General features: G+C 41.4%; 2 protein-coding genes across 3 annotated transcripts; one reads left to right on the top strand and one right to left on the bottom strand.

The window, feature by feature from the left end:
• Window positions 1–35,755: 35,755 nt before the first annotated feature.
• uncx (UNC homeobox) lies at window positions 35,756–38,532 on the bottom strand. The gene is made up of 3 exons (XM_061090714.1): window positions 38,274–38,532; window positions 37,626–37,801; window positions 35,756–36,778 (listed from the first exon to the last, which is right to left on the bottom strand). Exons 1-3 carry the CDS (start codon window positions 38,530–38,532, stop codon window positions 35,756–35,758), a joined length of 1,458 nt encoding a protein of 485 aa, XP_060946697.1.
• A 9,158-nt stretch (window positions 38,533–47,690) lies between these two features.
• On the top strand, window positions 47,691–53,249 carry zfand2a (zinc finger, AN1-type domain 2A). 2 transcript variants are annotated; one of them, XM_061090312.1, is made up of 10 exons: window positions 47,691–47,857; window positions 48,534–48,636; window positions 48,737–48,831; window positions 50,122–50,253; window positions 50,345–50,505; window positions 50,595–50,732; window positions 50,851–50,926; window positions 51,015–51,091; window positions 52,275–52,359; window positions 52,938–53,249. In XM_061090312.1, the coding sequence occupies exons 2-10, from the start codon at window positions 48,582–48,584 to the stop codon at window positions 52,974–52,976; spliced, it is 858 nt and encodes a 285-aa protein (XP_060946295.1). In that variant the 5' UTR covers window positions 47,691–47,857; window positions 48,534–48,581; the 3' UTR covers window positions 52,977–53,249. The 2 variants fall into 2 exon arrangements, with proteins under 2 accessions (XP_060946295.1, XP_060946296.1); XM_061090313.1 differs by having other exon boundaries at window positions 52,275–52,415.
• The last annotated feature ends 18,840 nt before the right edge of the window (window positions 53,250–72,089 follow it).

Genomic DNA, 72,089 nt, shown 5'->3' with positions numbered 1-72,089 from the left:
TTAGCGCATTTAATATTCAAACTGATTGGAATAAATCTTGTCAATTTGAATTTAACTAGGTCGCTTATGAGTTTCAAGACAGTTTCAGAGACTTTCTCAGTCTCATTCAGTTTTGGAGCTTCTCAGTCAAGCTGTTCAGACTGAACAAGTCTGAAATACTTTGGATCTGGCTATTTTTCTGAGTTTTCCCTATTAAGACAGCAGCAGGAGATTGTCAGGGTCAGACACATTCACATCAACAGGGAAATGTCTGTAACATAGCAGGAGGAAGGACGTGAGGTTTTTTGTTTTGTTCCAGCACATGTTGAAAATGTCCACTGTTCCAGAAATAGTTGGTAAAAACTGACTTGGAAATTTGCCTTCTTACGTTCAGCCCCGCCAGAAAATGGCAGGACTTCAGTTCACGTCTGAAAGCAGCTTCAGTATCCTCCTCTCTCTCCCTCGTCTGTAACATTTGTTGAATGAAGGGTGAAATACACTAGTAATCAATGAATGGCCCACTTTCTAAATGTGATCAATAACCACTAGGTGTGTGTTTGTGTTGAATCAATAATGCAGAGTTTAAAGAAAGAGCGGTAGTGTCCTCTGTTTCCCTGACACATCTCAAACTGCAGAGGCAGTGCACTCGTTCCAAGGGAAGTTCATTAATGGGCATTTACATAACAAAGGTCCCACAGGAGACCACTGATGCACATGTGACTAATGTAGTCTCATTGTACAACTGCACTATGAAACAAAAAAGGGCCTGACAGGGGCAGAGCAAGTAACACAAAGAGGAACAAAGTCTATTTACTGTCTGGGAATAAAAGCACTAAATACCCAAACAACTCTGTTATCTTTTATTTTACCAGCGTTTAACATTTTGGTTAAACAGTGAGAGGGGAAGATATTGAAAACAAAGAAATCACATTTAAACTGAAGTGATTTAAGCTTCTGTTGTTTCTTCTACACTAAAATCATAAACAGATCAGGAAACTGGATGTATTTAAACAACAAGGCAAAATAAGGATGTTTCAGTAGTTTCAATCTCTTTAAAGCTCCATAAAGGAAGCCAAGTTAAAGGATCACATTTTCTCTATCTCTGCAAATAATCTCTACAAATACTTTGCAGTGTTGTGTGCTACATGTTACATGGACTCAAATAAGATGTTTAGCAAACACACCAACACCAATTTTAATTTCCCTAAGCTCCATTCTTAACACATGAGCACATCAAAATACACCTTTCCCACATTTAATAAGCTTCCAGAGCTTTTTAGAGTCTGCAACATCTGCAGGTTGATGTTTTTTTACACTGTAAAAAAGGTGACTTTTTTTACACTTAGTATTTGTATTGACATTGTTTCGACACAATGTCAATACACATTTGAAAAGAGGCCTTTTTAGCCGACTAAAAATCATTTGTGCTTGTTTCCTGGTAACTGGTTACTTTATAATTTGAGAATAAAATAACAATGAGCAGTTGCGAGTGAAATTAAAAGCTAAACAAAAACTAAAACTGAGTAAAAAGTGAGTATTTTTACTCTTAGTTTTTAGGCCCATATTTTAAGCTAAATAGAACCATATACAACCAAGCTAGGATTAAAATGACACGTTTTTAATATTCTGAATGTCATTACTGTGACTTCTGGGTCCTGGAAGAGTAGATTTAAAGTAGAAAATAATATAAACTAAACAAAGAAACAAAGGCAAAAGAACAATTTAAATGGATCCACATTGCTCCAGGACTGTGTCCACATGTTTTGATCGTCTGTATTGCTTTTCTGCTTTGAAATGTTATATTGCTGGTCTATAATTTCTACAATAACATGAAACAATAGAGGATTTTTCCTGTCCTGTAACCTGTGATGTAACACTGATGTGGTCCTCTTCAAAAAATAAAAAAAACAGGGTGGAAAAAATGCCAAAGGGTCACAGAGAGAGCAGCCAGTATAATTTTCTGGTGATCAGACTACATATTATAGCTTGAGAAAAAGAAAAAAAACACAATAAAGCTGTTCATTGAGCCGCCCTCAGGCTGCGCAGCAGTTCTTTGTTCTCTGGCCAAGAGATCTTCAAGTTCATGATGCTGAGTTGTGTTTGTGTCGGAATGCTTTCATTCAAATGTTACATAATCTTAAATTTCCTAAATGTGACACAGCACAATATTTCTATCAGACACAAGAATGCCAAGAGGTCAAATCATGGTTGGATCATTTAAAAAACGGTTCTTCCTTAATTTCTCATCGGCTGAAAACTAAAAAGAAGCAAAAACATTTCATTTTGCTAAACTTAGGTTGTTTGGTAAAGAAGTTCCGGCATTTCTACTAATTTATTTTATGTTTTTATCGCGTACACAATCAAAATGGCTAATATTTCCCTAATTGAAATTAAGGATAGCATCAATTTACAATCCATTCCCAGTGCAAATAGAGGAGGGTGAAAGGTGGGGATAATATTACGGGCCCACAGCTGGAGAGAGACCATAAAAATCGAAGTAGGGTGTATGAATTAATTAAGCGGGGCCCGGAGCAATAATCTCTCAAGGATCCCAGAATTCCTAGCTGTGGCTCTGCATGATATATTCGGCTTTAATGAACAGAGGGAATAGACATATTTTTGTAAACCAACATAGAAGTTGCGGCTCAGCAGCGTTCCAGTGGACTTCTACGTTGGGTTTTGGGTGCAATTATTAACTGCAGCGCATAAAAGGCAATTTAGTTAAAAGGCTGAATTTTTTAATTAAATGATATGATACTGATTACAAAACACATTTATGTCTGTGTGTTGTGCTGCACATAAAGAACAAATTAATGTTTATTTGGTGTCTTGGGTGCACTAGTCGTACAGTTATAGAAAAACAGCAGTTTGTAAGTCACTGTTGTCGGATGCCAGCCGTATGAGTTTACTACTAGCACTGATTTTAAGTATAAGCCACACCCAATTCAGTCGAGAGCAAAAATCTTAAAACGCCTTGTTGAGTAATAATTTGTTTTCCCAGTACAACAACAACTCAAACAATCTTGAATCAACAAGCTATTGCTCTAAACTCTGAAACTGTTTGTATTATAGGATATATCATGTTACAGATATAAAATAAGGCAAATAGGTTCATAACTACAACACATAAATTACATTACCACTGTTTGCATCGGTGTTGCTGGACTAAGACATAGCCTTTCATAGCTGTGTTGTCTTTGCGACTGAATTTTCATCTTTACAGTGTTTTGCTTTACCATATATTTACTTGAAATGTTGATATTTTTTACACTAAATTCATGGTTAAATCCCTGAAAAATATGTCAATCTGGAAAGTAAATATATTTGTAAATCAAAGCCCGACATGGATTTTTTGGGGGCCGATACCGATATTAGGGACAACAAATTATGGATATACATTGGCGGATATTTCTACAAAAAGGTAATAAGATAATTATCAAACCAAAAATTAAAGCGTGATATTTTTGAGGCTTGATATTTTACAATTTAACTATGAACTTTACTATGGTAAAAAAATATAACCAATTATTCAGACTTTGAAGAAAAATATAGTCTTAAACAAATTCTGATTGAAAACATCTTTGTAAACATTGCATTAATCAAATTTAAGCAACTAAAAGCTAGATTTTAAAAATAACAGCAGAACTTATTGAACTATATGAAACCATTTCCATCATCCAAAACATTTCTCTACTTTGTTTATTCTTTAAAATTTTAAGTTTTCACTTTGGCAAACTTTAACATATGTACCGATATGTCTCTGAAAGACTATTTTTATTATCAACCAACCAGTAAATCGGGCTGTAAAATGAATAAATATGTATAATGTTTGTTGTGCACAGGAGATGAGCGTGATTCCCTGCTGCAGTGCAGGTTTGGGTCCGGCTGACACTGCCAACACATGGAAGATTAAAGTGTCCGATAGGAAGTCTCTATTAAATTTGCATTAACACATTGTGTAAATCTGCTGATGATTGCCTCACAGAGACCCTGCGGTTCCGCGTGCCATCCCCAGCCTCTGTACACTGGCCAGATGGCCACTTCAGAATGAGATTGACACAGTGTTTCAAACTGATTTCATGCTAACTCTCAGGAGAGGGAGACAGACCATCCACTCTGTTGGGAATCAGGATTACAAAATAGCCAATTAAAAAGGAAAGTGGTGAAATCTTGGCCTGATAAGACGGAGATTAAATCGGTTATAGTTTATTAGGCAAAATTACTTATTAGAAACTATTCCTCTCCAAACAGATTTCCATTACCAGACCAACTCCTTTTTATCTACACTCCTTTATCTGATGGCTGCACTCTGTAATTACGAATCCCCCAAATAGCAATTATGACACCACTTGGACAGCGTTTCCTCGTACATTTCATTCACTCTCCATTATGGCTTTGAAATACCGAACATCTTGAAAATCTCCCTAGAAGACAACAGATGGGCCCGACCTCACTTCCACATACAAAACGCCATTTAAATCAGGATGGAAATAATAAAAAAAAAAACTAAACAAGAATCTCTCTTCATCTGTTGCCATTGAAACTTAGGGGGGTGGGAAAAAACAATCATGTCAGATTTCTGTCCTTGTTTCCCAGCATCCATCATGTGCCCACCCGGCGCCACGTGTAATTACTCCTGGAGAATGGCTGAGCAGATGTGAGGGCTGTGGGTGAGAGTGAATCAGGAGGCTCCAGCGGGTCTCGGCGTCCCTGGATGACTGGTGCCTGCGCTGCTTCGGAGGCATCTGTGCAGCACCTGTGGACGGAGCAGCGCCCCACCTGCTACCAAACATATCAGCTGTCTCTTTTTTCCACTGAAGCCCCGGGCCTCCCCTGCAGCCTCTCCCCCAGGTCAGGCAGGTTCATGAGAAAGCCCCCTCTAAGCTTTTCTCACCTTCCACTAGTTCCTGCACATTAAAGAGCCCTTCAGCCGGTCCGAGGTTGATCTGCTACCTGGGACATCCTCTGACCCGGACGCCGCTCGCCCTGCCTCCTTAAACATTGTCAATCTCGCGCCCCATCGCCGAGAGCTCTGCAGTCATTGGCCGACTGCAAAACACACAGGCGGTTTATTATCGCTCGCCTCTTTGCTCAAACCAAACACTGAGCTCATATCTGAAGGCTGGGCGCAGGATCCCTTCATTCTCTTCTGAGGGCCTGGAAGAGTCGCTGAATCAGATTGATATAGATTGAATTCTTACCCTGCCTATTGTGAACAACCATTTGTATTCATGAAATCAAAGTATTTACCTCCGAGATGTGCATCTGCTATGTATCCGTACATATAGTGGAAGCCGCGGTGTTGATAACATGAGGCAATAATACCCGATCACATTTCCATCTCACCTTTCATCTGAGAATCCTAAAGCCCTTCACTTTGTGTGGAGATAACCAATCCTCTGGCACTACAATGCACACCAGGGTAATTGCAGCAGGGAGATGAGGATTCATTAAATTTTTGGAAATTAGAGCAAAGTGTTCCTGACAGTGGATTTAATACCTGTACCCCACTGAATGCTGTGGCACATTTTTTTTTTTTTATCATCATCCACTCATCATGGTTTGCTTTTAGCTGCGTATAATAATTTCCTTCAGGACAAGCGAGTCGTCTTATTCTGTCGTTATTGAGGATGAAAGGGTTTGAATCTTCAATCGCTTTGATACATCACCTTTTTTCCCTGTATTTATTTGCAGCAAAATGCAGGAATGAATATTTAGATTTTGCATTTGATGTTTTGCGATCAGAGGGTTTTAACTGAAGAAAGTCACACAAATACTGCTGCTCTACTTTTTTAAATTTTGGGGGAATTTCATATAGTAAAAATTGTGAAACTGACAAAAAGATGCAAGAAAAACAGCGACACGGCAACAAGTCTGGAAATCCCAGCATTGTTCTCATGTTGTATTAACATGAGTGCTTTGGAGCCCTGGCTTGAGATTGCTGCCAGGTCTTGGAAGTTCCAGTGTTTGCAGTCCATCAGGCTGTTGTTTTTAATCTGTTGTTGGCAGATCTATTAAAAAAGGAGCTTCAGCTGCTCTATCAATTCAACAAAATGGCTTAATGGAAAACTGGCATTGGTTTACTGGGCCATCTATGGCGAAACAGCATATGTGATGCTGCAGCCTCTGGTAATTTTCATATGCATGTTCATATGTTACTCTATACAGAGCAGATACAGGGGGTGTGGGAGGGGGGCCTTCAGCTGGTGGGGAAGAGGCTCCTCAGTGCAGATATTGCACAAAGAATTGTGATGAGGGATATTGGGAGACCCTATTTGATTTCATTAGAAGGGAAATTTGATGAAAGTCTTGATCTCGGAGGACACTTAGCAGCGCCTCTGGCAAATTGACAGACACAATGCTGTTTGATTTGCAACCAAAACTGAGCAGCTGACTGGCAGCGGATGCATTTCACAAACAGAGCGTTTGGTTAAACAAATGATTTTTCGCTTATTGATTTCCCTGGAATATCGTATGATACAGAACCCAGTGTGACACAGAATTTTATTTGCGTCTGTGGTGCAATGATTTTTATTGTAACAGGCATATGGCCCAACAAGGCATACGATGATGATGAGGATGATGATATGGCGTCCTTTTTCTGCATGTGTGAGACGACATCTCAGTCGAACATATACCTTCAACCAAGGCTAACAATCCTACCCATGATTCTCTAGCTCTTAAAATAGTCATACAACGTAGTTAAAGAACGTGAAACCAATTTTAATCTGTGCCAAAATTAAATTGGGTTCCTCTCAGGCCAAGTTTGGTGGAATCAGATTGGTAGTTTTCTGCGTAATTCTGATAACAAACAAAAAAACAACGGATAAAGCAAATAGAGGAGAGCTAAGAGAGCACATGCCTCCGCTAAAGCTGGCACGGTATCTCGCCATGTTAAAGAAAGTAACATAAAATCCTGGGTGTGTCCTTCCTTGGGTCATGTCCAACCCATCTGCAAAATTTCATGTAAATCAGTTTTTTGCCCAAAAAAAAGCCATTAAAAACAATTGGAGATCAATTTGAGGTATTTACAGTATTCTCTGCCTATTTTCGGTGATTCTAAACGAGAAAGGAACTTTTGATACAACTGTATTCGTTTATCTGTGTTACCTTCACGCATTTACACATTTACACATGGCCTTCCATTACATCGATACAATAAAAATGAACATACCTGCATGAATAATCCCAAAAATTCAATAAGTGATCTTCTCGTTGGACTGAAACTGCTTGATGTCACTTTGATGTGGGGAATATTTTAAACTAATGGCCCATCCTGTCCCGTGGCCCTTTGATGAAGACAATTGTGCCTTTTTTTGCACAATTACAGATCACATTAGCCAGCCCCGGGCCCACACGCCGATTTGTTTTCACACGGTGTTCTGGTCCGACTGGCTGTCAGGGTCTTCTTTATTCATCCGTAGCTGACAATCATACTTTATTGAGAATGGAAAAGTGACGGCTAATTGATTTTACAGTGATACCGATGGAAAGACAATGAATGTGCCATCAATTCAATCCGCTATTTAATGGCTCCAATTTAGTCTGTAAATGCTCGCTAAACTAATTTCACTGGGTGCAGCAATCTGAAAAGCCATCATATCTCTAATACCCTCCTATATATTCATAAGGAAAAGGGAATTTAGCCAATTCCAAGGTGTGGAGATGATCTGTTAGTGCAGTGTAAATGTTTAGGACGTGGCAATTGAGTTCATTTATAAGAATATGAAAAGTTTTATTGGCAGGGTCAGTGGAGTGGAACTGTTGGATAATAGGCAGTTACCGAGAAGTGTTTGAAGGCTACGAAGCATAGAGATGTCGGGAATAAAATGCCGGGACATACCGTAATCGGAAGCTAAACTGAAATTCTGAAACGGCACGGCTGTTAGATTCCCACTGATAAAAGGTTCAGTAGCAGGGGCCATTGCTATTCAACCATCTATTTATTTTTCTTCGCGCAAGCTCTTCAATTTTGGCCAAAAGTGGGGAGCAGTGAGCCGCATATGCCAATGTGGTGTGAGATGGTGATGTGGATGCGATGGGCTCTACTTTCCCATCAGAGCGGTTCCCAAACCCAATCATCATCGGATATGGCTTTGACTCCGCAAAGAGAACAGGATGTTAATATGGCTATTCTCTCAATAAAGGGGGAAATACACAGTAGTGTTTTTAAAGATGAGTTCATTCAATTCACAACACAATTCAGCAGCCTTTAGTGTGACCCCAATAATCGCTTCCCTTCTTCTGTCATTTCCCATCTTTTTAGCCCCAACACCCGTGTATTCCTCCTCTTGGCCTTGCATGGACAAACACACACATATTATATCCCTCCCTCCTCCTCCCTTTCTCATACCTCATCTTTTTTTTCTCCAAGGTCTTGTCTTTGTTGCATCTTTTTCCAGGATTGCTTTTCTTTTTTGTGTATTTGTGTTTTAGGGTACGTGCATTTTAGGTCAGTGGCCACATATTTATTTTTTATTTTTTTATCCAGTCCCCTTAGCTGTGGGTATCATGTAACCTGGATAGATTTCAGCAGGGACGCGTCTGATCACATCCTGTCACCATGGAGAGATCCCATCTGCAACCCCCTGGAGTGCCGTGCTCTGCTCTGTAGCAAAGACCATTCCCACTCCGCTGCTGTTTGTTTACGAGCGGCTGCCTAAACATCCATTTAGTGCTATTTGAGCGGTAATGTATGTTAGCTTAAATCGATGGGGCCGGGGGATGCTGAATTGGTGTTTATCTGTTATCCAAATCAAGGCGTGAGATGACTTCCCCCAGATGAGTGTGCGGAAAGAAAAGAAAAAAGAAAAAACCTGAGATGATTTTTTTTTCTTCTTTTTCTTTTTATCATAAATGTTAATAAAGTGGTGGCGACATGTCGAGCGATGTCTCAGTGGATGCGGACGGTGCAGCTAAAGTCGGCAATTAGTCTGGAGGAGAGGATTCCACTCTGGGATACACAGACGTGAGAGAGGCTGGTGTCAGAGCTTCATGATTAGTTTACTGTGATATTCCTTTTGGGAACGGTGGCCCTCCATGCCTGCATGTTCCCACGAGGAAGAGATGTAAATAAACTAGATATATTGTTACCATAGAGACAACACTTAAACCTATAGCGCAGCCTTATCGAGTCCCTTAAACCTCCATGAAATATTGATGCGAAGCCCCTATTTTGGAAGGCTCTACTTCATAATTCATTTCTGTCTTGCATAACAGTGACAGCAGATAACGGGTCAACATATATTCTTTTTTTCCCTTCAAAACGAAAACCACAGACTGCATTTAAAAAGTAATTTGAGTATTTTTAAGTTTAATGTGTAATCCGCCGCAACATCTTGCAGCGTCCGCCTGGTAATTTCACTGAGGTGCGAAACCATTTCTTTATTCATAAATTAAAATTGGAATTTAATAGGCTCCTCTTTCTTTTCGAGGGGACTTGATTAAAATATCCATTATGAGATCAGCTCTTTAGTTTCTGTGTTGTGGATTAGTTTTTATCTTGACAGACATAAATTATGGAACTCAGCTGCTCTCTGAGGTAATTGGCTGAAATATATTCATTGTCCCGTTCTCTTCAGCCACATCCCCATAACAATTCTCTCACAGCTTTGATCCCAACACATATTTTTAGTTTCTCATAATTTTAACCTCTAAACTTGTTATGTTTAAGTTTTACCTCTGCGTTGGACGCTGTGTTTTCACCCCAGTGAGGTTTTCTTTGTTTTTTCTTTTTTTGTTATTTGTAAGGAAGATTACGCATGAACTAGATTACAATGAAACTTGGTGGAGGTCTGGGAAGAACACACTAATCTGGATTTGAGGGGGAATCCCCGGAATGTTTTATCACTGTCTTTAACATCAGGCATATATAAGGGACATATTTCTATGAATGTGTGCATTTTGCTGCAGTTTGATTGAACTTAAAGGAACTGTTGGACCTTGGCGGCTACGGTTGCCAAATAAGGATCCTGCGACAGAGGCAGGGAAAACACCCTTAATCCCCGACAAACAAGCATCTTTGGCTGCGTCTTGTGTGTGTGTGTGTGTTTGTGTTTGTGTGTGTGTGTGTGTGTGTGTGTGTGTGTGTGTGTGTGTGTGTGTGTGTGTGTGTGTGTGTGTTTGGTGGTGAAGCCATGTGAGGGCCGGGGTTAAACAGAGGCCCCCCGAGTAGCCAGTGGAGCCCAGCTCAACACAGATAAGGGTGATCATGCTGAAAATGACTCATAGGTAAGACCCCTATCTCTGGATACCCAGCTAGAACAAGCTTTATCAAGCCTCGTCCTGATCTGGATCTCTAAGAGCAAACTGCATGAATTCCCTCAGCTGAGAGGTTATGTAGCGAAGCAATGGATGCTTTACTGCTTTTCCCTTGGAGGGCTTACCTTTAGCTGGATGGACCCTGGGATTGTCAGGAGAGGTCATCCCCAACTTACACACCCAACTCATTTCATTCTTCAAGTCAAATTTGGCACAACATGTCAGTGGATAGGCCTAAATTAAAATGTCAAACTTTCCACATTTGGCACTTATAAGGTTTCAGCATTGTTGCAATGCCATGTTTTATTTGACCAAAAAATAACTGAATGAATTTTAAATCATTGTTATTTCTTGGCCCTGCTGAGATCTGATTTGAATCCCTTCACAATAAATTTCTGTTTCATACAAAAAATAAAATAAGAACAATGTGCCGATTGAAGGCTTTTACTCTCCGTTCTATCCTTTTGCTCGACTCAGAACACAGTGTACGGCAAAGCACCCGGCTCAGGTCATCTGAGTGTGTGGTGCTGAAGTGCACAAACCTCATTTTCGAATTTATTTCAATAGTGGAGGGGAGATAACAGTGTTTCAGTGAATCAAGAGTATTCCCTTTCAAATCACATCATCCAAGTCCCAACACACTTGACTCTGGATTAGAAGAACCAGATTAAAAAGCTCAATTTAATTAGAGTGAATGGATAGATCTACCACTTGAAAGAGCAATAAGTAAGGTCCCACTTATAGAGAGATATCTGCCAGCCCACTGAGGTCTATACACCCCAGGTAAAATTGAAGATGTAATCTTTCCATTGCAAGAATAAACTCCTCTGGCTGCCAGCCGGGGATACACACAGTCTCATGATGTGCCCTGCTTTCCAATCATAGGCTGAGGCCTTGTAGCCTTAATGTAGATCAATTATAGGGCAGAAGAGTCACTGTCACATATGATTCACAATATCAATTTCATGCTCTTGGAAACTGTTTGGCAAGTGTTCCCTCTTTTTACATCTGCTAACCAATCGCAAGGCGACATCTCGACGTGAAAGACAATTTAATGGTGTGACAGTTAACCAGTGAGTGCAATGTAGAGGGAGATTTTCCCAGTAGTCTCTGTCTGTCATGGCCTGATATTTATTTATTTGCTGCATAGCCCCGCACAAATAAAATGTCACATCTCATTTACACATCCCACCCTTTTGTGATGCAAAGATTCGCTTTAAATGCTAACTGTGGGGACCGCTCGGGCTGATTAAAGGCCCCTTGAAGCGTGCGCACATAATACAGTGTGGATGTTTGGAGACAGGGACGGGCAGAGCTGTCGCAGCGGCGAACATCCCCAAATCTGCTGCTCTGAATGAATCTCAATAAATAAATAAACAAGTAACCAATCACTCGTGGCTCGTGCTGGTTTCACGGACAGAAAAGGTGCACGGTTTTTAAGGAAAAGTGGAACATTTAGGAAAATCTGCTAATTCACTGTCTCACAGAGCGTCAGATGAGAAGATTAATACCTCTTTTATATCTGCCTGGTAAATATGAAAGCACAGCTTGCACCATGTTGACTAAGCTTATAGACCGAAATCAGGCAGGAAACAACCAGCCGGGTTCTAACAACATTTAAAATGAACTAACCTGCATTTATATAATCCAAAGTGTAAAAACAACAGGTCTTAGTGTCATTGGGGGTATTTATTGTCTGTAAACTGTAGCTATAACCTCAGAAATAGCCCAACAAAGAACTCCACATGAAAAGGAAGATTTGGGGATTTTTTGGGCGATTGAGGAATGTATTTTTTCCCTTTCTTGAGGGTTTTTGGGGGGACACGTCTCCCCAGGGATTCATTCATTGACCTGAATGTAAAAACTAAGCATATTTAGGGGTCAGATATGATCAATTTGGTGCAGACACAAATAAAAACCGTTCCAATGAATTTAACCGGGGTTTCATAAGGGGACTGTTGGGCCTTGGTGGAGCAACACACTCCATATACTCATTAGCCATTGTGCAAATTGTAAATATCGTAAGAGTGAATCCTTTACTTTTCCCCCCATGTCCAGTGTTTATGCTAAGCTAAGTTAACCAGCTGCACATTTTAGCTTCATATTTCATAAACAGATAAAAGATTGTATGTAACAATCGTCTTATCTAATTAAAATTAAGAAAGTTAATATATGTTTCCCCCATAATTTAAAACTATTCCATAACCAGGAGTTTAACCATTTTTTCTTGGCATGAACCATATTCATGAGTTCAATGAACAACAACAGAAAAAGCGATAGGAATAGCAGCATGACACGTTGCCTATCAGACATATCATGCACCGTATTATCTCAGGAGGTCCACTGAGCGACTTTAAGATGGAGCAGGACTCCTCGGCGTTCACTGTCCTCCCAGATTCACTCAGAGAACACGGGGGCCACTGATTTCTCCGTGCGGCGCGCGAGGCCAAGCGCCGGTGCTCTCAGGAAGAGGACAAGATGCTCCCCTCATCCTTGGAGGCGCAGATTTAGAAAATAAACATGCGGCAGTGCCAAAGCCATTTCACATTCTGAAAAGGCGACAGTCCACTAATCTATGAATAGGGCGCCCAGGAACCCCAGTGACAAATGTTATCTCAGCGTGGCATAGAGGGTTCAAACCCATTCAGCCCCCGACTCACAGGCCACTGCTAAGATTATGTCACCATAATCCCCAAGCAGGCTTTTTGTTGCCTAGATGGGCAGGTGATTCTATGTGTGAGCAAAACAGCACTGCAAGGGCAGCACGGAGAAATTATTATTTATTCTTGGCATGACAATAGAGGTTTGGACAGTCGGAGTGTTGTCATATTGTATGAACACATTTGAGGTTTGGGCAGATGCAATTCCAAAGGTATAAAAACTACTGTAGAAGATGGATTTTGTTTTCATATCAGGCCTTGGCTGTTACCAGTATCGGTGAGGACGAAACAAACGTGTTCTTTTTTTTTAAGGGCTGATTGATAAAGTCTGAGTCGTCTTTTTTCGCCATGGGTGTGCAAACATTTTACAAGCGCAGTGCGGCGCATGTTTGGACATAATATAGTAAACAAGCGGCCGGAGACACGGGGGAGTGGGAAGAGGTCAGATTATATGGCACATACTGCTTTTCCAATCCCAGAGGGGCCACAACTTCCTGTGAGGAGGCTGTTTTAATTGAGTGCTATAGATACTATTGATAATCTGAAAGCAGCTGTTTATACCGTCAGGATGTATAAAGAAGAAGCTCACGAGGACCCTACAGTATATGTGGGATATGAAACAACCATTCAGCTACCGGTGATTTGTGTTGCCTTTAATTTAAATGATGATGCAGCCTTGGATGAGGTCACTCGCAGGGTTGTAATTCACGGCAGAGTAATTGAAGTTCCCTTATTTGGAGGTGGTTTGGGGAATTAATCGCTGGACGCTCAAGGACACCGAGCCGAGATGTCCAGAAATAAGACAGGATTAATTGAAAATCTTAATTACTTTCTAAGGGCATAAACATCTAAATATCAATTAAAATGTGTTTCCCGGTGCACTTAGAGAATATGAGGAGCAGCGGTTAATTAGACGTCGAGACTGACGGGTGAACTCACCGGTTTTCAATATAAGCCCTTCAATTGAACTGCTATGATTTAAAGCCATAAATAATGCATGTGAGGCTTTACTCTCAGACTTCTTTCCTGAGCATTTTTCTACCTGTTATGTGTAAATGTTCCGAGTCGCTAATTCAAAGTTGAACAAAGTTGAAGGTTAGATAGATAATATAAAGCAAGGCGTATTCGGGTTATAATTCAAGTTTCTTAAATTATAGAGTGCATATTAAGCAGAGTTATATGACTGGGGCCAACAGGGAAATAATATCCTCCAGCCGCTTCGCTAGTGCTGCGCGGTTGACTGAGCAGATAAAAGCTTGAGTAAAAATGGCTAGTGGATGAGGAAATGTTTTGGAGGTGTAACAGTGATTGTTATTCAAGGGACACTCTTCCACCACAGCCGGCAGTGGGGCCTTGAGGCCTGTCTGTCATCTCACCGAATTTCACACTCTCTTATTTTTTCCCCTCGTATTTATTCATTTATCTGTCATTTTTCTTAATTCCAGTTCATCTTTTGGGAATTCTTCAAGGCCCTTTTGTTTCACTGAGCGTTATTTACCCTCCCGCCCTCCCGCGGTAGCCGCTGCTTTTCTGCCTCAGCTGAGAAAAGGGACCAGTCATGAGCCATTTAACCACGGGGAAGCAGGAGGGCCTCTCTAAACTGGTATTTCCGAACCAATCTAGGTAGTGTATTCGAATTGCAGAGTAACAAATGGACAGTGGAAGGGGTTTGTAATGGTGATTAGAGTCTGAAATTGGTTCAGATTTACAGTGTCAGTCAGAGATGGAGGGAGAGGAATAAGCAGTCTAAGCGGTCTAATGGATCCATCAGCTTGCTTCGGCTGCTCAGTGGGCCGAGTGGGGTCACCAGCCATCCGCAGGCACCACAAAAGCACTTCAATTTTGTTAGGAAATGTATCAATTTAACTGACTCGAGCGGCACACTGAAAACCTAATGAATCTGGACTCAATTTTCCAGCACACTGCCTCTATGAACTGGAGGAAACAATGTTGGTGGTGCAGGGGTGAAGCCGGGCCATCGCGATTGGCTGGCGCTGACTTCCCAGCCCTCTGCGCGACCAGTCAGGGAAACAGGGGCAGGCCTCCGTTTATCTAGCGATAGTGGCGGCGGCAACTGCTGTCACTCATCTGACAATCACGTCATTAAAGGTAAATTGGCTTCTATTTCAGCGGGATGATAATGCTAATTGAGTGGCAAAACATAATACCAGGAACTGTTGTGTGCCGTTAAGGGGAGGAGGGGGACAGATTAAATGGCCATACAATGGTGGGCGTCAGGCATGGCAGATGTTGCTTTGTGCTGAGGACTGCATTGACATATCTCTTGCTTGTCAGGCCCGGGCTTTAGAAGAGACTTACAGGACAGGGGACCAGATGGCCTCATACAGAGGGGTGAATAAAGCGGTTAAACAGCAGCACAGTTTAAAGACAACTCAGCTACAAGAAATGTGCTGGTTGGTAAATAAAGAGAAAAAAGTGGGGGTGCTTTATCGATTCAGCCACTGCAGGCCAGAGCTGACGGCCGACTAATGAAGGGACCCGGGTCTGTGGTTTCGCAGCCAGGCCCTGATCACTGCTCACTCTCCCTTTAGTGGAGCTGTCAGCCTGTTTTTTTTTATTTTTTATTATTGGCTGCAGAATGACAAAATCGGGGGGTCCGGCTCATTGCTGAGGTCAAGGAATACTGCTAAATGGCTTGTATTCTCTTCATGGGAGTTTAGCCCTTTGATAGATAGAATCTAATGTTGCATAAGTAGATTAACTAACTCGGCTGCCACCCATTCGGAGGATTACCGTGACATTTTTTTAATGATACGGCACACCTTGGACGCGTGCCGGGAGCTTCTGCAGTTTGTAATGTGCAGGACTGCGTAGCCTTATGTCTATGTGCACTATACTTACACAGCATAATATAATGCTCACTGTCAAGCTGTTATGGAGTTGAGAGGCTGCCCCTCCACTTGACCTCACCATTATGGCGCGCACTGATCTCATTTGACAAAGCCGGCTGGAGCAGCCCTCGATGTCTGACAAGTCTTTGGAGAAAATCCTCCTCAAAGCAGAATTAATATTAAATGAAATGAGAGTGAAGGTCCAGTTGTAATCGGCGGGCATCAGATCCGAGAGTGTGGTGTGGTCGAGTGTGTGGCGCCTTTCTATTAACGTCGGAGGAGGGGAATAAAGGTATTAGAGCAGGTTAGCTGAGGTGTTCCAGGGGAGGAAAATGCATTACACTTAAAGCTAAATATTATACTTATGGGGACTAAAATCGACTCTGACGTTTATGCCCGGTCTAAAATGATCTTCCTCATATTGTCACACAAAACTCCTGCGAAAATAAAGCTGATTTATCTTTGAATCGTCTTTGACAGTATATTTTTTAGTCGATGTTTCCCTTGTTGCATTTGTCTGTGGACTATTCATAAGACAGTTACAGCCCGAACCGCACTGAGACATCTCGGTCTCGACAATGCAATCCGTTTTGATAAAAGGAGACGGCTATTTCACTCGTGAGCTCACCGAACCCGAGTGTGATGTGGGATTTCTGGGTATTTTACTGTCTTGTCTGTTTTTCCTCAACGCGAAACAGAAGCGGGGCTTTCTGTTTATTTCAGCAGGAACAAACATAAACAAGCACATAGATTTGTGCCGAAGCCCCACGGAGAAGAGGAGTTACAGATGCTATTTTACAGGTTCACAGCGACTATTTTATTTTTTGCCTCTCCTGTCCGTCCCTTAGGTGTTTGACTCTGAGACATTTAATCGAGGGACTAGCAGTTTCATATCAGTAACAAAAATCAAATAATGCAAGATGATTTACTCCCCCTAGCAACTAGGGAGCGTACTCTTAGCAACCAGCCAAGCCCTGGGCTTTGGTGTAATCAGCTTGAAAATATTTCAATTATTGTGTTGATTTTAGTGGATTTGAGAGGCGGCTGCTGTGCGCCTCCGTACATTCAGCCCATGACCTGCAGAGGAAGGCATTGATTTAAACAGGTGTCAGAAAGGAAACGCAGAGGCAATTTAAATGGGAATAGGATGGCAAAGTCATTGAGCATTGTTCAGTGCATGTGTGACATCCACCCGATGCTGCCAAATCAATGCAGCTCAGCTGAACTAAAGACAATCTACCTGGTGGAATCATCTGTCTGCCGTGAAGCACTGGAGCAAAAGGATTGCTTTTATTTTCCTGCGTGGCCTCGTCTCTGCTTTTGTTTGCACACAACAAAACCAGACTCCTTAGCACATTAAACTGATTGAAGACTAATTGCTTCCGTCACCACACATGAGAAAAAGTGTGAAAGCTTATCTCCGTTTATTATCATGAGTACAACTTTTAAGATGAAGAGTTAAAGGTCGTGTAAATGTCTATTTTTTTCAGTGTGAATTAATTAAGTCCAATAGAACAGGGAAAATGTTTCTGTTTTTGAATATTATAGTAAAAAAAAAACACAAAGCGTGGTTTGAAGTTAGAATTTTTCCATTGAAGACCCAAGCTAATTTTATATACTGTCACCTGGGATACAATTATCCTCTCTGAACAAAGTGCTATTGTCTGCTTGAGTCCATGGATTCAGCCATAGTAGCTTTGTATTCACTTTCATGAACCTCAAGACAAAATTCTGTTATTATTATTTGTATAGTTTTTGAGCATTTGTTTGTATTTTTCTTTCTCTGGAAAAAAAATTAAGAAATATATGTTTTATTTCTCTCTCGAGAATCGTTGGGCGCCTGCCATGTTTATTTTAAATTGCTCAGTGTAAACTTAGTTGGTTATGACTCGGTTAGTAATATTATGAATCAAATATGCCTGAACTCTAAAATGTGTTTTAAGCAAAACTATTGCAGCTACATTAGCAATATATCTGTCTCTCTCGAGATATTAGTATTCTGCTGCCGCATTGACTAGCAGATCCGGTTGACCACTGTTTCAAAAGGTTTTAAAAGTTAAACTTAGATTCAATACAACATTTCTAGTCATTAGCTCTATATTATCTCTGTGACTGTTGAATGAATGAATAATTTGTTTTTAAAATGAGATTTTTCTCACATCCCTAAATTGACTAGTGTGTATTTATTCCAAATGTGAAAGTTTAACTCGGTCAGGTGCTGATACGTTAAACAGCTTTTCTTCTTGTTTTTGTCTCTTGTGGTATTTTCATCTTTGAGGCAACTAATTTTAGTTAAAAGAAAAAAAATGTTCTGGTTACTTATAGTGACACCATAACATACAGCAATTAAATGTGTTGAACTTGTTTTGTGCTAAAGCAGAATTACTTGGATTTACTGCTTTAATCAAGTCTCATGTTGATAACAAAGCACCCTCTGTTATAATGTGGGCATAACGTGTAGGTGTTGCGTGTTATGTGAGCCTGTGTGGTTTGTTCGGTGCTGAATTATGAGTCCTATTCATTTGGAAACAAATAATTACTCCTGTTGCTTTAAGATCAGCATTTATTGAAAATGTAGAAGCAGATATTTGAATTGATCCTTTAGTCCAAACATACAATCCCATGTTCTAATGCTTTATATTGACATGTAGCTCAAATCATATTGCTTCCTTCATCTCTGTGTTTATTTGTGTCTTTTCATGAAATCTGAATAAAGTATTCCGAATAAAGATATCTGAACTTTTCTAACTCTACCCTTCAATTCATAAAACAGACTTTGTCCTCTGCACCATCCCAAAGATAAGTATTCTGTTTGTTTGGTCTTTTTCTCTGTCCACTGCACTGCAGGCAAACCTGCAATCTGACCTTCCCTCAAAAATCTATTTGCAGGAGCTACACTGTATGTACAGGAGAAATATATAAAAACAAATATGAGCAAAGTAAGTAAATGTATAATTCAGGAAGTGTAAACATTGGGAACCAGAGACTTCTGGATTCCTTTTTTATTTTTTGCCCCAACTTAAAAACTGTTCTAGAGCACCAACTGCTGAGAGGTTTTCAAGAGGAAACAGATTGGAGTGGGCGAAAGACGAAAGTGAAAAGAGTGATATCGAAGGGTCTGATCCACACTGGAATAAGAGTCATAGCTGTGTTAAGCAGTGAGCACACAGTACAGGTAAGTACATCATGGACATTTTTTATCAGGCAAAGCAAATACTTTGTTATTAAAGGCCCAGAACAACTGCACAGGTTATTGTCGGCCGATGACAGACCATTCATGTCTATGTGGAACAAGAACAGTCCGAACAGTCACCTGTTTTGCTTCACACAGATCAAACTTTGACATGTGAATCATGATGCTCTCCAGCGTGCGGACAGTTTAAGAGGCAGAATCAGAAGATTTATGCCAAGGAGGTTCTGTTCTCACCTGTCTGTTGGCTTTAGGGCTGCAACAATTAATACATCACTAATCTACTACTAAATCATCACACAGTATTTTGTGAATCGATTTGAGTGTTTTTTAATGAAAAAAAAGGTAAAATTATGTGATTTCAGCTTAAATTCTGTGTTTCTTCTGCTCTTCTAGTAACCGTAAAGTGAACATCTTTGGTATGTGGACAAAACAACACATTTGAGAAGGGCTTATTGGGGTTTGAGAAACACAGATCAACATTATTTACCATTTTCTGGACCAAACAACTAATCCATTAATCAAGACACTAATTGACAGATAAGATCTACATTAATTGTAGCCCTAGTTTGTTTATTAAATAGATTTTCAGCAGCATAGAGCAATACAATACAGTGCAGATTTCCACAAAACTTTTTGGAAGGATGGGACTTGGGCCAAGAAAGACCCCAATAAACTGTGGTGTGACCTCTCATTATTCCCAGCATGCTTTAGCTCTGCATCTTCAGGTTGTACATTTAGGCCCAATACCATTTCCCCCCTTTGCCCTACAATGGCGTTTTGGGCATACTTGTGTAGGGTCAAGGGTGTCCCACTTCTCTTTGGGACCGAGGCTTAGGGTTAGAATTCCAAGAGAATCACTGGGATGGAAGCACAAACGAAGAAATATACCTGCTAATGTGAGTGGTAATTCTGTTAAAACAAGTTGGGAATTACAAGACCTATTTTATTATCTGATATAAGTTCAATATATTATGGTCTTTTCCTCATAACAAGCATTAAAATAACAAGTATTTGCTTGTTTGTGCATTTGTACATTCCTGCAATGTCATCATCCACAACATAAGTGATCACAACTTAGCTTATATGTAGCCTTCTTAATTTTACGGCTGACTGTAGTTTTGTTTTTTTTACCTATTGATTAATTTGTGATTTCTACGAATCAATAATCGGCAAAGATATCATAGCTAAATGAAGATAACAGCTTATGCCTAATATTTTTCAACTTAACGCCACCTGGCTCCTTATGAAGCTCATCCGAGTAGCCACTCATCACGTATCGGATTGGTTACACGTTTAAATATACATGGTGGCTCTACCTCCACTCCATCACTTGATTGAGAGCTCCTTTAGCCACTCTGTGGGGCATCCCTGCTCCAGGCTGCTGGTTTTACTGGTGTTGGAAGTCTCTTAATTTGGGGCGCTGGTAGTGAGTCTCGTGAAAATGTGCTGAGTATGCTTAATAGGACCCTGAGGTGGAGGGCGCCGTTGAGTTGATACTCTTAGTGTAAAATATCTGACACCACTTACTAAATGGAGAGTTCTGGCACATAATACACTGGACTGAGTGGTGCTGCATGTCCCTGGGATTGAGAGATTCTGAACTTTTTTGCACCAAACATTGGGAGTGTAACTTGATCACAGTGTAACTTGAATCACAATTGCAGTTAAATTGCGGGTAGTACCCCTGCTTGTAAACCATGTTAGCTTTTCCTTCCGCCATAATATGAATAATAATAATACTCTAATTTCCAGCCTCATGAAAGCGGGGGAAGGGCCCAGAATGAAACACCTCTGCTATTGTTTGAGCCATGTAAATTGGAAACAATTGAATGAAATGAAAATCCAATCTGATTTATTTCTTGGTGTTCGTTATATTTCTGCTGCAAAAAAATGGTCATAGGCTATATTTTGCGTATTCCTCGCCAAACTTAAGTCTGTAAATAGAAAAGCTTGAAAACGCTGGACAGTTTAATTTATTTCAAATCAAAGTGTGTAAATCTGTGTAAAAATTAGACTCCAGATCCTGACACCTTTCTCATGAAGAGGTTTTTCTGTAAGAGCTTTTATTAGTTGGGTCTGAAAACACCACTGGTGCACAGCGGAAACAGAAAGACAGGGCTGCCTCCACCTTTTGGCTTCCTGCTGATGCTCTTGCACTTAGAAAAAAGGACTTAATAGATATTATACGGAGACGTACCAATGCTATATAGTGTAGTTCTTTTGGATTTTTAAAAAAAAGTTTCAACCGTGCTGTTTCTGGAGATATCTTTCCTATAGTTCTCATCAAGAACAGCAGAAAGAAGAAAAAAGAAATCCCAAAATTCAAGCTACAAAGGTGCTAATGTGTGTGATCACATTAATCGTCTGACAGGATCTCACTTTCAGCGGTTAGTCCATTATGATTCACACTGATGTGAGGTCTACGTGTCAGGTGTCATAATTTAATTGTGTTGTTTTCTATTTCTCAGGGATACTTGAGGGACTGTAGAGCCGAGTAATGCAGAAGAGTCCACCTCTGCTCTCTCTTTTCTTTCCCCCTCGCTCTCCTCTTAATTGGAGACACTGGGGGTTCACATCACTTTTCACTTTAATCTTGACCTTAGAAGATAAACCACTGATAAAGACGAGAATCATTATCTGCCCAGAGAATTCAAGGAATCATTTCCTCAGCTCATGTTCTATTCATTAGTGGGGAAAGTGCTTTTGTAGTGGAGGATATCTTGAATTTGCAGACACGCTGTAAGATCTGTGACAGATCGGGCTGTTGTCTGAGACTCTGTGTTGTCTGGTCAAAACGGAGCCTTTTAATGATGTTTGGATTTAACATTTGCCAAAGTTATTCGACTCCTTAAGTGTTGTTGATATTGGTCTCAGCAGGTATCTCAACTGAAACAATATTGAAAATCTGCAAATATCTTGAAACAAGACCACACAGGAATCCTGTGAAAAACACAATCTGATCAATTCGTTAAATTAGATCTTCCCTGAGAAGCACCACCATCAAATACACAACAGAATAAAAAGAATAGCTTCTAGTGGGAAGACGAAAAACAATGGGTTTTGCCCTATAAATTTGATAGTATAGATATAAATTATTTGTTAATAATGGGCTCACATTTATCCCATAAAATGATTTGTATCGCCGTAACAGTGGATCCATGATTTTTCAGCCAGCAACAGATTTTGGTGGTTGAAATGAGACAGATTTTTTCATCAAGCTAATGTTCACTTCATGAGATTGGCCTTGTTTTAATGTTTCAAGCTGACTTGACTTTGTAGCAGAGTTGATGCATTTTCAAATGAAAATATCATTACTACTACCTGTTTCCAGCTTTTTTTTTACAGGAGGAAGTGGAAACATGTCGTTCATCTTTATTTACTCTTTAAACCACAAAACACTTACTATTTTACCTACAAATTACATAAAAGTCTCTATTCCAGTCCCACAACTTGTGCATGGCTTCACACAGTGTGTGTCTGTTTGAAGGAAACCCTTGCATTGTGCTGGAGAGGCCACTGACTGGTTTCCATCAAGGACAAAGTCACCTTCCTCTGGAGGAGAATCCAGTCCTCCGAGACTCACTGTGGCTTGTGAGTCTACTGCCAGAACTAGGTCAACTCACCTCTTTGCTGGAAGTTATACTGTTATTTCCTTAATGTTGTTTCTCTCCCGGTGTGTGACTTTCCATGTGATTGACTTGTTTGGTGTATCCTCCAGCCACTGCTGGCGACAATACTCTGACAAACATGTGTGGCACCGAGCAGAATTCAGGGGCTATTGGTGCCTCTGCAACAGGCAGACATTAAACCACACATTTGGTTTTAAGGGTCAGTGAAAAAACATTTAATATCTCCATATTAACGATTATATCTATTGTTTTATATAAAAGCTACTTGGTAAAAACATGGATAACTGTAACATTAATTGTTATAATAATAATTTTGTTTGACCTGAAGATGAAACTATAATGTTTTCTTGCATGATCGCGCTGAACACTAGTCTTTGACGAAATAACTTGGCTTTTGTGATAATTATAAGTTTCATTTTTGTTACTGAAACACAAACTGTGACAAGAAAATACAAACATGTCGCCCTCTCTGACGCTCTACTGGAAGCTGTGTCTCCACAAAACAATGATTAGAACAAATTACACATTGATTGTCGGCAAAAAATTGGATTATTAGTATTTTGAAATTTCAACTTTCAACATGGAATGAATATTGTCAATTTGAGTATACCATTAGTTCATATGGATTTAAAAAGAAGGATGATGTATATTCATAATTCCACAAACTGCTTAAACACCACATTTGATCATCACATATTTGGTCATATATAAATAGGTAGAACTCAGCGGTTTGGTTTGGATCACTAAACTAACACATAATCGCTAATTTTCGCAACTGTAGCATCTATGTTTGATTTTTAAACAAAGTAAAAACTTGCATTTTACATTTTCTCCACTTTATTCACAGCAAGGGTCATGTTTTAACTGTCTGTAGACAAAAGACCAGATACTGTACAGATAATACTATTTTAAAAAGGGAGGATGTGATTGTTCTCTATGCATTTCTCTAAACTGCCCATACATCCAGCTTAACAAACTAATCATTTCCTTCCTTTCTTAATCGCTCATTTTGAAAGCCCTGTCTGCTCATGGATAGCCGAGAAATTAATGTTATGTCCTAAAATGTTCCTTCCTCAGGTCCTCTTCAAACTGTCAATAACATGTTGGGGGGGAAGGGATCCTGGGCAGGCCTCCTTGATGGCTGATGGATATGCTCACACCTCTGAGAGGTAAACAGCATTGATTCTGTCCCACTATCACCTCTAATTTGCTTCCAGCCTCTGCACAATAAGCTCCTTTATGACTAATCACACCCATTTACAGGACTGATACAGGGCATTTTTTTTTATTTCCAGAAGTGTGCCTGAAGCTCTCAGTCGCACTGTGTCAGTATTGAAATGTTTCTGGGCTGTCACATCTCGCCACTTCCTCGGCCCTAATGTGATCGATTGGGACGGCTACAGAGCCGTAACATGCTCCTCTACAGAGCACTTTTATAGTAACATTTCAGGCCCAGTTGAACCCTCCTTCCCCTGGGCCATTAAATGAAAAACTGGACCTCAAGTGGATCTCTGAGTCTGGTCCATCCCTGAGCTTACAGGCACGTTAATGACAGAAATTGTACATGTCAGTACTACCAGGGAGCCCAAGGATTAAATAATGTGCGTGTAATAGTGAGATCTGAGGTCTTGGCCTGGATGTGCTAAGAACATTTGCAATACCACTTTAATGACGAAAGGAAAGAGCCGAGGCTGAGACTCTTGCCTTGGAGGACATGTCAAGCCTTTCATGGGAACCATTTTTAATTGCAACCAAAAATGTCTATTAGTGAAGACTCCCCTTAGGCACATACTGTATCCATTATAGAGGTCAAACTTTAAGGTTGGAATATATCATATGAAAGATTTTATCAAAATATTGTTATTGTCATTATTATGATTAATATTGCTGTATTGTACTCAACAATATCACTAAGTGTAAGTGGGGAAATTAGTGAAACTGACTAAAGAGCTCTTATTGTTAGTGTTTAAATGGGATTGTGGAAATGCAGTAAATCAACCCTCTGATCTTTACATATATTAATAGTTTGTCATGTGATCTGCTCTATTGAAGCTATAAATCGTTTTGTTATGTCTTTTTTTAATTTACCTTTGCCAATGAGGTTTTCACCCCTTTCCATTTGTTTGTTGGTTGTTGTTTTGTTTTTTTGTCAGCAATATTTCATAATAATTACTTGACTGATTTCCATAACCCCTGGTGGACGGATGTGGTATCGGTCACGGTATAGCTTGATAAATATTGGGGCGGATCCAGGATTTTTTTATTCTCTTTCTTTAATCTTGCAAAATGGAGAGATTTTCCACATTTTCTTGATGAAAAATCAAATCAGACATTTTTATTGGACTGATATTAATGGAATTTGGTGTAATTCCAAATAGAAAGTAATCCCGATCTAGAGAATTTTAAGGTGCAGTGTGTAGAATTTTGTGATATCTAAGAAGTGTCATGTTGCAGCTGAATACTCAAGGGTAAAGAAAACAACAATTTGTACAATTAAGATGGAGCACAATAGTGAAAACATCACTAGGACTATTTTATATTCAATCTCTAATAATAATAATAATAATTCATTTTATTTGTAAGGCACTCTTCATCCGAGGATCTCAGAGTGCCACAAGTACATAGTTAAAAACAAAGTCCTAAAAAAAAAAAAAAAAAAAACTCAACTCAAAGTAAAAACGCCTTCTTGAATAAAAAGGTTTTTAGGCCAGTCTTAAAAGAGTCCAGGGTCTGTGTTGCCCTCAGGTGGTCAGGGAGACCATTCCATAGGCGGGGCGCTGCTGAGCAAAAGGCCCGGTCGCCCATGGTGCGGAGCTTGGTGTTGGGAACCCGAAGGAGCGAGCTACTTGTAGATCTGAGGGTGCGGGTGGAGGTTTGGGGAGTGATGAGTTCTTGTAGGTATGGAGGTGCATGTCCATTTATGCAGTTATAGGTGAGGAGTAGGACTTTGTATTCAATCCGGGTTGAGACAGGGAGCCAGTGGAGTGAGTGGAGAATTGGTGTTATGTGCTCATATTTACGGACTCTCATCAGGATCCTGGCAGCGCTGTTTTGAATGAATTGCAGAATCTCTGCCAGTTGATCCCTTTCACCTTAATCTTACACACTGAACCTTTAAATGTGGTCTCATAAGGGGACTGTTGGTGAAAGTATACACTCTACTGAGTTCTATCCTGGTTTTTAAAAGTGATATTTAAAAGCTTTTCTTGATCACAATCAAATTGGCAAAATTGTATAACTAAAGGTTTTGTTTTACCTTTGCATGTTGAATTTATATTCACATCATTATAAACGCTGCATGGTAAAACAAATGTTGGTAAATTCCATGAATTCAATTCCAATCCTCACTTAATCCTGTTATTACATCCATTCGTGTGGAATAACTGGAAAACACAGGATGGCATTAGCCCCGACACTGGTAGCAGATGGCCCATGGGACACGATTGTCAGATTTAAGAGTTAGAAAGCACTGACACACACAAATAAATTTGGGCAGTGTTGCTTTAACATCTGAGAACACTGTTTAACTCATCCCATCTCAGGAAGTTTTCACACTTCACACTTCATTAACCTCTGGGGCACAGTTTCCCTGGGAATACGAGGAAGGGAAACGCTTGACTTTTTCATATAAATCACCACCAGGCAGTGACAACATTTACATGCACGCAGCACTCTAGATAATAGCTGATATTCTGGTTAAGGTGTGGTTCAGTAAATGCTGTTTATATGCGCTTTCACGTCTCGAGCACAATACCCACGTCCATGTGTCCCATAATTGGGATGAGGCGAAATGTACTCCTGTCTGTGTCCCTGGTTAAACTGACATATGCCAGGTTCCAAAGCATGTGTTTACACAGTAGTGCAACACTTGCATGGAGCCCAGTAGAATATATTTTCATTTGTGTTGACTTCTGGCCTGTGTGCCTTACAGAATTTTTTGAACTTAAGCTTTTTGGTGGATAAGTTCAATAGGAATCTTATAGACATGATGTTTACAGTTACCAACCTATGAACAAAATGTCATAGCCTACAGTTTATATTGTTGGTGATAGAAATTAAAATTCTCTAAGAAATTAATCTCAAATCAACATCTACTGTCCAACCAGCCTCTACCTAGCTTTTTCTGGAAGTGAATCTTTGGTCACGCAGTTTCGTCAAACTACTGTTTTTATGGGTTAGGAATGACTCTTCCTGCTTAAATTGTTTTCTGACGACCATGTGTTTATCACCCCATGTTAGGCTGACTTCTGCCACCTGGGTTACCACCATGTTATACCCAACAATCACTTCTTGTTGTTCCATTTCCTCAGTGTTGGCGCATCCGATTCCACTTACCTCCGCCAAGACATTTTGACATGTCTTGAAATCCACTGTCAGAGCTGACAGGCCAATCACAATAGCCACCCCCCGCTCCAACAGCGGGCTGAACTACAGAGCTGGTACATTTTGATGTGTGTCTGTCACACATACAGGCAAAGTGAATCATTGACAGTCGATCTGATTGCATGCAGCTAAAGCTAAACTTTTACCAACTGTGTAAAACCTTCAAAGTTCTTTTTCTGACTTTTTGTCCAACTGCAGTCGATATGATGCTCGCTGAGAATCTGTGCATGCCTCTGAATCTGCAACCGTTTCTGCTGTTCTGAGAAGTCAACATGGGACCGTGGTCTGGAGCCAAGTCCTCTTCTTCCTTGGATCACAGCAGTGTCTTGCCTTGGATGATACCTCTGCAGTCCGTTGGGATGGGGTTATTGAACAAAAGATTCATTTTCCCAAAGCTTTCAGGCAGAAGCTGAGGATGTTCCTCCTCCAGGGTTCCTTTTGTAAGCTACATGTAGCCTGCTGGAGATTCATATAGATCCAGCCACAGAATATCAAAGAAATGTTAGGCTTATTGAACTATGAAATCCTATACCGGGACCTCGAGCATTGAGGTTACCTGGCTGCAATAATTTGCCAGCTGCTACAAGTAGCAACTAGTTGCTGTCTACACACATAAATGGCATAAGCAGAAAACCTCATCTCTCTTTTTATTATCAGGAACCATGAATCCTGCAGTTGTGTGGATATCTAGGAGCCAGGGTGGTGTGTTAACTGGCCCCCAGATGGATACAGTTCAAAACAAAGCTCCTGTGCCCCAAATTCTAAAGATCTGGTGTCTGCAGCACATGACTAGGCAGGTGTTAAAAGACTATTGGGAGCAAATTTTGCCGGGAAACAAAATGTTACTTTATTGCTGTTGACTACAAAACCCTTGCTTTACGCTCCGAGGTCTCCTTCCCCTACTTGCACATCATTTAACAGCTCAGTGGTATCCTAACTGCCTCCTTTATGAACCCAGCTGTACACAACAGCCAGTTTCTTGGTTTTCTTTGTTAATAATATGTTGGAAAGATTCATTTTGATCTTGACAGGAGGCCTGCTCGTGTCCCCCCCTTCATCTCCTGCCTCCTTGTACGATTGTTTCACGTCTAAAGTTTGTGCTTCAGCTAATCGTAGCAACTGGTCGTCACGTACTTAACCAAACCTTTTAGAAGAAAGACCGATTGCTGTTACTGCCTGGAGTTTTCTGTCAGTGTCACCAATCCCTCTTGGATTGAGGATTGCTTTCATGTTCTTGTTAAACTAAAGCCAGTCCCAGCTGATTCCCTAACACCTTATTCATCCAGCATATGGTCTGATTATGTGCTGCCTCACGATCTGGCAGGATCTAGATCTCACCATGAGATGTGTCTCTGTGGTTAATCCACAAGCTCTTGGCCGAGCACGTCATCTTGGCCTCGGTCTTGGCTCCTTGTTACCAGTCGTGTGGGATATCCTGTGGTCAGACCCTCCAAAACTTATAACGGTAATTATATCCTAAGTCTTTTGTAATGTTTCTTAGTTGTTTTTGTCCCTCTTTTCAAAACAATGTGTGTAATAATGTTGTCTACGTGGTCTGTGTTTAAGGCACAACCCTGAATGTAAACCTGGCCATTTGAGACCCATTTTAGCGTACTGGAACAAATTTAATTCACATGCATCTAATGCAACAGTAATGAGGGGTGAGTTTCTAGAATGCTTGAGTTTAGGCCAGTGGCTAACCCTTACCCTTACCTAAACTAAGTGCTTTTAGTTGCAAAAACTTTGCTGTACCTTAAAAGAGCCATGAGTGGATGTTATATGTAAAAGAAAGAGATATGCTGAGATTAGTTTGAGGTCATTTCTGCATTATTCTATCTTAACAGTGAACATTCTGTTGATTTTATTGTTTTAAAGTGGGAACTCACACTGCCCTTTTTTTCTCTCTCTCTCTCTCAAAAGGTGTTGTCCATGCATAACAGCGGCGTTTAGACTTTTAAAGGAGCTGCTCCATATGTTGGTGGTGGTGTTACCATAGTTCATATTGTACATACCTGTAACTCTCGTAATGCATTATATGACATATCATTGTCAAAGTAAAGAAAGTGTGGTCATCAATTTGAATACAGGAGTCTACTGCTGCTGTATAATGGATCATACTCTAACTGAAAAGGCCATCAGGATATTTGAAAGCTCTGTATACAGTACTTAATCAACACATGGGCAATCGTCTGCCAATTAACCTACACAAATTAACTGGGGCCAAATACAGACCATGGAATTGAATGTGGTTGTTATGACCGTATTCTTTCAAGAATAGAATCATCAGAGAAGGTGATAATTGGTTTGTATATGCAGACAGATGTATAGATTGTCGCCTCACAACGTTTTGTATTGTGGTACATTAGTGTTCACGCAGGTTACATAACAGCATCGTAGATTTGAAATTCAAACCCTGAGTCCTCCTATGTGTTTTAATTAGCTGCAGGAGACAATTGACCTCTCAGGCATCGTTTAAAGACGCCTCTCATTCCACCAGGCAGGGAGAGCAATAACGTAGCCTATCAGCTAATGCTTCCTACATTAAGTCTGGCAGACAAGAGTTAGCAGCTGTGGTAGTTTGTGAAAGTTTATGGTGGCTGATATATTTCTGTTTGCTCTGCTCATTCGCTGCTTGGTTTTTGAAAAGCAGTTATCCGGAGATTTCACAGCCTTGAAGCCTCAGGTGATATCCAAACATTAAAATCCCTACTAAAATCTGAACAATAGCTTCATGCGAAGCTACTCAATACACGCGATATCAACTTCTCTTGCAGCATCAATACCAAGGCCCTAACAACGGCATTAAGTCTCATCACACAGAGAAATAAATTCAATATCTTGAATAGGCTTGGTTATTTGGTTTAAATTTATATCTTTAGAAATAGATAGAGATATTGAATTGTCTCATATTATCATAGCTATCTAATTAAATGGCAATCACCAGAAGGGATTGTGTTGTGCAGTGTAGACTTTGCAAGTTCAGTCTCCTCAGTCTGAGCCAACAACTACTGAGGTAATTTACCTTTGAGATACAGTATTAAATCTAACCTTTAAATACAAATTTAAGAAATGGCGTGAAGCAAAACAAACTCGGGATCATGTATAATTAATCTACCAGTTTTTCTGGGTTTTGGTTTACATTACATTTGTGGGTTTGTATTGTCTCTTTGTGTTACAGAATGGTTTTCTTATGTTTTTGTATTTGTTTATGTCGAGTTCCACTCATGAATTATCTGTAGTGTAGCCTGAGTACCGGACCACAGTGTTATCCATAGATATTTGTAATTCCGTGATAGGTGAAGGACAACAGATGAAAATCAGCCTACACAGCTAACTCTGGCTCCTTTGCAGTATTTTGTCTGTTGATCTATGACCACTGTCCTCAGCAAATAAAAATAAAAGTTGAGAGCTGATGTGTTAAAGTCGAAGATCCACCCCTTGAATAGACCTCAGGTAGAGAAATTGACAATCGGAGACAATCGGATAAAGTAAGATATCACTTCAAATATCACTTCTCCCTTTGGTAAGTTATAACTTCAGCCAGGTTTTTACAGAAGGAGAAAGTTTAAGAACTCCAGACAATGCTGTGTCAGATAGCAGTTGTTAATTTGCTTTCAGATGTATCACCCAACTCATCAGCTTCTGTCACCCACTAGACCCTCTCATCCTTAAACTACAGAGCCGTCGGTCCTACACATTGTAATATTTCATTCTCCCTTTTATTCATTTGGTTGCGTTATCAAAAAAAATCACAACGCAGGTCACTTTAGGTGATGAGACCACACAGATAGCAACAGGTATGACCACTTTGAAAAGATTATATTAATCTTACACGTCATCATACAAGGATGCGGGTTCTCTTATTGTGGAGAGGAGTCTCATATCTAATCCTCGCCCGCAGCTATTCCAAGACAATAAAGTGCCAGAGTAAGGATGCAGAAATGTGCAATATTTAATGAGAAGCACTTTTTTTTATGTTATTGAGATGAGATAATGGCACTCAAGGAAACTACTTCCTCCTCATTATTTTGTATTGTATAACGACAATTCAGATTTTTTGTTTGGCCATGGGGGAACATATTGTATTCTTGTAACAAGTAGTGGAAGCAGTAGTTTGCAAACCTTAACATTCAATGTTATGTTCTTTTGTTTTTGTTGTAATGAAGGGCAGCCTCTTAAGTTTAAATAATATACCGTATGTTTATTATGCTTTTTCAGCTTGATAGATTCGTGTTCACAGATAGTTGTCTCTAATTGTTGCCTTATATATCTATATTTTTTTATTTGCCTTTTTAGGTCACATTTCTCTTACCACGAGTTATATGTAAATGTAATATTTGTATGATCATTCATTTCAGCCATCCAGGTTTAATATTTAAATGCAACTAGTTTGCTGTGCAGAGTGTTATATGGTTATTTTTTAAGTGCTTTCTTGAGTAAGGTAATATAGAAAACCTAATTTATCAGAAAGCCGGCATCTATGTTGTCATGACAACTGGCATAGCATCTCACTACAGCCCTTACTCTGATACAAAATAATACAAAAAAATGTCCTAACAGCCCAACATCCCATTTCACGAAAAAGCATTTTTGTATTGTATGCCATGTGTTTTCAGGAACATCCCCCAGTGTTTTAATGAATGTGGGAGATTTACTCAGGAGTCTTCACAAATATTGTGGAAGCTAGTATTTAAAAAAATTCAATTATGAATAGGATACATAAGTATGTTAAGGGGATTATGATATTTAATTATGACAGTAGTGGTTTGTAACAACATAAATGTGCTATCTTGTGATTGTTCCACCTTTTTAAAATTAGCTTTGCATTTGGAATAAAGTCACTAAACTATATTTTCTAATATTTTGTGAGTTAAGCTGCACCACTACAATCTTCAACCTTAAACAACTGCTTGATTTTCTTAGAAAGTCCAAGTGCAGATGGTTAAATGTGTTTTAGGAAACCAGGTACAATTCTAAAGAATATTTATATTCACCTTAATTTAAGCTATAATAAAGTGTCTTTCTTTTTGTGTTAACATCACAAAACCTGAGGTGGGAACACTGAGGTGTTAATAACTACATTTTGATTAGTGTGGATTTTTTTTCCCCCCGAAATACTCCCGACATAATTAAAATTATTTTAAGGATCGTCCAGAAATCAATGCAGATGGTAATTTTCGGGGCTTATCCCAGGTATGCACGGCAAAGATAAGAATGATTAAATCCAGTGGCGCATTAATAAGTGTGAGATGTAAAATAATCCTAAAAGGCATGGCAGAGTTGCTGCAGGAGAAGCCAAATGTCAAGTGCCATTTTTATTTTATGGTGGATCCTTTTTCTTTTTTAAGACACACGGAGTGTGGTCCACACACGCACACACACATACACACACACACACACACAGGAACACAAATCTGTTTGAAACTTGTAAAAATCCTTCCCTGTTATAAATGCATTACATCAATTGTTAAATATACAGTCACTCCACATAATGTTGAGAAAACAATATTATAACACATATATTTTAGGCTTTTCTGCTGCTAGCTTGTTTTTTTTTTATATAAAAATGTTAAATTCAGCATGGAAAATAATAGATTTCTGCAGGAAGCGGTAAATGGCACAAATCTGCATTTAATTCAGTCATCCGGCGCAGTAAAGGGATCAATTTATGTCTAATCTGACTTAGTTTACTCGGATATGATTTGGAAAATAAACTGATATGGTGCCTATATGAAAACATTTGGTAAGTCATTTAAGCCTGGAAATGAGGAGGAGGGCTCAGGGAGGGGGGGTGGGCTTTATTTCTGAAGACGCTGATTTAGGCTGCAGCTCTCATGCATCTGCAAATGAGACTCTCAATATCGTGGCCATAATTAATTGCGCAAATTTGTTTCTATTAAATAAAACTAACACATACTGAGAAAACTCCATTAGCCTTAATTAAGCTTGATATCCTAATTTAGGGGAAAGTGTCGTGGAAAACAAGCAGGGTTTTTCTCTTTTTTTTTGGTGGAGTTTTTTTTTTTTTTTGCTCCTCTGTCTTTCTCCGATTGTGAAGAGCCTACCAGCTTTCTGCCTTTGGGCTGCTTTTCCTCCTCTGAGAGTTGGAAATGAGAAATGGAAATGGAAATACCAGGAGGTGCTAAATTAGCTGGCTGATCTGCACTTATTGCCGCATACAGGCCCCTATTACTTTGCCAATCTGCGCCTCTCTCTTAGCATTCCGGGCATGGAGAGGGGGCCGCGAGATAGCAGATTTATCAAATGGGAAAATGAATGCCTGATGATCAGTTAAATTGAAAATCAGCGTCTGCATGACAGCCCGACCTGACACCTCCGTAATTAGAAAGAAAAATGATGGCGTCCGATGCATAATAGAGCAAAAACAATTTACACTCTCCCATAATGATCCGCCCGTTCAAATTGAAAATTTCTCCGGGTATAAATTGAATTCATAAAGTGTGATTCATGGACGACACATTATCTGGAGGCTGCCCGGGCATATCGATTGATAGTTTGTCTTGAATCGTGCAGCGTGCAGCTCTCAGGCAAGAAAAAGCTTAACTACTTAAGCAAATCGCTAATTTCACCTTAAGGCCACCAATGTGCAGCCAGCGATACTCCTATTCAGTGTGCTAATGAATTATGGATGAACTGGGCATACGTCCCAAATAGCCTCAGAGTAACATGGAGGAAATAAGAAAAAAAACACACACACTCCGAAGAATCTGACAAGGGTGTGATTTCAAATTGGCCTCTGTTATTCCAAATTGTGTGAAGAAACCCTACAGAGTGGATTTCTAAACGTGAATTCAGCGATGTTTCCACCTTGAATACTGTCAACATGTTTCTATGATTCGACAATGGGGATATTTCTCTGTCACTGTAATTTAATTTACAGGGGAAATAACATGGAGGGGGAAATGGAAAATTCCAATTAAAACTTATCTGGGAGATTAAATATATGGCGTGCATGTAAACTCATTGGCGAGTTCGAGATAACATGGAAGATGATAAGAAATAATCAATAAGAGTAAATAAACAGCACATTCAAGCCACAATCTGAGCACCGTGCACACACACACAGACACACACACACAGAGGATGCACCTATAACCAGAGCCCTTGCAGGACAATAATATTGCGCATGTGTGTGTGTGCACAGCGTGTGCGTGTGTCTGCCCCTGTAGCCCCCCATCACCCACCACCATCAGCAGCAGCAGCAGGCTAATAAGACATTGCTTCCCAGTGCAAACAGCTTCATGGGTGGAGATTTATGTAAATATTTTGAAAGGGACACTGGCTCAGGAAGTCATTTGCGCCGGCTCAGACGCGTCGAGCTGGCCCCTTCTGATTATTTTCAATTTATTTGCAAATCAAGAGCCAAAGACAAAACTAAAGCCTCCTTTTTTGTCTTCCCCCAACAAGAATTGCGAGCTTCTCTATTCAAACCTGGATCTGATTGTGTTTTTTAGTTTAGTTTTGTGTATTAAGATATTACATATTTTTTTAAGACAATATTATTGGGTATTTATTTCTTCCCTGGGTCGACTGGATATTGTGGTCAACATCAGCGCTAATATTGCGAAAGGGAAGAACCAGGGGAAAGGGGGGGAGCAGATGTCCCAGATCCCGTGCGGCTTCCCCGGGGACCACCAACCCTATTAGAACAAATGTGTTCTGCTATTGTAAATAGGCACGTTCGCCCCGGCCCGTCCTATTACAGCCCGACGCATGATCAATAGGCTGATAACACAGAGACATCAATGTAAAGCGACAGAACAATGAGGGATATCATCGAACATCTATCTTAATATAGCCCCTGCTACAAGGGACCCCTGACAAAGTGGAGAGAGAGGGAGAGAGAGAGAGAGGAAGAAGAAGAGAGAGAGAGAGGGGGGGGGGGGTGCATGGGAGTAAAAAAGCTCATGAAAATGCCTCCCCACGAATCCCCATCTCCTATCCAATATGCACAAACACACACACTCCCAGCTGCCGGGGCTATTATTTTCCTATTTCAATTTGACACCCAGGCCTTTTCATGCTAATTCTATTATTCTTGGGAAGTTTATGTGATTTCATATCACTAGAAATCGGTAATGTATTATAACCCCCTTTGAGCTAAAATAAACTGAATCCCCCTGCAGTAGCCACCGGGAAAATAATTACTTTCATATCAAAACTCTGCAGGAGTTGAGCGGGTCCTTTTCGCCCCCGGGCTCGTAACCTCATTTCAGCGGGGGGCTTATAGATGAATAAATTTGTTAAGGCAATATACAAAAAGTACAACACGAGATTTCCCTTTTTAAGAAAGCCCTTTCCTCGTACTGTACTGCGGTGACTGCACATGTGCAGCTATTTAAGGTCTCACACGGTTCGAGGTGCTTGTATACAATAGATTTATTTAAGAAAAAAAAAAAACTTACATATATAAATAGTATAATACCTTTTTACAGCTCTTGAGGATTTTCGTTGGTCTCATGGTCTTGTGATTTTTTTTTTTTGACAAGTTATCACACATTAAAAGGATATCTATCGAGACTCCTGACGCACACACACACTCACACACACACACACATACACATACACACACACACACACTCGCAGAGAGAGAGGGAGAGAGAGAGAGCACACCATTGTCAAAAATGTCATTGGGGGAAACCTAGATAGTGGATGCGAAGATTGTGGTTAAGCTTTGGCCTAATGAAAGGTGTCGTTTAGAGGTTATATCAATGTGTATCTGCATTATTATTATTATGATTGTTGTTGTTGTTGTTGGTTGTTTTTACCCCCAGTGATTTATTCCATGTCGACATCTTCTTTTGAGTCTGTCTTTGTTTCTGCCGGACTGTCACTGAGGACGCACTCGGGCCGGTCCTGGATCTCTAAATGCTCTTTTCTGTCCGCGTCCACAGGCTTCGCACTGAGCGGCTGTGGGCTGCTGATGTGTTCGTGTTGGAAAGTCGAGTCGCTGCAAATGACCGAGGTGGAGGAGTGGGTGTGTTTGCCGGGGGGGAACGCGGCCCTGGGCGGGCTGGTTTGCGGTGAACCGGGCTTGACCTCTGACCCCACCTGCCCCCGGTGCGCGGCGTCCCCGCAGTCCGGCGAGCTGCTCCTACATCCCGCAGAGTCACCGCCACAGCTCGCAGCCGATGATGATGACGATGGTGATGCTGATGTTGTTGATGTTGTCGTTGTTGTCTTCAGAGCAGTTTGGGGAACGATGAATCCAAGCGGCTGCGTGATGGGATAGAGAAGGAAGTGTCCTTTCCCTATCAAAGGCCGGGAGGGGGGTAAGGCCGCGGGGTGGCGTCTGGGTCTGGAGTCCGACAGGAGGCTCTCCACGCTGAAGGGGTTGAGCTTCTGCAGCCCGGAGGCTCTGCCGCCGCCGGAGCACAGCAGGCTGGTCCGGTGGCTGGCGTCGGGCGAGTCCAGCTCGGATCCGCCAGCGTCCCGGTCCATAAGTCTTTGGTTCTGGTTCTGCGTCTGGAGGTGGTGAGGCGACTGGCTCCCCCCCACGGACTCGTAAGGCGGGCCCGTGGTGTGGTCGCTGTCGGTCACATGCGACACCCCGCTGTCGCTGTCCGAGCCCGGGGTGTGGAACAGATCCCCGGAACTGAGCTTGTTCTGGGACTTGAGCAGCCGGCGTTCGTGCTTGCGCTTCTTCTTCTCCATCCGGTCCAGTTCGCGCCGGGCGATCTCCTCCGGGTCCATGGGCTCCCCGCTGCAGGTGGTGGGGTGGGCGTTGTGAGCAGGTCGGCCCGGACCCTTCTTTGTGTTCTCCTTTTTCCTCCACTTGGCCCTGCGGTTCTGGAACCACACCTGCACACATGTAGACACACAGGAACACGTGTGACGAGCAGCTACAAGGGGAACGTTAATTAGAGCCGGATGTGTCGCTGTCTTAACAATATGGTAATTAAACAGGTAGTGAGCTTTCATTTGCTCGTGGCTGTTCGGTATGCAGGCCTTTAATTAGGCCGTTCATTAAACACCAGTGTGTGCAGCAGGGCAGGACAAAGTTTGGAGAAAGATGAGCGAGGTTTGACATTAAAACTAAATTATTGGTTTACAGCTTTACAAGTCTTAGTAATTGTGATAATAATCATCAGAAATTGCACCGTTTTCCAGTACAGACTTTGGAATTTTCACAAAAAATTTACAAGTTTCCACTTTTCAAATTTTTCAATCAACAGAGAAATTCTTAAAACAAAAATATTTCCATATTTTTTGCACTAATATTGCTGCAATTAAAAGATTGTAAATTGTGCAAAAAATATTTTTGGTCTTTGTTTATAAAGGATTTTCAATACAATAGAAAATATTTAAGTCAAGGTTTCTGACTAAATTATTTTGCTATGAATAAGAAGAATAATAAAATAAAAGGAGAAAATATTTTTCTAAATAAAATTGCAACAAAAATTATCTTATTTGACTCATTTAAGCTATTTTGAAAATTTTGTAAGATGACTATTGCCAATTATGTGTCATATAATGACCCCCATTTGGCCTGTATGCTAAGATTTATTGTATATTTGTCCATGTCAGGAAACAATTAAGCCCTGATCCATTGTCATAAATTATAAGCAAAGGAGAAAAATACAGACATATACAAATTTAAATAGAAAATATATAGCCAACAATATGAGGGAACAAAACCAATATTTACCTGAACCCTTGATTCTATCAAGTCCAACCGCAGAGCCAGCGCCTCCCTCATGAACACGTCGGGATAGTGGCTCTCGTTAAAAGCCTTTTCTAATTCCTCCAGCTGCCAACCAGTGAAATTTGTGCGAGTTCTTCTTCTCTTGCAGCCGGGGCTATCTTTGTCTGGGTCCAACGAGTCTAGCGAGCAGAACGAGAGCACATGTCAACAAAAGGATTAGTAACTCAGCCTGTGTATTTGTTTGTCCTCAGATTGCAATAGTAAAACAGCAATTTGACAATATCGGTTCAATGTGTGAGCAGAGTATATTTTTTTTTTTCAAACTTCACAGATGAAGAATTTGGGTGGTTTTCTTTTTTGCAGCCTGAGGCGTCTATAAAAACCCAATTTTCTGAATTTACGCTCGCAATGTCCTTGTTCTACTATTTACCACCTGACAGGAGCACTGCTGGGGCTTGTGTGCAAAAGCTTCTCGCTGGTGGAGATGAACTGGGAGCAGAGGCTTCACAACCCACCGCTCGCCTGCGTGTCTGAGGTTTATCAAAAGAAACAAGACGACAACTTGTATCGCACCTTCCAGCCTTTGTGCGTAAAGCAGCCCCAGCCCGGATGAGATGCTTTATTGTGTGGCGGCTGCGCGGCGTGGCTTACCTGTCAGTTTGTACTGCTGGTTATCTCCATTCATCCCGCAGCCCGAAGACAAGAGGGGGTTGGAACTGCCCACCGACGCCGTGCAGGAGCCATTGAGTAATCCGTCTATCGAGAAGGGGACCGCGGACGCAGATTGGAGTTGATGCCCGGCTAATTCGTAAACGTGATGGTGGCTCAGATGGTACGGGAAGCCCACCATCCCGCCGAGGGAGCCTCCGAACTGGGCGTGAGGGGCATCCAGTATCCTGCTGTCCATCATCCCGCAGGCGAGAGGAAACGACGTCTGGAGGCCGGCGATGGGAATTTACAAAGCATGCAGCGAGTGTGGCCAGCGAGCAGGGGACATGATGCGGAGGGGAGGGATGAGCTCCGACTTTATCCACATGAACCTCCCAATAATTAGCCCCGGCTCTGGGAATATGAGACCCAATGAGAAGCGGTAATGGGCGCTGACGTCAGAGGCGCGCTCTGCAGACGCTCCCCGTATCGATTGCTAATTAAAGCTGACATCCACCTCAATAAACAATATCAGAGCTGTCACAACAAGACAGGAGGGCTTTGATAAGAACTACATGGCAACTACACGGGGGGGGGGGGGGGGGGGGACCCACCGGGAGGAAGGGCTCGCTGACTCCCGGGGAAGGGGAGGCTGCAGGCGGACGGCTCGGGCCAGAGGCAGCCGCACTTTTTTGTCCACTGGAGGATCTGCAATTATAAGCTTTATTAAACAAGATGAAATTATATATACTTAAATCCAAATAATTGTTTTTATTACATAATTTTGACTTTTATTTTTGAATTTCTACACATCTCTTAGACAGGTGCTGGCATTAAAAATTGAAAACGTTTTTTTTATTTAAAAAATGTCAAATATGAACTCTTATCCTAATATATATATAGTGGAATTATAATATCCCTCTCCCCAGGGGTGCCCGCTGCCCTCTGTGGACTCTGAGACCCTTTGTCGTCCCTGAGCCCCCACTTTGACTTGATATACTCCCCCCCCCCCTCCCCATCCCCTCCATGTTAGTTATGGATCATGATTTAAATACATTAAACCTTTACAATCAGACAGGTCCGCATGCAGGGGCGTAAAACAAATGGGGTGACTTGGTGAAATATGGGTGTGTGTTGTATTTGAAAGGGGGGGGGGCAGCTGAGATATTGCTGAAGGCACAAAGCAAGAGTGAAACTATAATATTTTACTGTTACAAGGCGAAAGCTTCAATTACGAGCAACGCTGCGTTATGGACAAAATATATGGCCAAATAAAACGGGGGCTATACGACTGGAGGCTGGAGGGAGGACAGCACCAGAGTGCAGAGTAAAATAGAAACATATACTCACATGTCCATTATAGTCCCAGTATTTCCTGGCAGGAAATGTGGAGGAAGAAAAAAATTAAACAATCTCCTTTACTTATGCAACCCCTGCACTCAATATGTGACCAGCCTTAAATCCTATCTGCTCATTAGGTTTTCAAATAATTAATTCCACTTTATTTATCCCAAGTCTGGCGCTGTCATAATGTTAATCAGAGTTGAAATTTCGCACCCCACTCACTCCCTGACCCTTGGCACCCGGATTGGCATGTTGTAATAACCTGAATCTCTCAACAGAAGCTGCGATAATTGTTACCCCATTAGCATGCAAATTGTTTAATTAATATTATTATGAGGAAGTATATAATCCGCTCGTCACTTGACCCCCAAGCCCAAATAACAGCCCCCCTGTATTTCAGTGTGTGTAGCTCTACATTTTAATGAACTCCTCAGAAATGATCTCGCCTGTTTATCCATCTTATCCTCTTTCTCTTTTTTTAAGCAGCAGCAGCAGCACTGACTTGGCTTTTCTTTGAAGCCGCCCTCTTCCTATTTCAACTTTAATTTTTACGCACATGGACCAGATCTTATGAATTATTCCTCCCCCATTCATTTCTCTCTCTCTCTTTTTCTTGAACATCTAAAATTCAATAATTGCTTTTGCGTCAATTCCAAGCATGTATATATTTATACATACATCTATATGAGGGCTGTCCCCTCACATGAGCTCAATGAACAGCAGCCCCCTTGACACAGTCTCCAGAGACATTGCATTTAAATCCGTTTTTCTACAACCGGGTGACATTGTCAGATTCTAGCTTTAATTAACCCGATAATAAGGGGAACAAGGCCAGCATTCAGCCCTGCCTTGTTACCTTTTTACAACTGGCCCTTTTGGCAGCTGTTCAGAGGGGAAAGTATAATAATACACATACATATGTATATATATATATTTATTTTCATTTCCTTTTATTGAGATTTCTTTGTTGAGTCTTTGCTTGCAGCAGCGTCTTTATTGCATTTATGTATTGTTGGTCAGAATCAATAAGGGAGCACATAGGGCCTATGAACTAATTGATTAACTTTCCATCCAATGAGAGGAATCACAGGGACAAATAAATGGTGGAGGCTGACAGATATTCACCGCCACACATTACATCCCCCACCTACCCCCTGTTTTTAGAGAGTTTTATCACAAACAGTTAACAAACAAGAAGAAGAAGCTGCTCATTTGAATATGAACCTTAAGTTCAAATCTGAGGGATTTTTAGGAAAAAGCAACTCCCTCTTTCCAAAAACAACCAACAATCCATGTTTTATTACGTTTGCAGCCAGTCATTGTGTCATCAGTCATCTGTTGCTGCCTCATATTAAAATGTAGGTGTGTTAATCGCTCACAAGTTGGCATCTACAGGCTGTTTAGTCCCCCACTGACCACAGTGATAACATCAGGGAAGAAGCACAGCCCATCCCTCACAACACAAAGTCTCTACAGACCCAGAAGTCCAAACATACAGCCTCTTACCTCATGCAATTGACATACCAATCAAAGTTTGTTGTTTATTTTGCAACCAGGCAAAACTGATATCAACCAACTTCCACTTGCACTTTATCTTTTCTTAGAGTCTCCTTAATGCCAATTTTCTGTGCTGTTTTCTCTGTTTGCCTGAGTCTCACTTGTAAGAGGATTTTGCAAACTCACCTGACTGCAGATAACCAGATAACTGAAATACACATGAGTGCCAACTCCATATACACAAGGTGTTCAGATGATAGCCTGTACCTCCCACCCCCCCGCCCACCCCCAACCCTAAAAAAAGACAGGAGCTTTATCAACATGCCCATCCAACACTGATACCTAGTTCAGCAGCACAGAATCAAATTCATTTTTAATTAGGCAGGCAAATTAATAGGCGGCAGTTTAGGAGTTTAATTACTCAATTAACTTCACGCACGTTAATTTTTAACTATCTAAATTAGGTTGCACATTATTCGATTTGATGATAATTATAGAATTAAATCTAAATTAATTGTTTTGGATGATTTGGATGAACTAGATGCAATTCCAATTAAACAGTGGAAAGGGGTGGAGAGAGGAAGAAAAAGAGCTGGTTGCCATTTTAAGCTCGCAAATCCTTTGATTCGATTTTATAAGCAAGAAAACTCTGCCTGGAAATTTTCCCTCTGATCCTACAAATTCTCTCCCCCTCTAATCCCACAATTAAAAGTTTCCTCCCATCTAATTATCTGTAATTGTGCCGCTGTCAAAGTAGAATGGAGCAGTGAAAGCGATTGATTTGGACTTTTAATTCAGTTCATTTCTGATAGAAGAGAAAGTAATTCCCTTCAAATTACCTCATTCAATCCTGACACCCTAATGCCCTTCAAAATCTTTTTTTTCTTAACTCCCCAGTATTTATATATTAAAAATGAAGCTAGAATGACTGGTGCCTCCTAATAATAATAACCAAACTTCCATTAGAATAATAATTTCATTTCAATTAAAACTGACTTATCACCTTTGCTAAAACGTGCTTAATATGCCGAAAATTATCAATGCTTGAAGGAGCCCAAACTGGGGAGTCTAATTGTAATCAGCAAATCAGAGGTGCTTGTCGCTGCCGTGCCTTTGCAGAGAGGCAGCCTCGGAAATAGAACTAATTTACTCAACTCCCCCGGGAAATCCGCTCAACAGATTAACATTTTCAAAATATAGTAATGATATAATTTGAGAAATGGTGACGCCAATTTGTGAGGAGCCTTTGTGCAGAATAATTTGCATTCGCCCCCCGCCCCCCCCCCCCCTTCCTTCGCCACCTCCTGCATTTTGCCCCACGTTAATTACAGCTCCGCAGATGAAGGGTGTGCTGTTTGACTCGGTGCTTATTATTCAACTTCAATCTAATAATTCAACTCTACAGGAATATAGAGGAGGGGGGGGGGGGGGGGGGGGGACAAAAAAGTGTCGCCTCTCCAAATTTTAAGCCATCCTGCATATAATCCCAAATGGGTTTGGATGGGTGAAACAGTGAGGTGCATATATATATATATATAGATAGATAGATAGATATTGTCTCTGATTGGAGCTCATATAGCTTCTTTGCATAGGAAATTGTAGGTTTATTTGATTTTAAGCACCATGGACAACTCCCTCACAGCTTCCTGTATGTGTGTGTGTGCTATAAATAAACTACACATACATTATAAAGGTGTAAATCACTACTTTCATTAGAGTTGCATAAACTTTGGAGGGCATGGAGTCAAAACATGGCCTGAGGAACGCGGCTATTTATTCATGATAATCGTCCAATACTAACTAGTTGCTGGGCTTGTGTGGTTTGTGTTGGCTGGAGCCAGACGTGATGGCAGGATAGCCAGCAGTCCCTTGCTGGTTCCTCCCATTGCAAAGAGCTAATAGAGGGAGTGACTGTACTCCACGGCCTGGCCATCTGCTGTAGTACAAAAGAAAAAAACGAATATGTAAAACCCCAGAGATTTTTTTACTGTAGAAACACACTGTAAAACAACAATCTGACACAAAAACTACAGACGGGAACTTTTCAGATGCACTAACAACAAACTCAGGGCTTTATCATTGTCTGTGTAGTTTTTTGTCGTGGTGCATTGAGAGTTATATTTTTGACTTCACTGGTTGTTGTCTGATTGTGTGGTCCACTTCTTGAACATGTTGTGTTCCATGTCGCCCTTTACAGGAAAAACTACCACGCTGCCACATTCTGCCTTATACGTTTTGTGGATTCACAGACACACACTCACACTCACACACACATTATGAACACGACAGGGAACAGCAGTGCTACACACAGACCTTAGTGAGGCCTTGTTGACCCTGTGTCAGGGTTTCTGGAAACCTCTCACCTGCCTCAGTGTCCATAAAAAGGCCTGTTCTGCCCTCTAGTGGCTGTTTGCTTTCATTCCAAATAGTCTGACACACAAATGTTAAAACATATTTTATTAACCTTGTGGTGTGATGGACAAATCACTGGAGAGGACAGAGAAGGCAGGTTTATTAATTTGTGTCTGAAAAGCCCAGTGTGTCTGAGCAGGTGATAACCTCTAACCTCTACCCCTGATCTCTGACCTCTTGATACCCCTGCAGAAATCAATACTGTTTTATTAATTCTCTCATATAGTTGGGATTTTTTGCAATATCATCTTAGAGTTGTAAAATGTACTGAGTTACCCTGCATAAAATTACAACAAATTGAACATCATAGACGCTCAGAGCCTCTGGTTCTTCCCTTTCAGCGGATGGGAACAAAGTAAATACATACCTATTGAATCTAGCTTTTATGTAATGTTTTTATAATTTTATTGTTCGTCAAAAATAAAATGTTATCATTGTATAGTTATAATAAACTTAGGTGTTTAGGAAGGGAATGACATGACACTTTTTTTTAACTGAGTCATGGAGTCATGACAGAAGGGTTTAAGGTTAAAAAAGTGTCATGTCATTCCCTTCCTTCCTCTGTCTCTATCCCTTCAAACACTTTGCTGAGTGATGATGATCAGTTGGAAAACAGGTTCTGGCTGTTAGGCATGTGGGACGCTTCTGTGTGTGTTTCTGTGTGTGTGTTTGTGTCTATGTGTGTGTGTGTGTAGATGGCCAGGTGTTTTCTGAGTATGGAGCCATCTGGCCACAGCGTCGGCAGCTTATGAGGCAGGAGTTGCGGAACAGGAGAGAAATTCGTGCTCTCTAAGTGCCTCTGTCAGTTCTTGATGATGTACTCTTACATTATAATTAAAACCACGGAGAAGGAATATGCTGTTGTCGTTTCATTTAAATCAGTTGTTTTATTGATCCTTTATTGTCTCATTTGTTCATTAATGTTTGTTCAGACTTTTGTGGATTACTGCTGAGCCCTCAAGTGCAAAAATCTTTAAATTGTAAGTGGTTATTTTGTCTTCTTTGAGCTGTCACAATATTTTCACCATGTGCTGACAGTATACATGCAAATACAAGTATTGCAGTGGATCTACTGCAGTTAGATGCTTTTTGTGCTCCGTCTGTATTCATGATCCCTCCTCAGCTCACTGAGCATTAGAAGAATCCATGCTGCCATCAACTGGTAGAAGCTAAAAAGACACCACTCAGCCCGCTGGCATTAAACCAAGGGGAAGAGTTCCATTTGAACATTTTAATCCATCAAGTTTCCAAGAGATTTAGTCCGAGTGCCATCTAAAACAATATTGAAGTCAATTTCACCCCATTACACTCCAAACTCAAATTCAAGAACATAATCTGAGATCTGTTCTCGGTAAATCGTCAAAAAGAAGATTGGATGATTAGACTTGAATCTAAATAATTCAGGTCCAATTGTGATGTTGAAATTATGTGGCTCTGTCTCACTTTTTTAAATCAAACTGAGCTCCGCACATTTTCATGAAAGCTGAATATTACTTCCAAGGACTCTGGCGGGGATAGATATTTAAAAAGGCAGAAAGCAAATGACAATTCTTTCTGGGTGGCTTGTCAAATCGTTAATGATCAGTTCATCAGAGCTGCTGTCGACCCCCTAGAGAACCTTATAATTCTATTCTTACAAGATGGAATCTATTATGACTCCTATTAAGTGTAAATCGACTCCCAACTTCTACTGGTATTTAGTATAATATAAACTAAAGGTAAGAAAATATGATTAAACAAGATCTCATTGAAGAAGATTTGTTTTACTCATGAAAAAGAACAGTCTTAAGGGGTAGAAAAACAACAATTTTTCAAAAAGATTAAAACAAATTTACTTAAGCATTTATATAGGTACTGCTTAAATCCAACAAGTATTGCAGAAGATATAAATGTGAATAAATTATCTAAACAACATTAAAATCACCTATTAATTGCAAAATATATTACACTATGTAAATTTAAATTAATTAAATATAAAAAAAGAAAAAAGAAAAATTAAATTAAATTAAATGAATATAAATAAATGTAAAACATTTTTTTTAAAAACCTGCGCGCAATTCCTGCGCAATGGGCTTCTGCGCAGGATGTGCGCAATGGGCTTCTGCGCAGGATGTGCTCAGTGGGCTTCTGAGCAGGATGTGCGCAATATGCTTCTGCGCAGGATGTGCACATTAGGTTTCTGCGCATGATGTGGGCAATGGGCTTCTGCGCAGGATGTGCGCGCTCAGTTTTTTTTAATTTATTTTTAAAATTGTATTTAATTTAATTTTTTATTTAATTTAATTTAATTTTTTTTTATATATATATTTAATTTGAAATGGTAATGGTTCATTTTTGTTTTGAAATTTACATATTATTAGATATTGTGCAATGAATAGCTGGTTGAAGTCCTGCCAACACGACAGCCTGCCAAACTTACCCATGAGTTCGGACCATAGACTGTATGGTTCGGACCCAGCTCCTGTGTCCACTGGTGTCCTGGTTCCACCCATGGCAGCGTAGTGGCGTGGGGCTGGCTCATCCCTGCGGCCCAGGGAGTGCATTTCTCTGGCTGGTTCAGGGCTAAATGATGCTGGTCTTCACAGGTGACTGACCTACGCAAGCTGGTGTTCTGTGCTTTAGTTTAGTGTTTAGTGAGGAAGTAGCAGGACTATAGTCCTCTTTAAAAGACTGGAGATGTTCCACACAAACAATAAAAAACATCTTTATTCGTGGTGATGGAACTTAAATTCTGTTCTGAAATATAGCACATACCTTTAAAAGTCTCAGTGTCACCTCAGCGAAAATAAGTATGTTAACACAAGTTGTTCGGTCTTGTGTTGAGCAGCTCGATACTAAAATCGGTTAAATTTAATGCAGTAGAGATCAAAACCTGTCCTTCACACATTGCTTTAATTTCCTGTCATTTAAACTAAACTGTAACCATCTCTGTGCATATATGAGCCAACAGAGCCTACTTGAAATACAGCTTGCAAGAAATGCAGCGGAATTTCTTACCGAAAAAAATTAAGTCAACTTTATTGTCAATTCTGCCATTTGTACACGGACGGAATTCAAATGCTCTTTCTCTCCGATCGAAGGTGTAAGACCTAAGTACTCATAGTCCAGGCAAAGTAACCCATTTTGGAGCCAAATATAAAAGTAATTGTAAAATAATTTTTTTCAGCATAGATTATTTCTATGAGGTGTCCAGAACAACATACTAAAAGTCCCAAGAAATCCTAGTTGAGGAAATATGTTTAATTCTCATCAATGTGTGCCAATAAGGCCCGGCAACAATACACCCCAAAAGGGCTATTTTTTTTCGTTTACTCCTATCAAAATGAAACTTTACACAATGAAAGTTACCATGAAACGTAACATTTTTTGTATTACAAGTTTCTTTGAAAATTAATTTTAATATGCAAGTGAGCTATACACTCATCGAATATGCCCAAAATACACCCAGCTCATGTGCTTGTCAAATTCATTTCAAAAGAAACTTGTAATACAAAAAAAGTTACTTTTCATAAATACTTTTACTATGTAAAGTTTTATTGTGGTAGGAGTAAAGGAAAAAATTAAGCCTATTTGGGTGTATTTGGGGCATAGTCGATTAGTGTATAGCTCCTTTGCATATTCAAATTCATTTTCAAAGAAACTTGTAATACAAAAAATGTTACGTTTCATGGTTACTTTCATTGTGTAAAGTTTTATTTTGATAGGAGTAAACGAAAAAAATAGCCCTTTTGGGGTGTATTGTTGCCGGGCCTTATTGGTACACATTGATGAGAATTAAACATCTTTCCTCAACTAGGATTTCTAAGGACTTTTAGTATGTTGTTCTGGACACCTCATAGAAATAATCTATGCTAAAAAAAATTATTTTACAATTAGTCGGTCGGAAAACGCTACTTTGCCTGGACTATCAACATATAACCCTAAGTTTAAGGCTCAGGGTAGATATAAACTGCTGTGTGTGTACATATATGTGTGATATTATCCTTACAGTTATGCATTGCATGTTAATTTTTGCTGAGTCATGCCCATGTTTTACTTCTGATGCTGCAATATTGCAAAAGTTCACATCTTAAACCACTCCTACAGTGACATCATATTTCCTGGCGTCGTGTTACGTCGTGGATGTGGGAGGGGCGTGCGTGACACATCAGAAATTGACACCTCAGCTCGGTTAAAAACACACACACACAGAGAGAGGCACAGACACACACAGATAGAGGTGCTCAGGGATCTGCGGTTTAAACCACTGTCAGAGAACAGGAGTTAAAGTCGCAGCTCGATCGGATCAGTCGAGAAAACGTCTTCGTCCTTGGCTACAACACGAAGCGGATCCGGTGAGTAAAACAAGTAGAGAGCAACTGTCAGATCGAGCTGGCTAGCTGAGTTAGCTACTCGGCTAACAGAACACTTTGTTTAATGCTGTGTATCGGTATGTGCACCGTTGTTTACTTCGAGATTAAGTCTTAAAAAACAATATGTATATTCGTATATTCGTCTGTATCTGCTCCAATGATGTTGTATAGACAGAGTAGCGCTTACTTTAGCGTTGGCCTTTTGCTTAGCGACACACAAGCTAACACCCAGCTAGCATCGGTGTTGCTAATAAACAACTGTTAGCTGATGCAGGTTTAGAAATTGTCATCATGACTTTGCTCGACGTCCACTCTATAATAAGCGTTGTTAAGCCAAGTCCCTACCTCAGGAACGTAAATAACGTAAGCTGTAGTTACGCAATCAACCTAATCGTTTAAGTTAGTTTACGTGGGTAGCTCTTAGCGGGGGCTCACAACATCTGCCTGCTAGCTGGACTCTCCCCTAGGCTAACTTCACAGTCAGCCGTGTTGACACAATACAAGCAGTGGCTAACCCAGCGATGACAAGGCTAATTCTGTAGCTAACGGTGGCTAGCATGCAGTGAGTCAACCCTGTCCCACTGTTGACAGTCAGCATTTTACCTGCCACCGGTTTGAGTGAACCTCTGAACTTTTGCCTTCTTCCCTCCTCCTGCAGGTTGTGGAGATTTTACCTCAGTCAGCGGGAGACGGGCTTGTTTCTGCGATGGAGTTTCCAGATTTAGGCGAACACTGCTCTGAGAATACCTGCAAACGTTTAGGTGAGTTCAGCAGGAAGGAGACGATCCCGTCCTGCTTGTCTGTGTGAGTTTGTTTTTGATCCTGAAAGCTGAAAGCTGAAATCTCATCCTAATGTTCCAGATTTTCTTCCCATGAGATGTGACGCCTGTCAAGAGATTTTCTGCAAGGATCACATAACCTATGCAACTCACCAATGCACGTCGTCCTATAAAAAGGTAAAAACTAAAGCACGTGTTTTTAGTACATCTCATACAAGCATGTATATGCAATTACATTATATCAGAACACGTCATACTTCTAATCAAGCTGCTGTCGGACATGTCGATTTCAAAGTCAGTCACATTTTAACAGAAATTTCCTGCCAGTCCCGTAGGAAAATGATGAGGAAATGTCCAAATCAGTCTGTGTGAGAATTCAGCAGTAAAAATGTGTTGAGTGGGCATGTGAACAATATTTCTAACACAGCAGATGCAACATTGGAAGAAGACAAATATCTCAGAGATAAGAAAAGAGGTGCCGTGCATGTAGAAGACACTCATGTAGAAAGCGGATGAGAGTCAAGAGCTTTCGGGAGAAATGCCACGCCAACAGAAACACATGATTTCTTTATTTATACATTATGAAAAAGAATATAACCTCTATACTTGATTCAGTAGTGAAAGGATTACTGGAACATAGAGCCTCTAGCTGGTGTGCACATTTAAACACAAGGATCCAAGTGCCATTTAACCATTTAGTGGGTGAGGTCGATGGAGGAATGGATGATTTTTTTCTGTACAATAAACAAACTCAAATCAAGATCTTTCCATGTAAACCTTAAATAAGAATAACAACAAAGCTTACATCCACTAAGGTTAAGAAGGAATCATTCAAGCCTTCCTCTGGTCCTATTTATTGGAAATAAATAATTTTATATAGCTAAATAAAGAATAACAAAATAAACAACTTCCCCTATAGATTTAAACAGATTGTTTACAGATTATTTTTATATAATTCTACCTTTTTTATATAATTCAATTTGGATGCATAGCATGTATGAATACTCAAAGCCATATAAAACAAACAGACACATTTACTGTTGTGGCAGCATCGTTTCAGAAAAAGGGTTTTGAAAAGAACACACCCAGCCTTTATATAACCTCCCCTTCTCTATTCTCCGCCCCTGTGCACTGACAGCTCAATCTCTCCGCCCACTCCACCCACTCCCAGTCTCACAGAATAGACATTCAGACTTGAGATTCTTTAACACATCTTATCCTACATCCTGGATGCTCTGCCCAGACTTCAACACTCGCTTGAAAGTTCTGAGATTTTTTGTTGTCGTAAACATGTCACACCCTGAAAATCTTCTGCTGCGTTCTTCATATGTGAAAGGCAAAGTCTGGAAAATATCCACAACCCAGTTCTGTTTAAACAAGAAATGAACAGAATTTTGTATGATTCCACATTGTGGCAATACGTTAATTTCATGAAAATCTATAATTGTTTAATATCTGATTTTATAGGACATTCAGGTCCCAGTGTGTCCTTTGTGCAACATCCCCATTCCCATCAAGAGAGGGGAGATGCCTGACATTAAAGTCGGGGAACACATTGACCGTGACTGCAAATCGGATCCTGCACAGAGAAAGAGAAAGGTATGACTTTAATTGATCCAAAAAAGTCGAGGAGTTGTACCGCTTCAAAATTACAGGATCAAATAAATAACCTTTGTCTTTTTTTTTGTAGATTTTCACAAATAGATGTTCTAAAGGAGGCTGTAAGCAGAAGGAAATGATTCGCGTGACCTGCGACCAGTGCCATTTAAATTACTGTCTTAAACACCGGCATTCACTTGACCATGATTGTAAGACTGGCGGGCAAACGGCAAAACCTCTGTCCAAACCTGGGTGTGTATAGTAATTACATTAACATTAACATAACATTATGCTGTAAAATATCACAGCAAGAGCGGTTGACTTATTTTTTTATATTTTAGCAATGCTGCTGCAAAGAGAGCCCAAAGTGCTTCCTCTACCTCCACCTCTGCCTCCTGCTCCGGTTCATCTGCTGCTTCAGGGAACATTAGACCTGTTCCTAACGGTGTGATGGCAAACACCAGAGGCCACAACAGTGGGTAAGCACTTCCGTTCTGTCCACTCAAATGTGTTTGTGTGAAAAAATTGATACTGACTTCATCTAACAGAATAATCATTATTTCCCCCTGCTCCTGTTTTCAACCCCCCATTTCTCAGCACCACCCAGCGGATCCCCACTTCTGTTTCCGCACAGAGCGTTATACCGCCTTCAGCTTCATTTCAGGCCGGCATGGTATGCACATGATATCACCCGATTCCAAATGTCCCCAATGAGAGTGAAATGTGAACATGACTGAGCGGCTCTGTTGCTGTCCTTGCAGACGGAGGAGCAGGCTTTACAAAGGGCTCTGGAGATGTCTCTGGCTGAGTCGAGGCCGCCAGTGCAGCCGGCCCTCAGGTGAGTACGCTTCATCCGAACCTTTTGGATTACGGAGTTACTCGTGTCCGTGTGGCGGAGTCTTCTCTTCATTTAGCTCCAGCATCAAACAGATGTTTCATAACAGAGAGGAAAGATGGAGCCGAAGAGTGTGTGACCGGTAGGAACCAAAATATATGGCGTGTGTAACTAACTTGAATGAACGTGGTTAAATAAACAACAGCGCTCTGATGCAAGCTTGGCTGTTGACATTCATGGTGTTAAGATTTATGAGATGTAAAACTATCACATTAAGATTTAAAGGGGTCAGGGAAGAAAACAAGGAGCTTTACAAACAAACATTGAATCCAAAAGTGTGTAAAAGCCGGCAAAGTGGATCAAGTTTATTTTGCTCTTTTCATTTGCAGTAGTGAATATTATTTATGTTTGTTCTGCCTCTAGAATAAAATGCTCTGGCCCCCCTTCGTTTCAAACTAATGTAACAACAGTTACTTTTGCCTATGGCCTTTTCCATCCACTCATTAATGGTTTAATTCGCAGTAAATATTTAAAAACACATATCTGAGTGCATTATGTGAATATTATTTGAAAAGGCGGCTTCAGCTGGCAGAAGGCCCACAGCAGCAGGCACTTCAGAACGGGTTGATCTGATTGTCAGATTTAACAAAGGGTGGAAATCGATCCACCATTTGACTCTGGCACGTAGCGCCTTTAAGTAAGCATTATTCATTAAATTGACTGCTCTGAGAGGACCTGCAAACGTTTAGGAGAGCTCAGCAGGAAAGAGATGATCCCATCCTGCTTGTACATCGTTTCTAGTTCAACTGCATTCAGCAAGTTTATAGTTCCATCTTTCTAGCAATTTTATAATATATAATATATATAATATAATATATTGGAGTTGTCATCTATTGTTTTGGCATTACTCATGAATAGTTTTTTAGTGAGTAATATGAAGTGAGGATTTTTGAAAACAGACCTTCTTAGATGAATTTATCACCATCAAAAGCTCAAAGTTACTTGTTTTAACTCAGTGAGTTTTCAGTCCGAACTAATGAGAGGGCAGTTGGCTATATATTTACCCCGTTTGTATCCACATGCACAGACTGTGTCATCTGTTTTAAGTGTTTTGTGTAGTAACTTAGTTTTAGTTTTATTTTTCCAAGTCTCAGTCTTGATGTGTTTTTGTGTCGCTGTGTCTCAGCCCTCAGGAGCAGGAGGATCTGGCTCTCGCTCAGGCTCTCGCTGCCAGTGAAGAAGAATTCCGACGCCAGCAGCAGAGACAACAGGTACCCGGAAAGCTTAGCCGACATTAGCATGCTAGCATGCTAACATACCATCACATGTAGGTACACCGCTTTCATGGCAACCGCAGATTTGGAGGACCAAAACTGTCAAAATAAATAAATTTACAAATACATAAACATAACAAATACATTAATATGACCTTAAGTGCTGGATGAAAATGACCAATTAACTCATTGTAATTCTTGTTTTGTTTTTGTAGTTAATTGTCTTTTTCTAATTATTTATAAATAAAACAACATTTGAATAACAAACAAGAAAATTAATACATAGGTGGATAAGTAAAGAAGCAATTGAAAGCAAATCAATTTAGGCACATTTTATCATTAAATGTAAGCCTACATTTATTTTGATATTTTTTTGTGCATGTAATGTGAAACGTTTATTCATTTGTGTATTAATTTTAAGTTGACAGCTTCGGTCCTCCTTAGTATTTGAATTTATTTGAACTTTCTTGATGGCAGGAGACAAAAGACTTATTTGCTTTTCTTGTATTTTTTATTATATAAGAAAATGTTTTCTATGTGAAAGTGAGTCTAACCGTGTTTCCTCTTTGTTTCAGGGGAGAGAGACCAAACAGTCCAACTGCAGCCTTTCTTAGACACAGGCCACCATTTAAACTTGGAGCTCTGCTATTTTATCTAATAGACACTGCACATCTGGGATTTCAATATCCACGATCAATGATTGTCACATGAAGAAATTCTCTTGGAAGTTGCTCAGATTTTACCGCCTTCAATAATATAAGCACATACCTTCCCAGCAGGAACCGTCATTTTTACCAATGATTTGCTCTGTATCTATTTTATATGCTGATTGGGATTAATCCATTATATTACCATATATGAATATTGAATAAATTATTTCAAAGATGCCTACAGTTTGAATTTCTGCATTGATTTGAATGTGATGACACTGTAAACACTGAGCCACTGAGAGATGAAGCTTGTTATCGAGGTGATTCAGGCAACGGTTCAATAGAGATGTGAGGGGGAGGAATCAAAAAGTTGTTTTAGACTTTATGCAGCAAAGTTGTTTGGATTAACTTCTGCCTTGTCATCAAACTACAGTACGTGTGGGGGACACCTGTGCAGCTGCATGTGGGAATATTCAACAATTTCAAACAATTTTTTTTAAATTTCCCTCATGGTTAGTTTTGGATTCCACACACTGTCCCAGCCTTGACAGATCTAAACTGAAATACTGTATATTTCATATATGAAGATAAATCTGCTCAAGGAAGAAATATGAGCTCATTTTTATAGTTATGCTTTACACTGGGTTGCAATTTACAAATTATGTAAATGTAGTTCCACAGATTTACAGTTAAATTTACAAATATATACATACTCACTCCTGCACAATTAATTGACTGGTTATTTGGATTAACAAAGTTAAAACAATTTATCAAATAAAAACTTTTGATTTAAGTTTTGAAATACCAGGATATAGTTTTATATCATTGTGAACTGAATATCTTTGACTTTATTTTGTTGAGACAAAAGAAGCAGTTTGAAACTGTCATAAACATCGATAGTTTGGTCAGATGATGTAAATACGTTACTTGCAATTGCAGCAGCTCAGGTTTGTCCAGCAGAGGGCAGCATTGTTTCATGGAGGATATTTAATCTGCCACAGTGGGACGCATGTTTACTATACAGATATTTTTTCAGAATAGTCTTCTGCCCATTTCCTTTCTAATTAGTCGCAGAGGTTTTTCATTTTCCAAATGCTGCCCCCCCCCCCCCCCCCCATACTTGATGAAGTATTCTTGCTTTGGCTGTCGTCTGCATAATGAGCAGATTTTGTGAAAGTCCACCGAGCTGCCTGCACTGGAGATGCCTTATTGAAGAGGAGTCTGTTGTGACTGGAGCTGACCAAACTCATTTACATAGTCATATTAAATAAGAAGAGCTGACGGGGGGTGCAGCTGCCGGACAAGACCTCCGCATCCTGCTGTAAATAGCATGTGCCACAAAAACACCTAATTGTCTTCATCAGATGTGACCTTTGTCATTTCACACTTCATCAGAATATATCATTGCTGGCGTTGTGTCTTCAGTCTTTGTCATATATGCTCTTAATACTTCAATTACCTGTACACAGCTACTTAAAAGTGTTCATGCCTCACTATCTAACTCATTTATGCACTAAAACACATTGGCATGTTTATGATGAGATCAATTTTGTTCTAGCTATCATATAAACTAAATTTGCCATATCCCATTTGCAAAGGATTAGAAGCTCATAATTAAATATTCTAATATTTTCATAGACTCAAGGAAGTTATAGATTTTTTTGAATGATTTCTTGGCTAAATAAAAATATATTTTATAAAGTCAATACCTTTTGTTTATCGTGTCTTCACCAGAGAAGGTTACTCATAGTCCACAGTATTGTTTGGTGTCTATATGAAACATGGTGTCTCTGAGTTGTGATTATAAACTAAGTTGCTAAGGACGAGAGGAGAGAGGAGAGATCAAAGATTAATGCGCAACACAACCAAGCATCTTTGTGTTACTCTGCCTGGTGACAAAACTGGATTCAGCTGGAATCTCCTTCATTGTTCAAATCGTGACATGAAGGGTAATACTGACTTTTAGAAATACTACCAAAATGATTCAGTTGATTGAAATGATCTACAGTGTATCATGTAGAGCGTTTACATTTAACACAGTTCTGAAAGCATGTTTCGAAGTGAAAAGCAGATCAAGTCTCTGCGGGATTTCTGCAAAGGACATTTCTCCGGGTGAGGGGAAGATGCAGCCTCTGACATGTTGCAGACAGATGCTTCTCGCCTCTTGCCCCTCATGTCTGATGGTCTTATGGTCCTCGTCGGGATGAGGCTTGTTGAGTCTCATCACATTAACAGCGATAGCAACAGCATCCACTCGAGTCAGTATCCGTGAAGGGCGGAGACATACGGATTGGATTGGTTTCTGGGCAATTTCAAGGCTTTCTGACTAACCGTTGTTGTTTGTGTGGAGGAGAAAGATGTTTGTGAGTAAACAGCATTGATTCTTTGTGTGGGGAATACATTACTCAGCCTTGAAATGATGCTTCATTGAATGTCTTCAAAGGATCATCATGACATGACCGTGTGTGTACTGGCAGCGTTTCAATAGCAGCACTGAAATTCTTCAGCACATCTGTGTACAAATAAACGCGTTGATGTTCCTCTCACTATTCCAACATGCGACTTTTTGCTTATTAAAGACACTGAGCATCGTATTATTACAGTTATGTCAAGTGCAGGCGTACAAATATCAAATAATTCTTCATTTTTGTAAAAACTGCAACATTGTTGATGCCTTCCTAACAGCAGAAGTCAGTTTTTAAGGTGAAGATTCTCAGCTGAAGATTTCTGAGTTTGGAGCCTGAGGAGGAAAACATGGCTTCAATTTCTCTGTGTGACAAGTGTCACTTCACAGCACAGCAGGGGATCAGGAGAGGGGGGCCACAGTGGGCCCTTGTTAATGGAAACGCTGTGTGATGCAGACCAGCAGAGACACAGACGTACAGAGATGCTGTCGTTTCCTCAGCCACAGCTCTTTTTTTAATTTAAAAATAAATGGAAGTTAATTCATATGACGACCAGAAAAATTGTGAAACAGACTCATTAAATGGATTGTTTGACCAAAAATGAAAATTCACTTATTATACTCACCCCTATGCTGCTGCTGTGGTGTCATCCAAGTTTCTGGAAGCCCCGACATTCTGATTCGACTTTAAAAGGCATAATTTACACCATGTTTTGAGCCTGAATGTTGTCTGTGATCCACGCGCAGCTCTGGAGGAGGATAACAGAGGAGTCATGTGTGGAGACAAGACAATGAGTGAATTTTCATTTATGGGTGAACTATCCCTTTAAGTGGCAATTTGGCTGTTTCCCTTTAAAATAAGCAAGTAACTGGTGAGCGCATGTACCTATAGTGGCTGGTTTGGCACAGACGGCCCATTAAACCCACACAGCTGAGTCGGCCACTGTTTGTTACTCATTATCTTGTCTGTACACTGGCTCCGGAACAGGAGAGTGACCTAGTTTAGTCGTTTGCAAACAGGAACAACAACAACAAACTGTACCGCGTTATCAGCAACAAGCAGCGGGAAAAAATCCCTGCTCAAACATGGAGGAGGTGGAGGAGGCACCAGGAAGTCTTATATCCTACCTCCATGTGAATGAATAGTTTCTATCATTTTAGATATAGTTCTCATCACACATTTTTCTGGTTTTAATTTGTCATTTGACAGCTGAGACGGACTCGTGATTGGCTCCATCCCCTGATTGCGACTGTCCAGGATAATAAGGCTCAATTTCTGCATAGTGGAGAGAAGAATACTTAGTGCTTTACATGGTTGAAAAAGGATACAAACATTTCAGTACTAGGGCGCATAAGATCAAGGGATAAAATGATACAGAAGCAATCAAAGTAATGTATAAAATCAATAACAATAACAAAGATAACACATGTAGCTAATGAAAATGGGGAAGTGGGATTAATAAAAGGCGTTTTTATTTTTTCAAACATATTTTTAAAAGATGTCACTGACTCTGCAACTTAACCAGAGTGGTGATTCTTTATAGGGATTTTTTTTAAGGATATTTAAACTGATATTTCAAATTGTCTGTGTCGATTTTTTCCCTTTTCCCCCCCCAGTCGGGTCATATTACGGTTCTGGTCTCTGACAAGTCTGAGGATATGGATTTCTGAGCGCTGCCTATCCCTCCACTTCACTTCTCATCCATCAGGTTGTCATTGTGCAATAACCTCGGCTTCTCATTTCACCAACACCGCATTCACACTTCAACAAGTCCATGGAGAGACGGTGCCTCTGCGTCAGCGTCGCACAGCCATCGAAGGGAATCTGTCAGTTCAGGTCATTCAGGTTCAGGCAGGAGCGCAGGCAAATTTGATTGACAGGGATGATCCTTTGTTTTAGCAAGTCTTGCATGTACACCGCAGAGAAACAGGAAGTAAATTGCTGTTATCTACAGTGCGATGGCATATTTAATGTTCCACCCCCCCCCCCCCCACACTCTTCTGCCTCAAAGTGGTTTCATCACATCGGATTTTCTGCAGCAACAGAGTGGCTCCCAGGGGTGAAGTGCGTCTTTTATTCCCAGTGGGTGCAGCTGAGTATTCAGACCCCCTACAGCAGCCGTTTCATCTCAGGTATAATAGAGTAAAAAAAAACAACTATAGTGTCCATCGCTTCTGTGAGAGGACAGACAATACAGATATTATTCTCAGTGACAAAAACACAGTGTGTGGGCCCGATGAGAAACGTCACTGCCCCCAGGAGCCGGTTGTGTTTTCATCGACTAAAAGCAGCTTCTCAGCGACTGGGCACCATCCCTCTGGTTGTCGGTCAGATAAATGTGAGCGGGTGTCCATCAGCAAATCATCACAAACACGATCAAGCCAAAAAGAAAATTATTGGTGTTGTATAAATCTGCGGAACCTCAAGTGTTCAGCTGAGATTATATGAGGAACCAAACAGACGCTTCTTCATGGTGAAGTCACAATCAATGCAAACTCGAGTGGCCCTCAGTAAATTGGATTCCTCCGCCAAGGCCAAACACTCTGATGGTGAAGATCTTATAATAGAAATGTATGTATTAAAACAAGAAGTAATCTAAATAATTGACTTTGTCCGACTCAGTGGTCTTGAAAACCATATATTTTAACACTTAACTACATGTGTTTGATCGAAATAAATTATCTTAGCGCAATTTTATAAAGCAGCAAATGTTAAATATGCTTCAGGTAGCAACAACTGGGAAAATAATCATTTTAAATCTGTAACTATGGATCTGAACACAAATGTACACAAATGTCATAAAAAGTGGATGGATTTGTCTTTTTAATCAAGATCTGTGCATAATTCATTGAAAAATGTATGAACATTTAGAAAAATGAGCCATGCTTCAATATCAAAAAGATCCTGGATGGGAAATGAACTGTATTTATCCAACACTTATTCTAGTGTCATCGACTATTTCACTCACAAGCGACACAACTGTCAGGGTCAATTTGAGATTCAGTATCTTACCCAAGAGCACTTCAGAATGCAGACCAGAGCAATCAGGTATTGAACCACCGTCTTTCTGGTCAGTGGACGATCCACTCTACCTTTTGAGCCACTTAATCGGCATCCACGCCAAATTTGAATCGATTCGTTTCAGACTCAGGCCGCAAACCTTCCACCAGGTTTGGTGGAAATGGGATAGATAGGTTTTGTGTGATCTTGCCAACAAATAAACCAACAATCAAACTCTAATTGACATTTCTATATTTTCTACAAAGGTGTTTTCTCGAACCTAGATAGGCTTAAATATTTTATGTACACTATCGGATTTTCTATTAAACTTTATCAACAATACACGTTGACTGCGATATGAGTGGACGTAGGTAATCGTTTCGCAGGAAGATTTATGATTCTTTCTTTCCAGTGATCAAACACACAAACATAATTTCTTACAACAACAGAAGCTGTATTCCTCCATGATTTTCTGTTTAAATAAATGATGAGGTTTGAGTTTTGGGGTTTTCAAGCTGAGGCTGTGACGTGCCGAACTGGAACATTTCCCGTGTGTTGACATCCAATCATCCATCATAATAAATTAAGTATGAGTCACACTGTGCTCATCTGCCTGTGTGAAGTGGTGTGTGTGACTGCTTCCTTTTCCTTTCCATCAATTACAGTCAGTCATTTGTTGAAGGGTTCTCCATGGATAGGATCAGTGAGACTCTTCCACACATGGGGCTATAATCAGAGGAGCCAGTGTTTGCCTGAGGTCGGCTCGATGCTGCGAGCACAGTGTGGGTTAATATCATCCGCCGCCTGTGAACCAGCACTTTTCAATAAGTGGAACGGATGAAACTCAGGAGCTTTTAGAAGCTGCACAAAAAACGTTTTGAAGGAGGCTCCGATCATTGTCATTCGCTTCTTTTTTTCCCTTTCTTTTGCACACTGACAAATAACCCAGATGGATGGCACCCATGTGGGGCGGATGTGGCTGAGGGTGTAGAGCGGTCGTCCACTGACCAGAAGGATGGCTCTTCGATCCCAGTTTTCCCCATCTGTTTGAAGTGTCCTTGGGACAGCACAGAGAAAAATGTCATATGAATACAGGCTATTTCCCAAAAGCAAAATCTTCTGTAGGTTTCTATGACTACCTTGTATGCAACATCAAATGTAGGGGTTTCTATGGCAACCGTGTATCTATGTGGCAGGGAGCTGGACAGACACATGGCGGAAAATTACAATTTAACGCCCTGTTATTTTCAATATGCAATCAAACCTTATTTCACTATTGTGAAGAGACCTCTGAGACTAAATCACTGTTTTGCTACAGACGTCACTAAATTGCCTGTTGGTGTGAATGCTTGTTTAGCTCATAAGGGCCCGGTGACATTTATGCAAATGTTTGAGGGACGCACCTTCCCCTGCAATCTGTGCAAGCGAGCGAGGAGGTGAATAAAACATTTGCTTGCTGTGGCGAGGCAAATCGCAGAGTGGCTTAGCATGGAATTCAACACTGGTGAACTTTGACCTGTGATATCGGCCTCCCATTAGCGTATGTGTGACTTTGCCCTCGGTCATGGATGGAAACATGGATTCCTATGTTTTGCCATTAGAATGATAATAGCACACTCAAAAGAAACCTGTAAATTGAATGTCAGAGAAAATATAAAGTCCCTTCTCGTGATTGAATGGCTGTATATCCGGGCATCAAGGAATTGTCAATGTCATATTTGTTTTCCAGCTTAATTCAATCGGGTTTTTACAGTAGTTTAAATTACACTAATAAATGAAATCGATACAACCCAAGTAGATTATGTTGATAACATTGTTGAGCCCAAACTGATGGTGGCACCACAGGAGAATAATGATGATATAATTATGAAATCTTTTTTTTAAGACAATTATATCAACAAAGTTACAAAGTGATTTAAAACAAGAGAAAGATAATGAGTTCAAAACCAACTGAGATCCGGGAAAGACCAGCAGAGTTTCATCCACAGATTTTCATTCTTACAGCCAATATTATCTTCTGAATTTTTATCAAATTTTTTCTTGAGGAAGTTCCCAAGAAATCTTGACATCAGATTCATGCCGTGTTTCTTCAACTGCAGATTTGTTGATATTGATATATTCGATTGTCTTGGTAAATTGAAAGCATGTGCCATAAAAGGGCCAATGTTTAGCATGTCAAGAAATCAAACACAATAAACACAAAAAAACTATACCTGGGATGCAATTACACATTCAGGGAAAGCTAAATATCGAGAGAAAGTCACACAGGGCTCTTTTGAGTGAGTCTTACATAAGAACAAAACATTGGTGAATGTCAGAATCTTCGTAAAAACCTCATTAAAAAGTTAGTGAATCCTATGGTGCTACCATGGCTAAAATGATTCTTCCTAATCACAAATTTTGTCTTCATTTTTGTGCCAATAATTGAACTTTACTGCTAAAGGGGAAATAATAGTTCTCGTTGTAAAAGCATCTCTGATGTCAAATACCTGTGCAGTGTGTTCCTGATCCGCTGTGACCGACTGATATCTGTGGTTTTAGTCATTTATACTTTCTCTCTGTTTGATCCACCTGGTTCGCGTGCTTCTTACCTTCTTTCTTCATATTTCTCTTCTCAGCCCTGAACAGCGTACTTGCCTTGATCTTATTGCCGTCTACCACGCATCGAAATCCTTAGATTTACCGGCGTTGTAAATTCCTCTTTTCTTTCAAAGCATCACCTTATTCTTTCAGAACGAGTGAGTCATGATTCAGCGCAGTGCAGCCTTGATAGCTTCACACTCAGTTGGGCTTGAATAGAATTTACCCTAAATTCAATTCTTTTTTTTTCTTTTTTTTATGTAGATCACATTGAATGTGGTGCATCTTCTGAATGAATAATATAATGAATCACACATTCCGTTGTGCTCGACAGAAAGTTCCTACATTTTATTTCTAGGTGGTGATGTTTTAAATCTATACATGTGAACCACAATCTGTGCTGGCATTGATTCAGCTACATACACAGTCAGTTGACTTCCTCCCAGTGGTAAAGACAGAGAGCTGAGGTGGCTGACTTACGCCGGGTTTACACCGGGCGCTGAAGCGACGCGTAAGCGTCGCGTAAGCGCAGCGCCATGCCTTAAATAACGTAAGTTATGACCATAACTATGGATCTATGAGACCGACCGATGACCGTCACCACGGTCTTAACACGAATGATGTCCTCATCTCCCTATCCTCGAGACCAAATATCAACAATGTCACGTGAGTGACCTTAAGGGGGCTGGGCTCACCGCCCATAAAGCTCCCCGGTGAGCGCGGCCGCCTCCTCCTTGTCTGAACGCCTCAGCCCGTTCTGAGTGACAAAAGAGGGTGACGGTCATCGGTCGGTCTCATAGATCCATAGTTATGGTCATAACTTACGATCTATTTCGACCTCCCTCAGACCGTCACCACGGTCTTAACACGGATGACTAGTATCATCAGGGTCGCGAAGAACGGAGGACTCTATCGCCTCACATCCTCGCCCAGCAGCTGAGAGCAGCACTGCGGAAGCCAATGGTGTGGGGGAAGCCACATTGACCCTGTAGAATCTAGAGAATGTGCAGGGGGCACTCCATGTTGCTGCTGCACATATTTCTGAAAGAGGGACCCCCTTTAAAGCAGCCCAGGAAGTGGCCATACTCCTGGTGGAATGAGCTACCAAGGAATCTGGGACTGGTATGTTCTGTCCAGAATAGGCCTCAGCGATAGTATTAACGATCCAATGGGACAAACACTGTTTAGACACAGGGTGGCCGACTTTTTTACCCCCAAAACAGACAAATAACTGAGAGTATGAGCCCCTCAGAGACTTTGTGCGTGCAATATAAGCCTTCAGTGCCCTTACTGGGCACAACATAGGCAGGTCGGCTTCCTCCTGTAGTAGAGCCGGATCAGGTTGAAAAGTGCTGATCTCGATCACCTGATTTACCGTCTGATGGTTTATGACCTTAGGCAAAAACGAGGGGTTTGGCCAGAGAGACACACCTGAGTCACCTGCCCTCCATCTTAGACAATCGTCACTTATAGACAGAGCATGCAATTCACTCACCCTTTTGGCAGAGCATATAGCCAGGAGGAAAGCTGTTTTGTAAGATAGAGACTTAAGGCTGGATTGCCCTATGGGTTCAAAGGGAGACTGCATCAGGGACCGTAATACCAAGGGGAGTTGCCATGATGGAGCCCTGGGAGCCCTGCTTGGTCGCAGGCGGTGTGCTCCCTTAATGAACTGAGACACTAGAGGGTGTCTACCAACTGTAACATCTCCCACTGTCTCATGGAAGAAAGAGATTGCGGCAGTGTATACCTTAATGGTGCTAGGTGCCCTGTTAGAGTCCAAAAGTGACTGAAGGAAACGGAGAATCAGCTCAATAGGACAAGCGGCTGGATTTTCCTGTCTGTTGCGACACCATGTAGAAAACACACTCCATTTATGGCCATAGTTAGCCCGAGTGGAGGGAGCCCGGGCATTGTCTATGGTCCTCAGGACAGCCTCATCTAACCTTTGAGAGAGGTACTGAGAAGGGGCCAAGCCCAAAGCTGCAGGATGTCTGATCTGGGGTGCCATATCTGAGCTTCTGCCTGTGAGAGGAGGTCTGCCCTGACTGGCAGGGCCCATGGTTGACCGTGAACCAGGCGAAGGAGCGTTGGGAACCAATGCCTCCCTGGCCACCTGGGGGCTATTAACAGCACCTCGTAGTGGCCCGAGGCAACCCGGTTGAGTACCTGGGGAATCAGAGGGAATGGAGGAAAAGCGTACAACAACCCTTCCGGCCATTCTTGAGATAGTGCATCTAAGCCTAGGGGACCTCCCTGGTTTTCCAGAGAGAACCACATCCTGCAGTGGGTTGTCTCTGCTGATGCGAATAGATCGGCCTGAGCCGTGCCAAACCGACTCCATAGGAGGGATACAACCTCTGGATGAAGTCTCCATTCTCCTGGGAGAGGACCAGTCCTGGACAAGAGGTCTGCTGCTCGATTTACAATCCCTGGGATAAAGATTGCTTTGAGTGAAGCCAGATGCTGAAAAGCCCAAAACAGAAGTTTCTGTGCCACCTGGAGGCAACGCAGGGACCTTGTGCCTCCCTGGTGATTTATATGATACACAGTTGAAGTGCTGTCTGTCCTTATCAAGACATGCCTGCCCTGGATGGAGGAAAGGAGAGCCTTCAGAGCAAGGTGAACCGCTCTCAACTCCAGAACATTGATGTGTTCGCCACCCCAAGGGGGTATCCACGGGCCACGCACCATTCTGCCTTCCCAGACTGCTCCCCAACCTGTGAGGGAAGCATCTGTCGTCACCACTGTCCTCCTCGAGGGAATGTTAGACAACACCCTCTGGGTATCCTCTACAACTTGGCCAAGAGATGGAGCACAAATCAGCCAGTCGTCCATGTAGGGAAGGATTTTTACTCCTGACAACTGGAGAGGAGACAAGGCCGCCCCAACCACTCTGGTGAACACCCTTGGTGAGAGGGAAAGGCCAAATGGCAGGACCTTGAACTGATAGGCTTGCCCCTGGAATGCAAACCGAAGAAAAGGTCTGTGGTTTGGACAGATGGGCACATGGAAGTACGCGTCTTCCAGGTCTATCGAGGTGAACCACTCTCCTCTTTCGATAGATTCTAAGATCTGACCCGTGGTCAGCATCTTGAAAGGAAGTACCTTTATGAAGGCGTTTAATCGCCTTAGGTCCAAGATGGGACGTATTCCGCCATCTTTTTTCGGCACGAGGAAATACGTGGAGTAGAAGCCAGTGAGCTGTTCGTCTGGATCTACTTTCATAATTGCATCCTTCTGCAGAAGGGTTAACATTTCCTGTGCCAGGATTTGAGCCTGGACTGGGTCCGTGACAATCGTCATGCGGATCCTGGAGTAAGGGGGGGGCCACCGCCGAAACTGAATTCTGTACCCCTTTGATACTGTAGCAAGCACCCATGGGTCTGACACAGTTTCTTCCCAGCTGTCCAGGCATAGCCGAGAATGAAGTTCGGCGGGTGTCCCCCCACCCCTAGGCTGTACCGCCCCGAGATCCTTGACCTCTGGGGGGGCGCCTCCTCTGGGGAGCACCTCTAGTCGAAAAACGGGGATAGAACCCACGTCGACTTTGTGAAGGCTGTTTGGAGTCACCAGAGGCTGTGAATCCTGTAGCCTGTCGCCTGTCATTCACCCATGGCTCCTTACGGGCCCAGGATGATGATCGGTGGGGAGGCTGGGAGCCCCTAAGTTTATACCTGGTAGACGCAGCCCCTCTGAAAGTGCGCTGTACTGACTCTCTGGTACGCCGAGACTGTTCAGCCTTATCTAACACACCCTGGGAGTCAGGATGAAAAACATGTGCCGGCACGACTGGCATATTGGTCAGTTCTTTCCTGATATTCTCGGGAAGAGTTGTCTGTGCCAACCAGATCTGCCTCCGAGCTACCATGGCAGATGACATAGCTGCACCTATGTCCCTTGTTAACTGGGAATGAGTGACCAGGGCAGAGTCTATCAGGCTCATGGTGTCCTGGTCCTCTGGGTTGGCTGTTCTCCTAAGAGCTGCCAATAAAATGGCGAGTGCATTGCCCGAGCGGGCTGCTCGTGTGGCTGCATTATAAGTCCGAGACACCAGTCGGTCTGACTTATCACACTCTTTCAGGGGACAGCGTGGATTGGTGGTTACCCGCTCTGGACCCAGAGATGTTAAGGCTGCCATCTCCCGCTCAACTGGAGGCATATCCCCCATACCTGTTTCAGGAGCATACTGATTCTTAGTCAGTCTCCGGCAACCTGCATTGAACTGAGGTGCCCCACTTGGGATGTTCCATGCTTTCCTGAGCATGTGCAAATAGTCACCAGCCACAGGTACAGTAACTGATTGCTGGGTCTGAGTGATGCCGGCCCAAATCCCATTCATTGGAGCAGGAGCCTCAGTTGGAACATTGAGCCCCACAATTTTTGCCGCACTTGAAACCCTTGAGATGACGTCCATGGGTGAAGGCTCACTTTCACCCATGTTGCTGAGGTTGGACGCCCCCTCACATTGTGTGGATTTAGGCTGTTTTAGCCCAGCAGCACCCTCAGACTGCCCATCACTTTCAAAAAGGGAATTTTGAGCATAGAGAGAGAGAATGTCAGGGTGAACCACATTCTCCTCCTGATAGGAGGGTAACCTGTCCGGGGAGGAGTGCCCATGCCTCGATGCCCTAGCTGTTGTGGCCGGGTACTGGGCCTCAACTCTACCCAACCTGTCTGACAGACCACGTATGGCCGCTAGGATTTGCAGCTGAGTGTCATCATGCTGACCAGCTGGGTTCTGTGAAGGTTTTGGAGCCTGTGTCTCGCTTGAGTCCCGCCTGCGAACAGGGGTGTGCTCATGCCCACGTTTTCGGGGGGCTTTCCTTGAGGTGTGTCCCCTTTCATTTAGTTTGGCTGGTAGAGGCTGCACGGCCCCAGCACGAACAGACTGCTCCACCCATCTGGCTCTTTTAACACGCTCCTCCACAGGCAGTTCCACTGCTGCCACACAGGGGTTCTCAATATCATCCATTAAATGTGCCATGCCCAAACAAGTCGGGCATTCACGGTGGCCATCTCGGGGATCCATGATACCCCGGCAATAATGGCACAAATGTGAGGACATTTCTGTGTTACTTTTGTGATTTAAGAATAAATATATAAACAATAGCGCCCAGCAGCTACGGATAGCTGGTAAAGGGGATCTTATAAACAGGCTAATCACAGCTGGCCAATATCACATAAAACGAAGGAAGGGGTGAAATAACTAATTCACCTGAAAATGCCCACTGTATGCCTGCAATGGCAGAAAACAAGGGGGGTGGGGGGGTGGAGAGAGAACAACATCCCAGCCACTGCGAACAGGGCTTTAAGGGAAACAAAATAGCACCTACAAAGGGTGATAACCAATAACCAACTGTATTTTATACAGGGAACACAGGCAAACAATCCCACCTGCTGCGCACAGAGGTGAAAAGGGGACACTACCTGGCCTCAAACACGGTTTATTTATTCATTTTTGAAAGGCAAATAAACGTGAAAAGGTTGGCTTTAACTCACCTCCACTCACTGTGCGCGAACGCACGAGGGGGAGTTGGAGAAACCCCACTCCCTGCGGACAGCGAGTTACCGGGTGAGGAGGGGGGGGCACCCCCGATCCAAATCAGTTTTAAGGGATAGATTATTTATTGATTAAGCTTCCCAACTTTTCTACTCACTCCTGTAAGAGAACAAACTCTGTATGGACACAAACAGCACGAGATAAACAATACTTACCCAAAGCTGTGAACATGAGTAGTTAGTGCCAGGTGCAGCTAATTAAGCTGCCTGAAACAAAGAGCAGAGCTTAACACATGCAGTGTAGCCCTCTGCCTCACTTTTAGAGAAGGGGAAAACCACAAACAATCCTCAGGGACACAAGGCGCCTGCACAAAAGTGTCGGATTGATAAAAGTGGAGTCCCAAAATATCTTACTTACCTGTCGGTCTCGGATGAGGCGAGTGAAGAAAAGAGGAGGCGGCCGCGCTCACCGGGGAGCTTTATGGGCGGTGAGCCCAGCCCCCTTAAGGTCACTCACGTGACATTGTTGATATTTGGTCTCGAGGATAGGGAGATGAGGACATCATTCGTGTTAAGACCGTGGTGACGGTCTGAGGGAGGTCGAAATAGATCAGCTGACTCCCATCCACTCTCATGTTAATCCCTTGTGCCGGTCGCACAGGACGCTGAAGTGCAGCGCTGCGCCAAGGCAGCCTCGCGCAGTGCAGCGATCGTTTCGGCGTCGAGTCTATTTTTTGCGCTTGACGCGAGCGTATCGCTGCAGGAAACACACTGAAAAATGATTTTAAACGATATATTGATGACATATTTTATATGATATAAATGATCAAATATGCATCCCATAGTTTGTATTCCCCTTCTGTTGTCCTGGAGTTTTAATTTTACCAATTTTACCGATCACATTATTAAATGTCCCCCTCTGCCCCCCCACTACAGCCACACAAGCAGTCATAAAGATAAAAAGAGAGAGGGGGGGGGGGGGGGGGGGAGTGTGTGTGTGTCTACGTACTCTCCCCATAGGCTTGAGTGGAGAATACGTAATTTACCCTCAATTTACGGAGCAAACAGCGGAGAAGTTCTTGAAGAAGGATGACATTAAATTAATAATTGATATGGAGAAGTACAGTGAGGTGTATGATCCTCGGCACATGTTATATAAAGACAACATTAAAAAGGACAAATGCTGGGACGCCGTTGCAGTTAATGACAAATATCAGCTGCATCTGTGATCACGGAGAGGAATCGCAGGATGACCGCCGCGGAGAAAAGCGTGTTTGTTGTGACCAGCCTGGCGCCTGCGCACTAGGGATCTACGCGGCGCTTACGCGACGCTTCAGCGTCCTGTGTGTTCAGCCAAGCGCCGGCGCGCCACGGCGCTGCGCTTACGCGACGCACACGCGTCGCTTTGGCGTCCGGTGTAAACCCGGCGTTACTCCCACGTATCCTGAACACACTAACTGCTCGGCCTGCAGTGAGTTGGATCATAATTACTGTGTCTCTCTCAGCTCTGAGAAGAGAATGTTCTTTTTTGTACCTCACATCATTTTGTTGCATTGAAAATCTGATTATGTCATATGATAAATCTATAAAATAAACTGTTCAAAAAAACAGTGGGTTCTAATCTTTTTTGAGGATGACTTTAAAAAGCATCCAGACACATTTCAGATGTCTACAAGTTGTTTTTGCACGTGTTCGTGTTTCTACAAGGATAGAATGATCCAATATTTTTCAAGGATAGTCCAAAGAAAGAATTCTACATTTCTTTAGCAGAAAGTTTCCTTCCAATTATCTCACAAATCCCCACATCTAGCTTCTATCTCATTTTCGGAGGAGTGAACTAGTGGTCTTAATTTAAACTACCAAACAAAGAATGAATTGCATGGAATAAAAAATTGCAGGTAGGTTTTGTGATTAGGTTTTGTAAAGGAGTGTATTTCAAAGTGGTTTCAGCACTTTTAATTAAAAGATCTGTGGACCTTGTCGAAGCCTGAGCCAATCGATCCATCAGCACAGCGCTAGCACACATCTCCTTTATTGCAACCAAGTCTCTACAGAATAGGTTGTATTAATGCTGCAGCGTGAACGTTATTTGTGTCTCTTACAGGGATCCTTATTTTGGAACACGGTACAAGATGGTGAATATCTCTTGTATGTTTGAAGAACTGTCGACTACCAGCAGATTAAAGGGATCAGATATCGGGGATCACCAGCTGTGGTTAGCGACCACCTGTGGATGGCAGGAATGAATCATCAGCTGGGTGTTCCGGCCTTTTAGTGATGTTTCTTTTATAATGTGGCGCAGGGGTTGTCCGTGGAGTCCTGGTTCTTTTAGCAACATTGCATACCACAGCCTGTTGTTGTGCAATAATGGTTAGGAGTGATACCATAAGCTAGTGTGCCTTTAGGCGTTCAATAAATGTGGTTATCAAAAATAGAAAATAAAACATTAATATTTAACATATTAATATTAAATCATAACTTTAGTTTGACTAAGTTCTCGCGGGGCACCACCCTTCATAGAAGGGAAAGATAGCCAATTTATTGATTAAGATCAGTCTCATTTAGATCTAGTTCAATTAGAAATCTTAATATTTACTATTAAAGACTATATAATGAACAGTTAAGGTTTATAGAGTTCTTGACAGTGTAGAGGTTGGCAAACTTCACTTATGCAACATTAATGACAGGACAAGGTTAAAAGAAAACATTTATTATAAACATAATAAAGTATTGAAACACAAGTCACTAACAATATGTGCTAACTAACAAAGATGTGTGTGTGTGTGTGTGTGTGTGTGTGTGTGTGTGTGTGTGTGTGAGGGTCTCTCTGGTGGCTAACAAAGAGAGTCACACCTTCCTGTGGTCTTTTAAGATCTCTAAGATAGCAGGCCCCCCCCCCCTCCTTCTGGTCGGGGGACGTAGCTAAGTAGGTGAAGAGATATGCGGGGTCTGTGAAAATGCTAATCAGAAAAATGGCAGGGTCTGTGTTGAGCCCAACTCACATTAACCTTGATTTAACTTGTAACACAATATCACCACACATATCAAACTTATAAACACCACACAGAATCAAATAAACAGTCTTGCTTAGCCTAGTAAAATTATTAAGCCCAGATTAGGTTACCAGTCCAAGGACAGGGAGAAAGTTGCTGTGCAGTTCGGTTAGCAGTTCTGGCTTTTGAAGTCTCTGATTCGTGTGGTCTCTGCTTCCGCGGTTCTGTTGAGCTGTGCAGTTCAGTTGCTTATTGATTCTGTAGTTCTTACCTGCAGGACACCGAGTCGCTGCAAGGAGTTTAGAAGAAGCTTGAGATGCGTGGAGGTTTTCTTGAGAAGATGAGCTGGAAGCTCGACCTTTGACCTCCAGTTGTTGTAAAGAGAAGATTTGAGCTGGAGGAATCCGGTTCCTCCACTCGCCGATGCAGGAGGAAAGGCCAGCGGCCTGCTGTCCTCAGTGGTGGTCGGTGGAGAAGAGCGCTGCTGGAGCAGCCTTCGGCCCTCCGAGGGATTGGAGAAAGAGGAAGACTTTGGGGGAGCCTTGATCTTTTATAGACCCGGTTGCCCCTTGGTCATGGGACCAGACTGACCAATTGGAGTTGACCCTGGTAGATATTTGCACCTATGTGCGAAGATGCTGAAACAAAGGGGACATGTTGCCTCCTGGGAGTTTGAGTTATTTGACCTTCTCAGGACAAAGAGAACATGTTGCACTCTGGGAGATTGAGTATTCTCCAGCCCATGCGGCTTGTCAGGACAAAGGACATGTGCTTTCAGGTTTTGACTTCCAATACAGGCCTGAAAGAGAGGCCTGCCTTTTTGCACAAAAACCATGTCCCAACACTGTTCCTCCCATTCGCTTCATCAACAGCATCCTGCCAGGAGACTGTCAATACTACGAAGTAGACAACACGCCATGCGTTCAGGCCTGGTTTTAATGTGGCAGTGACACTTTGTGTTGGAACTTCTTCAGATTTAATTATTTTCATTTTTTTTGTTTATAAACATGTTTTTTAATTGAAGATACATATCATCCACTAGTGGTCACAAACATCTGCTACATCAACTGGTGTTAGGCAGTAATTAGTGCAGAACGTACAAGGGACATTCTCTGGTCCTGTGTTCTACAATGGGTGTTTAGTTTAAAAAGGCATAGAGGTTATGATGTCTGATCTACTGAGAGGGCCACATTGCTTTAATAGTACTGACATACCAGCCAGTAGCCAATCAGATTTACCTTCAGCCTCAAGCTCTGCCGGTATCGTTGATCAAGAGGCCAAAACACTTGAGGACGCTAAGGAGGACAACTGAAGTTATGTCCGTAATATCCGCTAATGGCAGCCAACTCCTGCTGACATCTACTGGCAGTTGGTTATTTAATTTGTGCACAAGACTTTCAAATGTGCAAGGGATATTTACCATCTGGTCCTTTTTTCTATAATATTAAGTCAATCATTGAGATTGGTATACTTTTTCATAAAAGAAATTACAGTCAAACTCTAAAGTAAGACCTTCAGCACATTTCATGTATCAGTCATAATGAACTCCACTGTATGTGGAGGGCTGAATGCATGTAGGCACGGTGTTACATTGCCGGGGATAGAGTGGCCTGTGGTGGCGGCACCATGTCTAATTAACGTCATTTTTTTTATTTCACATCTGTCGCATCTTGAGGTTAATGAGGCCCTTAGTATTTTTCTCACACTGTTATTACATTGATGCTGTTACTCGCACGCGCCATATGAGCAGTGGCTGCACTTCAATCAGCTGAAACAGTGTCACTACATGTCACTGCAAAAATTTCTTTTGACATCTCTGACAATAAATCCATATCAGTTGCAATTAATAAAACATTTTCAAACGGATTCATTCTTTTAATTTTCTTAATCTAAAAAGGAAGGACACCTGATGAGTATTTTCACAAGCTCAAATTCAATTTTAGAGTAATAGAGCAATTTACTTTAGCTGGCAAACAGAGGCCTTGTGTAAGCGTGAGGTTTTAATTTAGCAGAAGTAATATGTTGTCTCATACACTCAGCCTCGAGCTGCCCTTTAATAAATCACTAATGCCCAGTGTTTCTGTATCCCAGACCTTTTTGAAAAACGTCACATCGGTCCTTGTGTTCCGGGGAGGAAATCAATCCTGTTATTTTTTTTTCATTCATTGTTGCCATGGAAACCCCCACATGAAACAACACCCAGAGGTATTTCTGAATGTTAATTTTCTGTTCACGCCGAGGTCGAAATCCATCATTGGCCCGAACTGAGTTGTCTGCCTCTGTTCTCTCTGTCCCTCCTAAATGAGGGTGGAGCTGTTACGTATGGAGCCAGTGGAGAGATGGATTTTATTCCTACTGGAATGAACCCGCTAACTCTGCTCTTTTTTTTTTTTTTTTTTTGTCAGAGGTTGTTGATGCAGCAAGGAAATGTGGCTCAAAATGAAAGAAGTTAAAGGTTTTTGTTGTGGCCGACAGAAAGACTTGTCTTGTAGTGAAAGCCCAATGTAAACACACTCCAACCCGAGGCAGGTAAAAACTTGAAAGGGGTGATTTGCACGGTTCCAACAAACGGGTTGTGACCACACCTGGGCTCGGTC

This window comes from Limanda limanda, chromosome 17 (genome assembly GCF_963576545.1).
Source record: "Limanda limanda chromosome 17, fLimLim1.1, whole genome shotgun sequence".
Lineage (NCBI taxonomy): Eukaryota > Metazoa > Chordata > Actinopteri > Pleuronectiformes > Pleuronectidae > Limanda > Limanda limanda.
This window is presented reverse-complemented; position numbering and strand designations above follow the sequence as displayed.

Bases quoted from the DNA above. Each gene is read 5' to 3' on its own strand.
- uncx (XM_061090714.1), bottom strand. From the start codon at position 38,532: ATGATGGACAGCAGGATACTGGATGCCCCTCACGCCCAGTTCGGAGGC. The intron at 37,802-38,273 runs GTAAGCCACGCC...TCTGCTCGCTAG, and splicing joins CCAGCAGTACAAACTGACAG to ACTCGTTGGACCCAGACAAA. The intron at 36,779-37,625 runs GTAAATATTGGT...ACATGTGTGCAG, and splicing joins TGATAGAATCAAGGGTTCAG to GTGTGGTTCCAGAACCGCAG.
- zfand2a (XM_061090312.1), top strand. From the start codon at position 48,582: ATGGAGTTTCCAGATTTAGGCGAACACTGCTCTGAGAATACCTGCAAA. The intron at 50,927-51,014 runs GTATGCACATGA...CTGTCCTTGCAG, and splicing joins CTTCATTTCAGGCCGGCATG to ACGGAGGAGCAGGCTTTACA. The intron at 52,360-52,937 runs GTACCCGGAAAG...TCTTTGTTTCAG, and splicing joins GCCAGCAGCAGAGACAACAG to GGGAGAGAGACCAAACAGTC.